This window comes from Chanodichthys erythropterus, chromosome 15, assembly GCF_024489055.1.
Source record: "Chanodichthys erythropterus isolate Z2021 chromosome 15, ASM2448905v1, whole genome shotgun sequence".
NCBI lineage: Eukaryota > Metazoa > Chordata > Actinopteri > Cypriniformes > Xenocyprididae > Chanodichthys > Chanodichthys erythropterus.
The window spans coordinates 13,097,366-13,169,454 of record NC_090235.1 but is presented as its reverse complement, the minus strand read 5'-3'; the positions used below and the strand labels follow the sequence as shown (position 1 = coordinate 13,169,454).

The 72,089-nt window shown below is 36.2% G+C and overlaps 4 protein-coding genes and 1 pseudogene across 5 annotated transcripts; all 5 read left to right on the top strand.

Annotated features, from left to right (window-relative positions):
* Positions 1-2,570: 2,570 nt before the first annotated feature.
* Positions 2,571-13,173, top strand: LOC137037771 (zinc-alpha-2-glycoprotein-like). 2 transcript variants are annotated; one of them, XM_067412040.1, is made up of 7 exons: positions 2,571-4,172; positions 5,723-8,661; positions 9,245-9,508; positions 9,769-10,047; positions 10,209-10,328; positions 10,616-10,678; positions 11,992-13,173. In XM_067412040.1, the coding sequence occupies exons 2-7, from the start codon at positions 8,367-8,369 to the stop codon at positions 11,997-11,999; spliced, it is 1,029 nt and encodes a 342-aa protein (XP_067268141.1). In that variant the 5' UTR covers positions 2,571-4,172; positions 5,723-8,366; the 3' UTR covers positions 12,000-13,173. The 2 variants fall into 2 exon arrangements, with proteins under 2 accessions (XP_067268141.1, XP_067268140.1); XM_067412039.1 differs by lacking the exon at positions 11,992-13,173 and having other exon boundaries at positions 10,616-11,985.
* A 7,449-nt stretch (positions 13,174-20,622) lies between these two features.
* Positions 20,623-26,333, top strand: LOC137037152 (RT1 class I histocompatibility antigen, AA alpha chain-like). The gene is made up of 6 exons (XM_067410971.1): positions 20,623-21,034; positions 21,722-21,841; positions 23,059-24,147; positions 24,391-24,669; positions 25,377-25,496; positions 25,804-26,333. The coding sequence occupies exons 3-6, from the start codon at positions 24,111-24,113 to the stop codon at positions 26,331-26,333; spliced, it is 966 nt and encodes a 321-aa protein (XP_067267072.1). The 5' UTR covers positions 20,623-21,034; positions 21,722-21,841; positions 23,059-24,110.
* Positions 26,334-42,079: 15,746 nt separating this feature from the next.
* On the top strand, positions 42,080-54,566 carry LOC137037743 (patr class I histocompatibility antigen, B-2 alpha chain-like). The gene is made up of 7 exons (XM_067411971.1): positions 42,080-42,959; positions 46,677-46,910; positions 48,431-48,697; positions 48,798-49,076; positions 49,258-49,401; positions 49,676-49,738; positions 51,391-54,566. Exons 1-7 carry the CDS (start codon positions 42,866-42,868, stop codon positions 51,396-51,398), a joined length of 1,089 nt encoding a protein of 362 aa, XP_067268072.1. The 5' UTR covers positions 42,080-42,865; the 3' UTR covers positions 51,399-54,566.
* Positions 54,567-57,581: 3,015 nt separating this feature from the next.
* LOC137001979 (zinc-alpha-2-glycoprotein-like) lies at positions 57,582-60,883 on the top strand. Its single transcript, XM_067361371.1, has 7 exons — positions 57,582-57,743; positions 58,025-58,261; positions 58,345-58,611; positions 59,009-59,287; positions 59,533-59,685; positions 59,951-60,003; positions 60,199-60,883. The coding sequence occupies exons 1-6, from the start codon at positions 57,668-57,670 to the stop codon at positions 59,968-59,970; spliced, it is 1,032 nt and encodes a 343-aa protein (XP_067217472.1). The 5' UTR covers positions 57,582-57,667; the 3' UTR covers positions 59,971-60,003; positions 60,199-60,883.
* A 585-nt stretch (positions 60,884-61,468) lies between these two features.
* On the top strand, positions 61,469-70,621 carry LOC137037151 (major histocompatibility complex class I-related gene protein-like; annotated as a pseudogene).
* The last annotated feature ends 1,468 nt before the right edge of the window (positions 70,622-72,089 follow it).

The following is a 72,089-nucleotide window of genomic DNA, read 5'->3' as shown; positions in this document are numbered from 1 at the left end:
CTATATTTTAAATTGTTTGCTCAAAATAGTCATTGTAACAATAGACTGAAAGTATATTGTTACTTAAAAAAAATATGTAAAATTTACATTATTTAATGTCCTGAAGTTGTAGTGTATTTTTTTACTTTGTAGATTCAGGAGAAGTCAGGTAGGCCTATAATATTTTCTTCTTAGACTATATTATCTCAGGGTCTACTTCTGGTCACTACCGTACCTCCTAGGCCTACGGTTCACAACTTCTCAGAGAGCTATAAAGGCCCTGTTTTTATATTCTCTTTTGACGCACTTTATCTCTTCATTTACTTGCGTTAACATATTACCTGCATGCGTTAATTGCTATGTTACTTGTCTGTCACCTTTTTTACTTGCGTCAATGCATTTTCTATTTGTGTCAATGGCTTAAGCAATACATTTTTTATTATTCATTTTTATCAGATTTCTACCTTGCTAGACATTTATTTCCTAACTGTCTTCATTTTTGTCAGTTAAAACAATGCTTCTGTCCCCAAAACCTATATTCACCTACACACAACATTCGTCATCTTTACAGGATGTGGTATACACTTCACTCGAGCTCACAGAATGTGTCTTTGTCTCATTATGAAAACTTCATTGGCCCAAGAGATTTTCCAAGTTCTTTTAAAATCTTTATCAAATTGTTTGGAAGAGAACACATTTCTCTTGACACCTCACCTCATGGTTGTGAAAGCTGTGTTTTTTTTTTTATAAACATTTATATATTTTATAAACATGTTAGCAAGTACTAGTTCTAATTGTTCTTAAGTATAATTAAATACAAGCCACTATAATAAGAAGTTGTATCTAATGAATATGTACTAGTATCTGTAAAAATGTACTAGTACCTAAAGAATAAATTCTAGCAGCTAATGAACAAGTGCCTAATGAAATAGATACTAGTATCTAAAAAATAAACAGCATGAAAGCTATTCTTTAGCTATTATTTTGGAAGAAATAAAAAAATAAATATGTAAATACACTAACTTGATTAAATTTGTACTTTGTTTTAACCTTTTACAGCACAGGCAACGGAAAGTTTTGTTAAGCCCTATGTTTTGTAAAATTTTCTTTAAATGATTACAACCAATTAGAAATGTCGAGAAAGTACCAAAGAACACTCCAGTAAGGGGTGGGAGTCAAAATCAAGCACCGTTTAAAGGTGGGACGTCCTGTTCTGACACACGGTCACAGGAGCACATGGTGTGAGAAGAAGGCAAGATTATTTGCTTTATAGGAATCTTATTTAAAACGACATGAACTGTACATAAAAATATGTGTGTGTGTATGAAAGTATAGAGAAGCCTTTTGTCAGGTTTTATGAAGTTTTTTTTATTTTGCATGTTCAGAAATTCAGTTTTTCTTTTCGTTGCCTCAGGGCAACGTTGGGCGATAAGGGGTACTTTTTGATGAGGTTTTATACAGTACCTCACATTGACCACAATGTATTATAAGAAGGGAAGACCCAAGGAACACCCAAAGTGATGTGCAAAAATTGTAACATACACCACTATGTCACAGCAGAGAAGAAGTGCTTTTTGAAGTTTCGTACGGAGTGAATTCTGAGTACATGAAGTACATTATATTGCATAGCACACTACATGATACAGACATATGCATGTATCAAATTCAATATATCAGTGTCTTTCAAGTGTTTTTTCCTTTTTACTTAATGATTTCTTCAAATGTTTTAAAAAAGTTTTTGATGATAATTTTCTATTATTCTGTACAACTGTCGCACAATGTTGCCCTGAGGCAACAAAAAAATATTTTAAAAGAAAGTTTATTGATAAACTTTTTTCTTTAATCAATAAAACGTTCCCAAATGAACCAAAAAATTATGTGGATTTTTTTTTTTTTTTTTTTTTTTTTTGTGTGTGCCATCAACATGTGTGCAGTAGAGGGTTAATAAACAGAGCATTATAGTGTGAAAATAGAATTGTATTTGGCCTCTCTTTATGTAATGTTATTATGTTATAAATATATTTAACCAGGAAAATTAAGTGTAACAGGGACATAAATGTACATTTGTTAAATAAAAGAAAAGGTGAGGACCAGCGTAGTCATGTGGCTCACGTCATAAAACCATATTCAACAACATATACAAACGAAATAATCTCAGACGTTTGATTCACTGTCCTGAGACATTTCGACATAAATTCTTTTGGACTGATGTGGACTGTTTATTTAATATGTTAAGTGGAACCCAAATTAAAATAGAGAAAAGAGATGTTATTTTTTATTATGACAAAAAAAGGTATAGATAAGAGTCAAGTGTTTATGTTAAATCTTATAATATTACTTGGTAAATTTCATACAAATGTAAATTGTCTGAAAGGATACCCAGTATCACTTCAATGCTGACATGAAGATTTATTTTGAAACCTTACAAGGACTCTCAAACCGCAAAGCAATCAGAACTATGGACATTTACAAGGACTTAAATTCCTCTTCTTCAATTTAAATATACCCTTTTCTGTTTTTTTCTTCTTTCTTCGTTTTTTTCTTTTCCCCCCCTCAATTTCTCAAAATATTTTTTCTAATATCTTTGATATGAATGTTATGGTTTGCAATATATAATGACTAAGGCTAAAAGTATTAGTTAGATCAAAATCTTAATAATAGGTAGGATAGCCTATTTGTCGTCTCAGTCATCAGTTTAGAAACAGGCGCCTTAACCCCTGTGATGTGTAGCAGCAGCAGCGCGAGATCTCGGGAGAATGAACAAGTAGACACAGATCAAGTGTGGTAGGCTATACAAAGCATTCTCAGATTTAATCAGGAAGAAGGGTCATATTTATAGTAGGGTGACCAAACGTCCTGTTTTCACGTACTGTCCTGGCCGTCCTGGTTGTTTTTTATAAAGTTATGAAAATGTCCTGGTTTTCATTATTTTTCATTGGGCCATTAAATTGACCGGTGTTACGAGATTTTCAGTTTCTGAGATTTTCGGTTTCCGAAGATTGAGCATTAATATAAATGAGTTTCGCAGACACTCGTGCAAATTTTCTCGTGCTACTGAGAATATTAGTTCAGATTGTATCTCAAGACATTAGTGGATTATTCCATAAAGGTAACTATATTCTCAGTGTCGCTGCTGACTTATGCCTAAACTACAGTTGTTTACTTCTTGGTAAGAGTTTATAATGTTTTCATTAGTTTGCACGATTTGTGCAGTCGTCTGTAAATGAATAACAGATACTTTGTGTAACAGCAGAGCAACCTTCAGCTATCGTCTATACAATGAGTTCAGCTAGTTGTGCTCTTCCTTTGTACCCTGCGATGTAACAGCTGATAAGCCTATATAGCCTACATTTCTTTATAACTTTCATGCTTGTTTGTTAAGCAACAAAAAACTGCTGGGAAAGATCAGCTCTACAGCAAAATATAGATGGGCAAACAAGGAGGATGAGGAAGAAAAACAGGATGAAGAGGAAAATGAGCATGAAGAAGAAAACTAAAGATATTGATATTTTTTGTTAGTTTTTATAAGTTTGTGAGAGCTATTTTTGTTCACTTTGGATTGCTAATATGTATTTTTAGTTATTATTTATTTATTTTTCTAATACAGAAGAGACATTATTTCTATAATTATTTCATTCGTTATTTTTGAAACTTGTCATAATAAAACATGTTGAGTAACCTCTGAGAATTTGTGTCTTTGGTTATAGATAGTATTTTGTAATATAACAATTGTCTATCCATACAGAGGAGGCATACTTTAAATGTATTGAAATTATAAGGCATCTTTGAGTAAACTTCTAGAATCATTTGAGTATCTCATTGCCGGGCTGAGTGTCCTAAAGCATTATTTGTGAAACATTTATATACGTTGAATATATGTGAAATTTGTTATGTTAAGACCCATATGCAGTTTGGGAGGAGGTGGGTGTGGCGCCTGTTCTCGGAACGCCCTTATTTGGGAAACGTCTACAGCGTCATTCTAGCGTTTAATGCTGATGAGGATGACTGTAACCTACAACCTCCACTGTAGGACTGGATTAAGGACAGATCTGCCTGAACTAGAGTTTAAGAGGCACGATAGTGTGATGATGAAGAAGATGGAGCGGAATGAAAACATCCAGACGACACAAACACCAGATGTGACGAAAACTTGTCAGCCTTCACCAGGGCAAGACCGGACGAATAAAAGAAAGGTAAGTTAATTATCTAGACTTACAAAGAATCAGTGTGTTTATTTTTCATGTACTAATATGTGCACTTCAGGAAATAATATTTACCTTTAAGGTACTAATGTAGGTTGTGTACATTTAGAAAGGGTACCTACTTTTTTCCTGAATAAACCCTATAGTGTCACTACAGCCCTGTCATTTTAAGGTCACAGAATTTAATAAAATCTCTGAATATCATTTACTAAATATATTAATTTTTTTTTTATTATTATTATTAAATTTCTATCAAAATATTTGAGAATGAGAAATGAAACTGATCTGTTTCAAGAATCACAATTATTACTTAGTTTAAATCAATATTATTAATCTTTAACACAGACTTAAGAAATTGAGTAGATTCACTAAAGTACAGTTGAGCTCAAATTTTACATACCCCTTGAAGAATATGCAAAAATGTTAATCATTTGAACAAAATAAGAAGGATCATGAAAATTGCATGTTATTTTTTATTTAGTACTGTCCTGAATAAAGTATTTCACAAAACAGATGTTTACATGTCCACAAGATAAAAAAAAAATAGCTGAATTTATAAAAATGACCCAGTTCAAAAGTTTACACACCATTTATTCTCAATATTGTGTGTGGTTACCTGATGATCTACGACTGTTTTTTGTTTTGTGATGATTGTTCATGAGTTTCTTGTTTGTCCTGAGCAGTTAAACTGAGCTCTGTTCTTCAGAAAAATCCTCCATCTCCTGCAGATTCATCAGTTATCTCTCTTCTGGAAAACATGCAAGAATCTTCTGTTGTTTCGAAAGGGCAGTACTAAATGAAAAAATATGATCTTTAAACAAAATAAGAAAAACTTGCACATCATCTTCTTGTTCAAAAGTTTTCACCCCTCAGCTCTTAATGCGTCGTGTTTCCTTCTGGAGCATCAGTGAATGTTTGAACCTTTTTTAATAGTTGAGTTTGAGTCCCTCAGTTGTCCTCAGTGTGAAAAGATGAATCTCAAAATCATTCAGTCACTGCTGGAAAGGGTTCAAATATGCAAAAGATTCTGGAAAATCAAAGAATTTGCAGGACTTGGAGATTTTTTTCTGAAGAACAGAGCTCAGTTTAACTGCTCAGAACAAACAAGAGACTCATGAACAACCATCACAAAACAAAAACAGTCGTAGATCATCTAGGTAACCACAATTTTTAGGTAATCATGTTATTTTTTTCTATCTTGTGGACTTTATGTAAACATCTGTTATGTGAAATATTTTATTCAGGTCAGTACTAAATAAAAATAGCATGCAATTTTCATGATCCTTATTTTGTTGAAATTATTAACCTTTTTGCATATTCTGCAAGGGGTACGTAAACTTTGGAGCTCAACTGTATAACAACACACCCCTCAACCATCCCGTCCAATCAAAACCTTAAAGTTGGAATGAAATCAAAACTGACAACTCTTATTTTTTTATGGAATATTGTAGTATTAATTATCAATAATTTATCCATTCATTATTTTTTTTAAATTCATGTGATCTTGTAATCTTTAATCAAAAATATTAACCTGCTTTCAGGCTATGGCGAGAGGACGGAGATATATGGAGGAAGATCCAGTGACATAAGGGGTAAATGCTGTCACTGCGTAAGCTGATGCTTCACTCTATAGAGATCAATGCATTAACCACTGCTGATGCCCGTCACCATTGACAGGAACCTGATGGAGGAAACGCTCAGTCAGTCAGGCTGTGTGTCCACTGGAGCAGAGCAAGCCACCAGAGCAATTTTAGATTCATTCCTATGGAAGTTGAGTGTCAAGCTTAACCTGATGGAGGTAAACGGAAACACTCGCTCCACGCCAACGGACACACACCGTCAGTCAGTCAGTCTCTCTCGTGCGCTCTCTCACTGACCGTCCTCGTCATCCTTAATGATTAAAGTTCCTACAGTAATGTGAGGGTGCTCACAGTGAGTCTGGGAGACAAATCCCCAAACGGGCATGGCGTTTCACTCGGATAGACGTCACAAAAGAAAAGACAATCTCAACTTCCGTTTCATGCCAACTTTAAACATAAAATTTTAAACTTTGTTCCTGACCCAGAAAAAAAGGCTAATACTGTTGGCAACAAATTTAAGTACTTTTTTATGACTGAACGTTTTTTACCTCGATAACGTCAAAAGCGGAACTAGCAGCAGTTCTGAGTATACGCATGACAGTGAGAATCTCTGGGCGTGAGTATTTACAAATGGAAACATGTTTCACATGATCTCGTTTACGAACGTTTTCTTTATATATGTAGTAATGGTTGGGTTTATGTTTCACTCTTGTCTAAGTGATGCTCATCAAGGTAAGCATTCATTTGTTTTACTTCTGATCCTGCAGACGCAGTTAATTCTGATGTTTAAACTAAACCTTAGAGTTTACTTACTTGGTTATAATTACAATAGTTTCATCAACTATATTTTATACTATACTATTATGTTATACTATCGTGTGTTAGCCTTTGTTGTGAGACTGTTTCAGGAAAAAACTCGTCAGGTTTATTAAAGTTTTGGTTTGACATTCAAATTTCGTTTTGGCTATATATATATATATCCGCAGTGCGCTGTCACAGTCATGCAAAAAAATGATCACATGTCATGCATGATTTGTAAAGTTCAGGTTTGAAATCAGTGTTTTTTTCATAGTGATGCTTAATTTTACGGTGCATAGCTATACTGTAGCTTAAAATGTCGGACACGACTGAAACCAATGACTGTGACGTTCAAGAAGAAACAAGCAACCCAAATGCTGGACTAGTGCACAGATTGAAGGAGAACTGTTCAGAAAACAGAATCAAGTCTTAGACTTATTAGGCATTTAAGAAAATCCAGCCATGCACTTTTTAAAGGGTCATGAAAGGGTCATTTTTTTATACAGATATGTATAGGCTGCACATCATTGAAAACACTAAAGGTACTCATTAATGTTATTCATAAGTGAAAAATAGTTATTTTTGCGATTTATGTCTTCCGGTTTGAAAAGCTGAGTCCGAGCAACGTCACAAATCTGACGTAATCGTGTACTTTCGGCCCAAGTATGGGCATGGTCGAACATGCTGACGTAGACTGTTTCGAGCGATTCTTGACATATATTCATGACATAAAGCTCATTCAGTCCAATCACTGCGCTGTAGTATGCATACGATTATAATTGCAGTATTATGCATGAGGAAGTATCACTTCTCTCGCCTCTGTTGTCATTCAGAGACATATCGTTGGTGCTCGTTTCCTCAGTGCCACAACACAATGTGTTTTCCTGAGACGTGACCAGAGCAGAGGTTTGGGTGCATGTGGATTGTTTTGCTGTAATCTACCAGCACAAATGGAAAATATGTTCGCATGAGATCGCATTACAGCGGAGAATTCAAATGTCACAAAAGTGCGGCTCATTCACCTCTGCCTGCTCTAGCTGCGTTCAAACACACGAGCCGTGTGTATGTTTCCCTCAGCACAGCAGCACATGAGTGTTGTTTTGTTTTTGCCCACGATGCGGTCAGAACTGGAGTTTGAATACGAACACATGAAAAATACGATTGTTATATGATATACATGCAGAGCGCACATATGATCGGTTTCAGCACGGAGCTCCGCGGTGAGTTTAGTAACACTAGCCACGTGTCACATAGCTCTTACAGAATAAAGTATCCGTGTTTAAAGTTTTTATTTCACACATTCTCCTGCACCAAACATTAACCAGCACGGTGTAGTTATGCACACATATTTCATCAAGTCTTCTTCAAATGAATTATATGTGCAATCTGGACACTGATACAGTGGTGTAGATGCTGAACGCGACGACACGATTATTCTGATAGACAAAAGACTGATTTTGAGATGGCAGTGCTCGTAAACGTAATCAAAGTAGACTATTATTAGCCCTACTAAATATCCTTTCGCATTTCTCCCTTGTGCTTGGGAGTTTGTTGTCATTTTCTCCATGCTCATATATTAATATTCATTATTCTGTATAATGAGTGTGTTGTTTGTCTGTGCTTCATTGATTGTTCTCTCCCCTCTTCTCCCCCTCTACACTCCCACTTTTCCAGAGCTTTACACGCCCATTTTAACAAAGTGTTTTAATTCAGAGGTGTGAACGACCAGGCTAAAACAGGGGGGTTTCATGACCCTTTAAGATCCTTGTCAGGGAACATGTAAGAGGGTGTATGGTCACTATATGACATGCTTCTGTTTGTGTGTGTGTGTTTTTATTGTTGTCCATGTTTCATATGTTCCTCAGAGAAACACTTCCTCCACTACAAGTTTACAGTCCTGACTAAAGCAGACACATTCCCAGAGTTCAGTGCTGTGATTGTTGCTGATGACAGACGGATCAAACACTTCAGTGATGAAGAAAGAGTCTGGATTCTGACTGAATATGACTGGACTGAAGCTCCTAAAGATCCACCTGATTCTAGAGACTGGTTCATTCATCAGATCAGGACTCTGACAAACTGCACAAACTCACAGTGTTCTGGTGAGATTCATGATTTACTCTCATTCATTATCATGTTATATTAAATTGCAAATATTTATCTGCTGTTTATATAATAATATGTGTTTATATTGTAGTTCATATTTTCACACTGAATCTCCAAGTTAGTGTGCACTATAAAAATATTGCTATTAATTTGCAGGATTAAACAGTATTATTGTACAATAAATAACTGTAGTCAGAAACTTACTGTCAAATCAGTGCAGGCTGTGTCTCATTTTACTGTGAATTCACATGATAAAGTTGTCTTTAATCATGACACTGTAAGAAATGAATTATTCACACTGTAATTGTTTCGAAGTCTCCATAATGGTGATCAGTGTTCGTATGCCTGGGATCTTGAACCTTATATATTCATATTCAAATTTCTGATCAAAATCATTTGTCAAAGTCAGAACTTTTGTTATGACAAGCTAGAACATGAAATAATCTGATAAATGTGAGTAAATGCATTCGCTGACGCGACACAACAAATCCCAGACAGTAAACTGATGCCTTGTTCTGTTCATGACAAACTCCAATCACTCGCTATACTTCTTATAAGTTTGTTGTTCTGTGATTGTAGATCATGTTCTTCAGAGAATAATTGGCTGTGAACTGGAGAAACTTCCTGATGGAACAGTGAATCTGACTGTCTTTGATGAATATGGATTTGATGGAGAGGATTTTATATCCTTTAATTCTGACACTATGAAGTGGATTGATAAAAACCCCAAAGCCAAAGAAACTAAAGAGGAATGGGATCTTCAAACAGGACGAAACCAGTTCATCAAGTATTACCTCAAGACCTACATGAACTGGATCTCAACATTTAACAACACAAAACAGAGTAAGTTCTGATCTGATCAGTTTAATTATCGCCTGTCTTTTGCATTATGAAACACATTTATTTAGTCTAAATTATGAAAATATAAGAACATTTTTTAAGGTTGTGTTCAAATATGCAAGAGTTTTCTCTATACTTCTAATTGTGATCATTTACTCACAAAAAGTCTCATTTTTAATGGATGTGAAGAATATAATAGTTTTACACACAGAACCAAATTCATAGTCAAATTTTATGTTAATTTTATGCTTCTTCTTCTCCAGGTTCTCCAGATGTTCATGTCTCTGTGAGGAAATCTCCTGATGATGACAATAATCTGGTTCTGATGTGTCTGGCCACTGGTTTCTACCCCAGAGATGTTCAGATGAACATTAGAAGGAACAGAACTAATCTTGAGGATCAAACATCTTCAGGAATCAGACCAAATGATGATGAAACCTTTCAGATGAGAATCAGTGTGAAGATCAACAGAAACCTCAAAGGATCTTATGATTGTCTGCTCATTCACAGCAGTCTGACTGAACCAGTTTCAGTAAAATGGGGTAAATATCATAAATTCAGTCACATACATGATAATGCTGGAATGGATTAATGTTTCTCACCACAAACAAATACATTTAAAGTGCATCAACTCATTTCAACAGTTCATAATGTTGATTAAAAAACATTTATAATGATTTTGTTTTATTTTATCGTTCTGCAGATGGAAGATGTTCTGACTGTGAAACGGATCATACATGGATCGTAATAGCAGGAGCTGTAGCTCTCGCTGTGATTGTGATTGTAACTGGTTACTGCATCTACAAATGGAAAAGGTCAAATGGTGAGTTATAAATATACAACCTTGTTGTAAATATTCTTGTTTTACATTTTTTTAAATGTATGAACAAAGCATGGACAGTTTTAACCATATACACCATGTGACAGTAGAAATATATGAACTTTTTGAAAAGATTTAATTTTTTAAAAACTTTTATTCTGCATCTAAACATAAAATAATATTATGAGATTTAATATACTAACATGCAGATCTATATTTACAAAAGCAGGATATCTGAATGAACTCTGTATCAAGTTTTTATATAATCTGTTTTATCTTTTCTGGCTCAGACAGCAATAACAGAGGAGAATATTATGATGACAGAAACACACAATCATCTTCTCCACACACAGGTATCTTCATCACATTTATTATTGTCTGTCTTTGTGCAGAGAATCATAATTCAGTCTAAAGCATCAAAAAAGCAAAAGTGTGATTTATTAACCTGGAAAAATCATGGAAAATAAAATCTTAAACTTTTTTTTTTAAATAATGAATTACATTTTTCTTATATCAAGGTCTAAAGTATTTTATAGGGTAGAAATTTAGGATCAGATACTCCCAGATTGCACACACTGGATGAAGGTCTAACCAACACTCCATCAATATGAATGAAGATGTCGAGAAGAGCCAAAGGGTTTAAGACTGACTAACATGATTTCAGTTTTACAGCATTCAGTTTTACAATCTTTAAAGGTGCTGTATGCGATTTCTCAAGTTCGTTGTTGAACACTGTTGATATTTGAAATCAACCCAAACAAACCCACACCTCTCTTCATTGCTCCGCCTCCAAAATCCACACTTCAATCCTAACTACACTGCTCCGAGTTGGTCACAAACCCCGGCCCGATCGCTGCTGGAACTTGAGGCGAATACACTACGAATGATGCTAAACACATCATTCTCTAGTGGTTGTCAGTGTGCCGCAGTTTAACAGCAAAACTCTCACTATCTGGCCTCTGTCACACACGCAATACGAGAGTGGATGTCTGTTTATCACAGCTGACACACAACAAAATGCATGATGATGAACAAATGACAAGGAAGCACAAAAAATGAATGTACAGTACACAAGAGTAAATACAAACAATTGTTTGTTGTTAGTCGTAAACAGCACAGCAGCTCCAGACAATCAAACCCAGTGTTACTTACATGTGAAGTGGGATCAAAGCAGCCTCCTCATCTGTTTTCAGGCCTTCCCTCTTAGCTCTCTCCAGTGCTGGAAAGCTTTTCTAATATAAATGCGGGTCCTAAAGCACTTGCCCAGTCATAAACCTTCATTCCAGTGATATTCTTTTGAGCTGTATTGTATTGTGTCATCTCTCGTGCTGCAGTTTTTTTCTTATTATTATTTTCAAATCTCCCTCTTACTCGTTCTCTCTCCTCGACCGTCATACGCCACCCTTTAAGGCAAGAAGTGGATGGGGTGGAAAAACAGAATTAGGCAGCTTAGATTTGTGTATCGTCAGTGTGAATATGAAAATTAATAGCATAACGCTGAATGATCTGGACTAGAGGATCATGACAGTCCCTGTTTATCATGTTTCTGTATGCTCAGTTGAAATATGACTTCAGATATTTGACAGATTATTGAAACATTTCAAAGGATCAAGAACATTAATATTTGTGATCTGTGTAACAATATTATTCTCTGTTGTTGTTTCAGGCAGATGAACATGATGAATCAGAAAATGAAACATCAGAGGATTTAAATGCTTCTGGACACTCTGACTCTACAAACATTACACAACATGTTCTCCAACCAATATGACCATATAGGTTGTTTGTCACTTCCCTGAAATACGACCCATAGGAGCGTTTACTAAAGTGGCCCCCCTATCGACAACAGGACATTTTCATTTTAATACATTGTTCCCTATTATCTGCGTCATATTTCGGGTTTTGCATAGCTCAATTGGCAGAGCATTACAATAACAATATGCAATCATGTGATCATGTGATCGTGGGTTTGATCACAGGGAATGCATGTGCTCATAAAGTGTATATAAATCATTAAGGGTAGGTTTAGGGGTGGGGTAGGTGTAGTCGTTAATAAAAAAAAATGTGTTTTGTTAAATGGAAATAGGAGAAATGGTGTACAATGCATTTAAATGAACACGCATTTTGATTGGTAATGACAGTTATACGTCATTTCATGACAGACGTTACACGACACTGTCATTATTTTTACGCCAGCTAGAGGGCGCATTACTTTAAAATGTAAATATAGGTCGTAGGTGCTTGAAAAATGACCTATAGGGTTGTTTTTTTTTGGAGTAGTCTCACATTACAATGCTAATGACAACTTTTGTTAACTCTACAATATGTAAATCCACGTGCACCAGCTAATTACTCTTCGACACGATGCATAGAAATACACAGAGCTGCCGCAAACACAAAATTAACAAGCGCTCTTGTTTCTCTGGCTCAGAAGGTCTATAGTGTCATAAATGTATCCTATGTCAGACTTTTAAAATGAAAATGCAAAATCTTTGCTTGATGTTTATAGATGTTTTCAGCATTAATAACTGTGGAAATTAATGATATCAGTCTGTGATAAAGTGTTGTATTTTGTGTTGTTGCTCATATGTTCTTCAGTGAAGTGTGTGATTTCACCAAACAGGACTGCAAAAGTGTTGCAATCTTCAAGCTAACAATGGCTTATTTTTTATTTTTTTGTTGTAAATGAACATTTTTAAATATGAAATGAGCTTTCAAGTTTTTGACATCTACTTGAATGAAACATGTTTCTGATAAATGGTCTTCTCTTCAGGTCTAGTTGAGTTCATAACTTCATACAGTGATGAATCTCATGTGTTATTCTGTTTGAAACTGTATTGTTGCTCTTCTCATGTTTATTGACATCTTAACATGATCTGCTTGTCGTATTTCTCATTTTTGTCACTTTGTTAAATTAATTTATTTTTTTAATAAAATGTTTGAAACAAAGGCTGATAAGAGTGGTTTGTGATGTTTGTTCTTTGGTTTAGGAGATCGTAAGAGCTGAAGGTCCTGAGAGGATCAGTAAATTAATTCAGATACAATACTGCATAACTATAAACCTGATGAGAAACACAAAACTAGAACTGTGACAGAATAATGACTTCAGTTCAGTGTTTATGAAGCAGAATAACACAATAATGATGTCAAAATCTTTATATATATATATGCAAAGCATTAAAGCCCAAATATATTATGCAGCTTATGGAAATAAGCCTATAATATAAGCAAATATTTTCTTATAGATTATATGAAGGCTACAGTCCTGATTGACCTGGACATGTGGTCATTATGAAATTATTTTTAATGTTCATTATTTATGGTTATGCATACCAATGGTGAGAGTGTGAAAAGTGTGTGTTTTAAAACAGTAAATAAATATAGACTATTTAAATAGACCAAGTTTTTACGACATGTAACACAACATAATGTGACCTCTGGAATAAAGATGAAAGTGTAATTTCATAAAGCTCAATATTTATAATTTAGTGTAGCAGATATGTGTGACAAATGTGAAAACTGGCTAATATGCTGTGGTTTGAAACATTTACCACATATACATAGGAATAGTGTTTATTTATTATTGTTTTTCCCTTTTCTATGGAAGCTTGTTTACACCACGGAATAAAAAAGTTAATATTTTTTGTATGTGTGAGTTTTTGAAGAGTCTGTGGTTAGTTGATGATTGGCTGAACACCATTAAAACTATAATTACTTTATGTAATAAATACTGTCTGTGTGCTCTTCAGAACAGTGATAGTCTCTTTGTTAAATACTTCAGTACATTTAAGTGTGTTTGTGCTTTTGTTAACCAGCTATATATGAAACATAAAGTAAATAATTATGAAATATCAGAAATATATTACTTTATATATTTCTATATATATGTGTATACATTGCATGATTAAACATATGTTCAATATATTTGTACACATGCTGCACCATATCTGATCACATATACATCTATATATCATGAAGTGTATTATTGAATATAAAATTACATATATAATGATATATAAGTAAATATATTGTCACATATTTTTCAATATATGAAAGCGGCAATTCCTTGTGTTATTCAGTATTGTAATATATTGACAATCTAATTTAAAAGTCTGTAAACCCTAACACTCAAAATAATGAATAGATTTGAGTAGGACAAACTTAAATTAAACAAATTAGTTCAGTCAAATTAACTTTTATGAGTATTTAGCACTTTCTTTTTCTTTCACAGAAGAAAAATATTTTTCACAGAACTGATATATTTTAAGGAAACTGAACTGTTTCATTATTTTGAGTTTAACGAACTTATTTCTTTCAATTTAGACAAACTTAAGTTTAACTGAAACTGAGCTGGGATTTCTGTTTCCCAGCATGCTTTGCACATGACACTTGAAAGGCCCTACAGAAAAACATTTTTATAGTTTTATATGATCAAGGTCATATCCGTCATATACTGCCCCCTGCTGGAGAGATTCAATATCACAAATCTTCCTCCTGTAGATCAGTGGTGATTTCCTGATTACACCAGACTCCATCTGAAATCTGCTCTTGGTTCATCCTGAAGTCTTTTCTGATCCAGTTCCTCTCTCTCCTCTCCCATGGTTTCTCGTTTGTTCTTCCACTGTCCTATAAATGTGGAAAAGGCCCAAAATAAATGAATAACACTGATGTCTAATCCCAAAACTGTGTCCCATGATGACTGACTGTCAACTCAACAAAAGTGCAATTTTCAGTGAATATTAAAGTCACTTTCAGTCTGTTCCTTGTATCATTTAGATTCATAGGCATAAAAAGAGAAAAGAGTAGTATGTTTGAAACCTCAGTACTCATAAAAGAGTAGTCGAGAAATACATGTATGGTCTACTGCTGCCGTCCAGATTCTGAAGCACTCGTCATTGGATACTTTTCTATCCCTGTCTTCCCAAGAGGCTACGGGAAAGGATACAACATTAGCGAACATGAAGGAGACCAGCGATGTGGGTGTTTCTGAATGTATTACAAACCAAAAACATGTTGAGCTACTGTAGAGTAAACTGTTGAATGCTGTAAAAACATGTTTTATTGTGTATACTGTAGATAACAGAGGAGTTCAAAAAGCACACATGCATCACATTCTAAACTATATACATCTTTAAGACACTTAAACGTCTGTTTAACATCTGACAGGAAAATCTTCTATAAGTATTGCAAAAAACAAAAACACAGGGATTGAATAGTGTGAAGGCAAATAAATAATGACTGAATTTATATGTTTGGGTGAACTAACCCCAAACTGTATGAAATGCATGTATGCATTTATATTATAGAAGTAGCTTGAATAAATGAACTTTTATAAATAAGCAGCTTTATTGAGCATTTGTGCCTGAGACACTAACAAAAAGGGATTTACAAAAATCACATTTACTTTTATGCGTTTGACAGATGCTTTTATCCAAAGTGACTTACAGTGCTCTTATTACAGGGATGATCCCTGTGGAGAAACCTGGAGTAAAGTGTCTTGATCAAGGACTGCAGAGATCGAACCAGCAACCTTCTGCTGACCAGTTCAGTGGTTTCACTACACCATAAAAGTAAAAAACACTACAACCATGTCCCACACATGTTCTCCCACTCCTGCTTCAAGATTGTGGGGTTCAGGGGTTCATCATCATGGTCTTCCTCATTCTCTGGATCAAACATGTCCATGTTGAGGAGAGAGAGATTGTGAAGCACAGCGCAGCACACAACAGCCTCAGGCACAAAGACATGCTCACCTCTGGTCGTGAAGAAACAGAGCAACAGCGTGTTTTCAGCAAGCCAAAAGCTCGCTCTGTGCTTTGAACACAGGACTGTAGAAACGAGCCTCGGTTCTGTACAGACTCTCATGAGGTGATGAGGCAGATGGGTGCTCTCAGGCAAGGATAGCCTCGATGTCAGTAAATAAAATATTTCATTAATTTATGCATTAATTCATTGCTTGACTGAAAATTGAGATGTATTCACCTTAGCTATGCATGAATACATGCTAGACCAATGCAGTCATGTCATATGACAAAAAAGTTAAGTATTGTTCAGAATTTATTGTTATTATTGTGTGTAAATGTTGGGGTGGGCTAGTAATGCAATTCATTCTGGGGTCATCTTAATTTTTAAGTAGCAATACTTTTTTAGAGCATAATATCAACAGTCTTCTCCAAAGATGAGATCTTCCAGCAGCTGCCGGACGTCTTCTGTGCAGACATTGCAAATGCTGAGGAAAACCGCACTAGGTTTAACAATGAACAATCATAATGACAAAAAAATGTACCATGGGATTGTGTACACAATAATATGAGATTATATACACAGAAAGTACAATGACAAGGTTAAATATCTTTGTATAATTCATTATAATGCATCAAAATATATATATATATATATATATATATATATATATATATATATATATATATATATATATATATATATATATATATATATATATTATTCACCCCTGTGTCAGGGTTTCTGGTTGCAGCACAAATGAATAATGATGCAGCAGCTTCTTTATTCAAACAAACTCAAAACTACAAAACACTCAGAAACAGGAACAGAACAACTAACTTTACAATGATGAGGACAGACGGAGAACTGAAAGAAACACAGAAATACAAGAACAAACAGGGAAGCTCACAAGATAATTCATCAAAACCAGCTCGGACAAATGAACTCAATGATGGTAACCATAGAAACAAAGGAGTGGCGGGAAACTGAACAGAGGAGCTGATCAAAATACAAACAAAGTCCAAAAACAAACTGAAATGTGACACCCTGAGGGATGAAACAAGATGAGACAACCCGATCTCACGGCAATTCGTACGTATTTTACGAGGTGGCTAAATCGTATGAATTCATACGACCTCACTCGTACTAATTCATACGTTTTTTGCTAAATCGTATGTATTTTACGAGTTGACAAATTCGTATGAATTCATACGAATGACCTACCCCAAACCCCGCCCCTAAACCTAACCGTCACTGGGGATTAGACAAATCGTACGAATTCGCACGAGTGAGGTCGTATGAATTTATACGAAATAGCCACCTCGTAGAATAAGTACGAATTGGTCGTGAGATAGCGTTGGATGAGAAGATGAAAACTAATATTAGATTATCAGGAATTAATATATAATAAAAGGAAAAAGAAAAGCAGCATGGGTGATGGATCTGATTGTGAGCAAACAATTAATAAATTGAGAAATATAAAAAATGAAGCCGGTAAAGAGATGGTAGAACGAGAATTCAAAATGAGAGTTACTTTTGCTAAACAATCAGAACAACAAAAGCATCCTGAGAAACTATCAAAAACAACTGAGAAAGAGATAGGAATAGTGAAAACTGTATCTTTACTCAGTAATAGAAGTATAATGATCAAATGCAGGATGAGAAGCAGAAACAAAAGATTCTTAAAATGAAAACACTAGCAGGAGGAAAGGTAGCATGCACAGAAATAGGTGATAAAACAGGAGTTGTCCTTTCAGGAGAACCTCTTAACTAAAGTATGAGCATGTGGATTCAGTTTGAGGGAAATACACTGACAAAAGTGAAGCTAGAATGTGTAAGCTTTTTGGTACAAGAGTATATACCCCCAACTCTCAAATACCAACCTGCAAATATCTGCAAAGGACAAAATGTGTCAAAATGCAGAGGAGAAGATGAGTGTGAGGAGGAACAGAGATCAAATGCTGTAACTGTGGGGAAGGTCAGAGCGCTGCTTATAAATGTGTTTAAAGTTAACAGGAAATCTTAGCTGAAGAAATACATGAGCTTTTAAAAGCGAAAGAAGAACTGTTGCTTTGGATATGACTCAGATAACATCACATGATGTCTGGAGCATTAGTGTATATGGACCAGTGGCGGCTGGTGCAAAAAATATTTTGGGCAGGGCAGGATCTTAAATAACATTAAAAAAAATGTTATTTAAGATCCTGCCCAATATTGTCCTAGAAACAATGTTCATATTGAAGGCTATAAAAACAAATATGAATGTAACTGTGTAGTATATGCTATAAATTATGTACAAAAAAGGGGTCAAATCACATTCTAAAATTGTACCTTTACAATCTAAAAACAAAATGTTTTTTGAAGCAGAAATCAAATACACTTAGTTGTAGGTTCCAAATTCTACATATGACATAATTATGTTCGCCAAAAAAAAAAAAAAAAAAAAAAAAAAAAAATCAAATATTTTGAGCAAAATGTGTTTTACTCAGATTGAACTCCGTCTGTTCGGTGCGCGGCGGCGCTCGTTCACGGAAGTTTGTGCTTGCTGAAGGCTCGTCCACGCCTGACTGCAAAATGGAAATATTTTCTCGACTTTCTAACTTTTACAGATGGAGAATATGTCTGTCAAATGTAAATTATGCACTGAGGAAATTATTAAATGTCACTTCAGCTTAAAAAAAGAAAAAAAAAGAAAAGATTAATAGAGGTATGTTTGTTTCCACCAATCGCTGCACAAGTTGAGGTTACGTATGATGACGAAAGCACGTTAGTGCGAGCCCTCCCGGAACCCATAGAGATTGCATTGCAGTGCCTGCAGTTCGAAAAAAAAAAATCTTTGAATGGAAGTCTATGGGAGCACTCGGGGCAAATCTCCGCCAGACTGAAATGCCCAAAAAGAGGCGGTACTCCACAGAGCGTGACTCGATGCTGATTGGACTACATCCAGAGGCAGAACAAACAGCCTAGCAGTGACAGCTAGCGTAACTCTGTGGTTGAATGTGATTGAAAAATCCGCCCCTTTCTCACTTTGGTGGTGTGTTGTCCCTATTGCCCTAATGAAGAAACCGCCCCTGATATGGACAGTGCATGAAGATAATATAGGCAGAGATCATTTGCCAGTAATATGTGAAATTCAAAATGCAGTACAAAAGGAAAATATTAATCAATGTGTAAGATGGAGATTTAAACAGGCAAAATGGAAGGAATTTTATATGTTGTGTGAAGAAAATTTAAAAATTGGAAGGAAGTGTAAATATAATAAAACAGTAGAAGGAATTGTCTTTGCAGCGAAACAATCTATTCCTTTAATAGGAGATAATGGAAAGAAAAATGAAAGTGTACATGTTGGTCAGAAGTTTGTTTCAAGGTAGATATTTTTCAAATAATTTCCAATTTTATATATATAGTCATTTATTAATTTTGCGCAAAATGCGATATCCGTCGTGTTATTCTGTCATGTTTTCTCTCTTCCTTTCCAAAACGCGACAAACACCAGTCTCCTTTTTCTGCAGAACGCGATATATCCGCTCAACCAATCACAGCGCACCATTCCACCCGCTGTGAACACTGAAGGCTTTTTTTTTTTTTTTTTTTTTTTTTTTTTTTTAAATCAAAGTCAAAATCATGTGATTTCAGCCGTTGGCAGTTTGACACGCGATCTGAATCATGATTCGACACACTGATTCATAACGCTCCGAATCTTCCTGAAGCAGTGTTTTGAAATCGGCCATCACTATATAAGTCGTTATTTTGTTTTTTGGCACTCCAAAAATATTCTCGTCGCTTTATAATATTAATATTGAACCACTGTACTCACATGAACTGATTTAAATATGTTTTTAGTACATTAATGGATCTTGAGAGAGGAAATGATATTGCTTCCTATATGGAGGCCTCACGGAGCCATCGGATTTCAACTAAAATATCTTAATTTGTGTTCAGAAGATGAATGAAGGTCTTACGGGTGTGGAACGACATGAGGGTGAGTAATTAATGACATAATTTTGGGTGAACTAACCCTTTAAATGTCTCATTGGCTTAAATGTAGCCTATGTTTCACTTGTTCAAGGATTTGCAATAATTAAATATATGTAGACCTATATTTTGACATTAAATGTCCATACATCCGTGTCTTTATACTATTTGTCACAAGTTCACAACATGAACATAGGAAATAATATCACATACAGTCAAGGGAGACATTTTACTATATGGTTAAACATTTATTAATATATTTTCAAAATTATATGGTTAAACGTATTTGTTCACAGTTTAGACAAATTAGTTCATGCCTTAACAAAAGATAGTTTGTATTATCCATTAACATGGTAATTAAAACTCCTCATTGTACATAGTATCTTATGCATATGCCTATATGAACAGAAAAATGACTTTATTTAAAAGTATTGTTGTTAAATACTGTAGACACTGATCCGAGCAAAATCCACGTAAAAACAACTTAAATTTAACAAAAGAAAATGACATATATGGGTAGCGCAAATGTGACTGTTTAAGTCCCGCCCCTCACTTCCGTTCTGTGGCGGTTCTGAAACTGTGGTGCTGCGGGTCTGCAGCTGGATGTCTCGAACCCACTGGATGCGCGCTAGTAAACTTATGTCGCTTTCTAATTCATTACTACAGATAGCCGGACAAATTGATTTTAAACTTTTCATCATGCAAATATTATAACTTCTTTCTCCAGAAGACATCAACGCCCCGAAAATATCGCTTTCAGTGGCCCCTCCCCCGATGTTCTCGGAACGCACTTATTAATAAACGCTTCACTACAGCGTCATTCTAGCGTTTACTGCTGAAGAGGATGACTGTAACCTACAACCTCCATTGTAGGACTGGACTAGGAAGGACTCAGCTGCCTCAATAGAGATTAAGAAGTACGATAGTGTGATGATGATGAAGATGGAAACTTGCCAGTCTTCACCAGAGCAAGACTATAAATATAAAAGAGGGTAAGTTAATTATCTACACTTACAAATAATAAATCTGTTCATTGTTCAGGCACTAATATGTACACTTCAGGAAATATTATTTACCTTCAAGGTACTAATGTACTCTTTAGATGTAAATAAGGTTGTGTACCTTTAGAAAGAGTACCGCTCACCTTTTGAACTCTTTCCCCTGAGTAAACCCTATAGTGAAAGCTCACAGAATTTAATAAAAATCCCTGGATATCATTTACTAATATATTTATTTATTTATTTTTCACAAAAAGAAATTCATATTTGACTAAAATAGTTATAGTTAGACTAATTAGTGTTTAAAAATAGTTTTGTTAAATTTCTTTCAAAATATTTGAGAATGAGAAATTAAACTGATCTGTTTCAAGAATCACAATTATTACATAATTTAAATCATTATTATTAATCTTTAACACACACTTAAAAAATTAAGTAGATTCACTAAATTAAATCAACACACCCCTCAACCATCCCGTCCAATCAAAACCTTAAAGTCGGCATGAAATCAAAATTGACAACTCTTATTTTTTTTTTGGAATATTGTAGTATTTATTATCAATAATTTTTAGAGCTATATGGAGGAAGATCCAGTGACATAAGGGGTAAATGCTGTCGCTGATGCTTCACTCTATAGAGATCAATGCATTAACCACTGCTGATGCCCGTCACCATTGACAGGAACCTGATGGAGGAAACGCTCAGTCAGTCAGGCTGGTGTCCACTGGAGCAGAGCAAGCTACCAGAGCGATTTTAGATTCATTCCTATGGAAGTTGAGTGTCAAGCTTAACCTGATGGAGGTAAACGAAAACACTCGCTCCACATAAATAGACACGCACCGTCAGTCTGTCAGTCTCTCTCGTGCTCTCTCACTGTTTAGAGCCACTGACCGTCCTCGTCATCCTCAGTAAATAAAGTTCTGGTGGAGAGAAATCCCCAAACGGACATGACGTTTCACCCGGATAGACGTCACAGAAGAAAAAACTATCGCAACTTCCGTTTCATGCCGACTTTAAACACAACATTTTAAACTTTGTTCCTGACCCAGAAATGTATAACAATAAAATTTAAGAGTTTATTATTAACCGAAAAAAAGAAAAAAAATAGGCTAATACTGTTGGCAATGAATTTAAATACTTTTTATGACTGAACGATTTTTATTTCGATAACGTCAAAAGTGGAACTAGCAGCAGTTCTGAGCATGCGCATGACGGAGAATCTCTGGGCGCGAGTCTGAAATAAACGGAAACATGTTTCATGCGCTCTCTTTTACAAACATATTCTTTATATATGTAGTAATGGTTTTGTTAATGTTTCACTCTTGTCTAAGTGATGCTCATCAAGGTAATTCATTTGTTTTACTTCTGATCCTCTGCAGACGCAGTTAATTCTGATGTTTAAACTAAACCTTTGAGTTTACTTCCTGGTTATAATTACAATAGTTTCATCAACTATGTTTTATATTATACTATTATGTTATACTATCGTGTGTTAGCCTTTGTTGTGAGACTGTTTCAGGAAAAAACTCGTCAGGTTTATTAAAGTTTTGGTTTGATATTCAGATGTCGTTTTGGCTATATATATATCCGCAGTGCGCTGTCACAGTCATGCAAAAAATGATCCCATGTCATGCATGATCTGTAAAGTTCAGTTCTGAAATCAGAGTTTTTTTCGTAGTGACTCTTAATTTTACAGTGCATAGCTATACTGTAGCTTCAAATGTCGGACACGACGGAAACCAATGATTGTGTCGTTCGAGAAGAAACAAGCAACCCAAATGCTGGACTAGTGCACAGATTGAAGGAGAACTGTTCAGAACATGTTAGTGTGAGAAAACAGAATTAAGTCTTGGACTTTTTAGGCAATTAAGAAATCCCAGACTTGCACTTTTTAAGATCTGTATAAAGGAACATGTAATAGGGTGTATGATCACTATATATGACACACTTCTGTTTGTGTGTGTGTGTGTGTGTCTGTGTGTGTTTTCATTGTTGTTCATGTTTTATATGTTCCTCAGAGAAACACTTCCTGCACTACAAGTTTACAGTCCTGACTAAAGCAGACACATTCCCAGAGTTCAGTGCTGTGGGTGTGTGTGATGACAGACAGATCAAACACTTCAATAATGAAGAAAGAGTCTGGATTCTGACTGAAGATGACTGGACTGAAGCTCCTAAAGATCCACCTGATCCTAGAGACTGGTTCATTCATCAGATCAGGACTCTGTCAAACTGCACAAACTCACAGTGTTCTGGAGAGATTCATGCTTTACTCTCATTCATTATCATGTTATATTAAATTCCATATATTTATCTACAGTTTAATTATATAATATGTTTTTATATTGTAGTACATATTTTTACAGTGAATCTCCAAATTAATGTACACTATAAAATATTGCTATGAATTTACAGGATTAAACAGTATTATTTTACAATAAATAACTAGTCAGAAATGTACTGTCAAATCAGTGCAGGCTGGGTCTCATTTTACTGTGAATTCACATGATAAAGTTGTCTTTAACCGCGACACTGGATTTACACTGTAATTGTTTCGAAGTCTCCATAATGATGATCAGTGTTCATATGCCTGGGATTTTTGACCTTATATATTCATATTCAAATTTCTGATCAAAGTCATTTGTCAAAGTCAGAAGTTTGAGAAATGAAAACTTTTGTTATGACAAGCTAGAATATGAAATAATCTGATAAATGTGAGTAAATGCATTCACTGACGCGACACAACAAATCCCAGACAGTAAACTGATGCCTTGTTCTGTTCATGACAAACTCCAATCACTCGCTATACTTCTTATAAGTTTGTTGTTCTGTGATTGTAGAGCTTCATGTTCTTCAGAGAATAATTGGCTGTGAACTGGAGAAACTTCCTGATGGAACAGTGAATCTGACTGTCTTTGATGAATATGGATTTGATGGAGAGGATTTTATATCCTTTAATTCTGACACTATTAAGTGGATTGATAAAAACCCCAAAGCCAAAGAAACTAAAGAGGAATGGGATCTTCAAACAGGACGAAACCAGTTCATCAAGTATTTCCTCAAGAACTGCATGAACTGGATCTCAACATTTATCAACACAAAACAGAGTAAGTTCTGATGAGATCAGTTTAATTATCAGCTGTCTTTTGCATTATGAAACACATTTATTTAGTCTAAATCATGAAAATATAAGAACAAATAAAAGAGTTTTCTCTATACTTCTAATTGTAATCATTTACTCACAAAAAGTCTCTTTTTTAATGGATGTGAAGAATATAATAGTCTTACACTCAGAACCAAATATTTTATAAAATGTTATGTTAATTTTATTTTTCTTCCCTCTTCTCCAGGTTCTCCAGATGTTCATGTCTTTGTGAGGAAAGCTCCTGATGATGACAGTAATCTGGTTCTGACGTGTCTGGCCACTGGTTTCTACCCCAGAGATGTTCAGATCAACATTAGATTGTACAAAACTAAACTTAAGCATCAAACATCTTCAGGAATCAGACCAAATGATGATGAAACCTTTCAGATGAGAATCAGTGTGAAGATCGACAGAAACCATGAAGGATCTTATGATTGTCTGCTCATTCACAGCAGTCTGACTGAACCAGTTACAGTAAAATGGGGTAAATATCACTATAAATTCAGTCACATACAGTATTTATAGCAGAAGAACATGATATTAATGGATTAATGTTTCTCACCACCAGGGACGTGCACAGGAATTTTGAGGGGCAGTTGCTCTGACCTAGGGCAACCCCCTTTTTTTATCAGTCGTTAACTGAAAATTTTTATTTCAGTTAACGACGATGTTTTTTCCCACCTAGTTTTCGTTTTTTCGTTCGTTTTCGTTAACGATTATAACCTTACTCACCTTTCCGACAACGTTAAGTCGTCTCACCCGACAACCGCGACAATCTCCTTCTAGTGCCGCTCATGCAGGCTCAGCTCAGGTGCCGGTCGCGTGCAGCGCTGCTGCGACCTAAACAGAGTTTGCCCTTCCCCTACTGACTTTCACTTTCGGACGGGTGCCCGAATATGGAAGTGAATGAGGCTTTGCGATTTTTTATTTATTTATTTAATTTTTTTATCTAGGCCTACGTGAAATTCTGCATCCATTGTACGATTTTTTAATTTATTTTTTTCCACCTCAGAAGGGCAACGTGAGTCGAGAAAGGCATATGGGCAGTTGCCCGGGCAACCTGAGCAACCCCCCTGTGCACGTCCCTGCTCACCACAAACAAATACATTTAAAGTGCCTCGACTCATTTCAACAGTTCATAATGTTGATTAAAATACATTTATGATTTTGTTTTATTTAATCATTCTGCAGATGGAAGATGTTCTGACTGTGAAACGGATCATACATGGATCGTAATAGCAGGAGCTGTAGCTCTCGCTGTGATTGTGATTATAACTGGTTACTGCATCTACAAACAGAAAAGGTCAAATGGTGAGTTATAAATATACAACCTTGTTGTAAATATTCTTGTTTTACATATTTTTTTTAAATGTGTGAACAAGGGATGGACAGTTTTAAACATATACACCATGTGACAGTAGAAATATATGAACTTTTTGAAAAGATTTAAATTTTTTTAACTTTTATTCTGCATCTAAACATAAAATAATATTATGAGATTTAATATACTAACATGCAGATCTATATTTGCAAAAGCAGGATATCTGTATGTTCTCAAGATCAAGTTTTTATATAATCTGTTTCTCACGGAGCCCCCTCTGTCACTCCACGGTTTCAGACGCAGCCCTCGCCACGGGACGCTATGCCTCCCATACCAGGGCCGTCTGTTCCGTCTCGCTGCCCCACCAAGGGTGCACCTGTGGTTCCTTGACCTCGCTGGCACGGTTTCTGGGAGCCTGGTTAGAGCTACCCAACCTGTCCCGCTGGCTCATTCGAACGGTCGGACTCGGCTATGCGATTCAGTTCGCTCGGCGTCCCCCCAGATTTCGAGGGATCCACGCTACGATGGTGGGCAAAGATGCCCCTGTCATGCATTCGAAGATTGCTACCCTTTTGGCGAAGGGCGCGATCGAGTCGGTCTCTCCAGCTGAGATGAAGTCGGGTTTTTACAGCCTATACTTCATTGTACCCAAGAAAACAGGTGGGTTACGCCCAATCCTGGACCTTCGGGCTTTGAACCGGGCTCTTCACAGACTCCCGTTCAAGATGTTAACGCCCAAACACATTTTCGAGTGTGTTCGTCCTCTAGATTGGTTTGCAGCGATAGACCTGAAGGATGCGTACTTTCATGTCTCCATTTTTCCTTGACACAGACCGTTTCTTCGGTTTGCCTTCGAGGGGCAGGCATTTCAGTACAAGGTCCTCCCTTTCGGGCTGGCCCTGTTTCCCTGCGTCTTTACCAAGATCGCGGAGGGAGCTCTTGCTCCTCTCAGGGTCCAGGGTGTCCGTATTCTCAACTACCTTGATGATTTGCTGTTTCTAGCTCACTCTTGAGAGAGGTTGTGCGAGCACAGGGATCTTGTGCTCAGACACCTTTCCCGTCTGGGCCTTCGGATCAACTGGGAAAAGAGCAAACTCTCCCCTGTGCAGAGGATCTCTTTTCTCGTTATGGAAATTGACGCCATGTTCGCGCAGCTTACGAGCGGGCGCACACAGTCTCTGCTGAATTACCTGATTCAGTTTGACGGCAAGAAACTTTTTCAGAGGCTCCTGGGGCATATGGATTCCGCAGCGGCTGTTTTCCGCTGGGGTTGCTCCATATGGAACCGCTTCAGCATTGGCTTCACAGCCGAGTCCCGAGATGGGCATGGCAACAGGGTACGCTCCGAGTGACCATCACTCCGACCTGCCGTTTAACTCTTGCTCTGTGGCAGGACTTTATGTTCTACGTTCCTTAGAACCAGTTTCCAGGCATGTTGTTGATTCAACAGATGCCTCTTGTACAGGGTGGGGTGCCGGGCTCTTGGACAGGACCCCAACTTCAGTGGCATGTCAATTGCCTCGAGTTGCTGGCAGTACGACTTGCTCTGCACCGCTCCAGAGCCCTGCTGAGAGGCTAGCACGTCCTGGTCCGTACAGACCTGGTCCAATACTGCTACGGTAGCATACATCAACCGCCAAGGCGGTCTATGCTCTCGCCGTATGTCGCAACTCGGTCGCCATCTCCTCTTATGGAGTCAGAAGCATCTGAAGTCGCTTCGTGCCATTCACATACCGGGCCGACACATTCGTGCAGTCACGAGCTATCACGACAGCAGTCCTGTCCCGGGGAGTGGAGACTCCATCCCCAGTCAGTTCAGCTGATTTGGGAATATTTCGGGAATGCTCAGGTAGATTTGTTACCTCCCCAGACTATGCCCATTGCCAGTTGTTTTACTCTCTGACCCAAGACACCCTCGGTTCAGACGCACTGGCGTACAGCTGGCCGCAGGGTCTTCGCAAGTATGTGTTTCCCCAGTGAGCCTCTTTGCGCAGACGCTGTGCAAGATCAGGGAGGATGAGGAGCAGGTCCTTTTGGTCGCCCTTTTTGGCCCGGCCGGACCTGGTTCTCCGAACTGATTTTCCTCTTGACAGCCCCTCCCTGGCCAGTTCCTCTGTGGAAGGTCCTTCTTTCTCAGAGACAGGGCACTCTCTGGCACCCGCGTCCAGATCTGTGGAAACTGCATGTATGGTTCCCGGACGGGACACGGAAGGTTTAGGTAATTTACCACCTCAGGTGGCAGCTACCATCACTTTAACTCGAGCCTTGTCTACTGACAGGTCTATGCCTTGAAGTGGAACCTCTTCATCACTTGGTGTTCTTCTAAGTATAAGAACCCTTGGTCATGACGGTCCGGTCTGTGCTTCTTTCCCCAAGAAGGGTTGGATCGAAGGCTGTCTCCTTCCACCCTTAAGGTCTATGTGGCCGCTATCGCTGCCCCCCATGGCCTTGTTGAAGGTAAGTCCTTGGGTAAGCATGACCTGGTCGCTGTTGATGAAGCGTGCCTAGAATTCGGGCCAGAAGACTCTCACGTTTATTTGAGACCCCGGCTCGGATACATGCCCAAAGTTCCCACCACTCCGGTGGTGAACTTGCAGAGCTGCCCCCGGAGGAGGCAGACCCAGCCCTGGCGCTGTTCTGTCCAGTACGTGCTCCACACTTACTTAGACGGAACTCAGTGCTTCAAGACTTCAGACCAGCTCTTTATCTGTTATGGAGGTCAGCAGAAGGGGAAGGCTGTCTCCAAGCAGAGGCTAGCCCACTGGTTAGTGGATGCTATTGTCTTAGCCTACCAGGCTCAAGACCTGCCATTCCCCCTGAGAGTGAGGGCTCACTCAACTAGGAGTGTTGCCTCCTCTTGGGCGTTTACGTGTGGCGCCTCGCTAGGGATGGGTACCGAAACCCGGTATTAAATTGACCCCGGGGCTAAATTTTGAAAGACCGGTGTATCGATAAGCTCTGACGTTAAAGGTTCTGCTATCGGTACTGGAGAAATTATGAAAAAAAAAACACACGTGCATTTATTACTGCTATATAGACATTACCTTAAAGATTTTATCTCGCCAGAGTCGCCAGCTGTTTCTATATGCAATAATATTAGGACATTTGTCTATGATGCATTTTTGCTTTCACAAGAAGAGAGATCGCGCTCACGCAGCGGAGTTACAGCACGCGCAGCCGCTCACATGAAAGCCCTGTTAAATGGTGACGATGGAGGACAGAACTAAACAACTCTGCTAACACTTTAGGCCTGTGCTTTGATATTAAGCTAATTTTATTTTTGATTTTGATTTTGGCTTCCAATGATCAAAAAGAACATATCTGAGGTAAAACTATTAAAACCTAACCGTGTTTCGTTTAGCACACCTTCATTCTCTTCACAGCTGTACGCGTTCGTTCCTCCCTAAACCCAAAGTTAACGTCAGAATCAGCACAATCGGTGATTGTTGTAAAATGCAGTCTTTACTGTTGCTAAATTGCAGTAAAGGTTTGATAATTATTATCAACATTTATAACGTTGAAAGCACAATAATCAGCGCAAGAGATGCTGTTCCTCAGGCTGAATTGCGGCGCACGCTCCAAAACGGATCGCAAATAGACAAACAAATTACACGTTGGGCTTCAGGTGCACGTCCAAACGATCGAATACACACAATAGTTTTTTAAAATGACCGGATTGGAGCGTGTTTAGCGACTTAAACGCAGTTTATATCGTAAGTGTACATGAACAGCTGGGAGAAAATCCGATGTGTGTTAATATTGGCTTAAAGTGACAGCAATATTCTGACGATTGTGCCATTAGTGTTAATCAAACAACAAAATGCAAAGAGAAAATCACTCACAGCACTTCTTCTGAATATAGTTAGCTTTAATAAGATTTAATCTATTAATTTATACTGTGAAAACCATGCAGTGTTATTTTACATTTGGTTACTTTACTTAGATTTCTTTTATAGGCTAGGCCTATATTACTTACAAACATGAACAAAAAAACAAATGAAAGCACTTTATTTCATTTGTGTCTTTGTTTTATTGTATTTGTCAGTTTGTTTCTTTGTTCATGTTCTTACTGTATCTTATATAAAACACCAAAATTGCCAGACACTATATAATATAAAGCAAAGTTAACTCAGCTCTTTATATATATATATATATATATATATATATATACCGTTAAAGTACCGGATCGATAAGCAGTATCGGTAAGAGTAGTAATACCGTTAAAACCTTAATGATACCCATCCCTACGCCTCGCTGACAGATTTCTAGAGCTGCGGGCTGGGCGACACCTAACACATTGTGAGATTTTACAATCTCCGTATAAAGCCGTTATCCTCTCATATACTCGCCCCTTCGGGCCAGTAGCTGGATCTGCTTGGTGTCATTTACTTGCTGTGCCATTCCACTCTATGGATTGGATGCGTGCGCTCTCTCTCAGTAAGTTCCTTATCAGAACCCTGGGTTCCTCCAGCACTGTTGATGTCTACATTTGCGTGCATGACCCTTTGTGTGATCTCTCGTTCTGCAGTTTTTTTCTTCTAATTTTAAATCTCCCTCTTGCTCGTTCTCTCTCCTCGACCGCCATACGCCACCTGATGCTTATTGGTTACACGTTGCTGGTATCAGCCCGACTAACTTCCAAACAGTGTATTTGAAATAATACTGAGTCACCCTTTAAGGGAAGAAGTGGATGGGGTTGAAAAAACTGAATTGGGCAGCAAAATAGATTTGTATATCATCAGTCTGAATATGAAAATTAAAAACATAACGCTGAATGATCTGGACAAGAGGATCATGACAGTCCCTGTTTATTGTGTTTCTGCTCAGTTGAAATATGGTTCAGACATTTGATAGATTATTAAAACATTTCAGAGGATCAAGAACATTAATGTTTGTGATCTGTGTAACAATATTATTCTCTGTTGTTGTTTCAGGCAGATGAACATGATGAATCAGAAAATGGTGAATTGTTGCAGTGAACCATCAGAGGATTTAAATGCATCTGGACACACTGTGAAATTACACTCTGAAATGGACACACTTTTTCATTTACAGGATCTCATGAGCAAAAAATGAAAATAAAAATTCTGTAGTGGTGAATGAGAGACTGCACTTTTGCATGCCTGTTTGATCCACCAGCAAAAATAATAATCCATAATCACATTTCCATGACTTTCCAACATAGAGAGGAATCTAGAGATTGATTTACAGCCATCAAAAGAGAGAAAGATCGTTGTATTAGAAACACTCTCACAGCAGGAGCATGAAGGGAAGATCTTACAGATTCATTATATATAGATGTTTTATAGATGTTTATAGATGTTTTCAGTATTAATAACTGAATAGTCTGTGATAAAGTGTTGTATTTTGTGTTGTTGCTTATATGTTCTTCAATGAAGTGTGTCATTTCACCAAACAGGACTGCAAAAGTGTTACAATCTTCAGGAATTCCAGCAAACAATGACTTATTTTTGACTTTTTGTGTTGAAAATGAACATATTTAAATATGAAATTAGCTTTCTAGGTTTTGACATGTACTTGAATGAAACATGTTTCTGATAAACGGTCTTCTCTTCAGGTCTAGTTGAGTTCATAACTTCATACAGTGATGAATCTCATGTGCTATTCTGTTTGAAACTGTATTGTTTGCACTTCTCATGTTTATTGACATCTTAACATGATCTGCTTGTCGTATTTCTCATTTTTGTCACTTTGTTCAATTAATTTATTTTTTTAATAAAATGTGTGAAACAAAGTGATTTGTGATGTTTGTTCTTTGGTTTAGGAGATCGTAAGAGCTGAAGGTCCTGAGAGGATCAGTAAATGAATTCAGATACAATACTGCATAACTATAAACCTGATGAGAAACACAAAACTAGAACTGTAACAGAATAATGACTTCAGTTCAGTGTTTATGAAGCAGAATAACACAGTAATGATGGCAAAATAAGCCTATAATATAAGCAAATATTTTCTTATAGATTATATGAAGGCTTCAGTCCTGTTTGACCTTGACATGTGGTCACTATGAAATGATTTTTAATGTTCATTATTTATGGTTATGCATATCAATTAAAACAGTAAATATATATGTAGAGTATTTAAATAAGTTTTACGACTGACTTTTCACACAACATAATGTGACCTCAGTGTAAAGACGAAAGTGTAATTTCATAAAGGATCCAGTGAGGGGCGGCAATGCGCTCAATACAACCAGAAGAGACTTTGGTGTAAACTTTCATTTTCTCATTTAGTGTAGCCTATAGATATACAGGACGTGCGACTGAAATATGAATGTGAAAAATGGCAAATACACTGTGGTTTAAAACATTTACCACACATAGTGTTTTTTTATTATTGTTTTTCCCTTTTCTATGGAATCTTGTTTACGCCACAGAATAAAAAAGTTAATGATGTTTGTATGTGTGAGTTTTTGAGGTTATCACTGAGCTGAAGAGTAGAGTCTGTGGTTAGGCTGAGTTTAATTTGAACTTAAATTTAACAACTTAGTTAACTTTCACGAGTATTTAGCACTTTCTTTTTCTTCCAGGTTAACAGAACTGATATATTTCTAGTTAAACTGAATTGTTTCATTGTTTTAAATTTTATGAACTTAATTCTTTCAATTTAGACACACTTAAGTTTAACTGAAACTGGGCTGGGATTTCTATTTCCCAGCATGCTTTGCACATGACACTCGAAAGGGTCTACAGAAAAACAATTTTTTAGTTTTATATGATCGAGGTCATATCCGTCATATGCTGCCCCCTGCTGGAGAGATTCAATATCACAAATACAAATCTTCCTCCTGTAGATCAGTGATGATTTATTACATCAAACTCCATCTGAAATCTGCTCTTGTTCATCCTGAAGTCTTTTCTGATCCAGTTCCTCTCTCTCCTCTCCCATGGTTTCTCATTTGTTCTTCCACTGTCCTATAAAGGTGGAAAAGGCCCAAAATAAATTAAGACTGATGTCTAATTCCTCCATAACTGTGTCCCATGATGACTGACTGTCAACTCAACAAAAGTGCATTTTCAGTGAATATTAAAGTCATTTTCAGTCTGTTCCTCGTATTATTCAATCAGATCCATTGGCATAAGTTGTGGGTGGGACATGTGCACCACAAAGTTCTTCCAGACGTAAAAGCAGAATGTTAAAAAGTAAAATCACTGCACTGGTGAAGAAAGTGAACTTGATCCAGATCTAGATATTTATGATGATCTGACATTCTTCCTCAATCTTCTGTTGTGTTTCACTCTTTCTCCCCTTGTTCTTCTTCAGTGTTCAAGCTTCTTCACAGTTGGCTGAAAAGGCCTTATGGGAATGCAGGACTTTTCCCAAAAGTCTTGGATCAATCCGTCATGGTATGCACTGCTTCTTCATGCTTCACTGTACCCTTTTTTCCTCATTTGGTGCAGATATACTCTAAGAACATTGCCAATGAAAGTGAAAGGGGACAGTGATGTGAAGGCCAAGTATGGTAACCTATCCTCAGAATTTGTCCTCTGCATTTAACCCATCCAAGAACACACACACACACACACACACACACACACACACACACACACACACACACACACACACACACACACACACACACACACACACACAGTTAAAGGCTGTATACTTACTATATAGTAGGCAAATAGCAGTAGGTGAACGAATAGTATCTTTACTTAGTAATAGAAGAATAATGATCAAATGCAGGATGAGAAACAAAATATTCTTAAAATGAAAACACTAGCAGGAGGAAAGGTAGTATGAACAGAAATACTGTAGGTGATAAACAGGAGTTGTCCTTTCAGGAGAACCTCTTAACTAAAGTATGAGCATGAGGATTCAGTTTGAGGGAAATACACTGACAAAAGTGAAGCTAGAATTTATTATTTTTTCAGGATGAGAGTATATACCCACACCTCTGAGATGTTTTAAATACCAATGCATGGAACAAACTGCAAAGACGTAAAGGAAAAAATGTGCTGTCAAAATGTGGAGAACATGAGTGTGAGGAGGAACAGAGATCAAATAACTGTGGGGGAGGCCAGAGCGCTGTGCAGGATGCCTCGTGCAGCAAAAAATAAAGACAAAATATAACATATGCAGAAGCTACCCTTATGGAAAGAAAATATATTTCCCTATATATGAATGATCAATATATTATATGATTTAACAGTATATTTGAAAATATACAGAAAATATATTGCGTAAATATATTACAATATAATGAATAATACATAAGGAATTGCCGCTTTTCATATATTGAAAAATATGCAATAATTTACTAATATATCATAATGCATGTAATTTTATATTCAGTAATGTCCTTCATAATATATAGATTTATATGTGATCAGATATGGTGATGCATGCATAATATATATTTACTCATGCAGTATAAACACATTTGTGTAACACATTTCTTATATTTTATAATTCTTTACATTTTAAATGTTTCATATTTTCAAGTAAGTTAACAAAAGCACACCTGCATGTACTAAAGTTTCTACCAAAGAGACTATCACTGTGCTATAGCGTGCACAGCCTTTACTTATTTAAATAAAGTTATTATAGTCTTAATGTTGTTCAGCCAATCATAAACCAATCAAAAACTCTCACACACATACCAGAAAACCTGGTGATTAATTCCAAAATAATGCAACTTTAAACACTAACAGATCTCCCCCTATATCAATATATGTGCACAATAAAGGATAAAACTTGATGCTATTTTTGTCTTCATTTATAAATATTTTATCAATATATAGCCATACATGGTCAATGCATATATTGCAGTATATTGAAAAATATGAGCACTAGTTTCCCATATATGGTAATATATCGTATTATATTTTGCAGTATATTCCCATATATTTTTGTTCCGTAAGGGTACCCATAAAAGGCAGAAACAAAGAGAATATATGTACAAGGAATCAGTGTGGAATCTTCCATCTACAATAATGTAAATCCTGCAAAAGAAATAAAGATGTTCTGTGTATGATGAACAAAATTGATTTTGTGTTATTTATTTGTGCAGTGGTGAATAGAGCAAGTAGAAAGGAAGTCGGACAAGTAAAGATAATCATACACTCAAAAAATATGTTGAGGGTTATGTTGGTAATGTTGCATTTAATTAACATTATTTATTTCAGTAAACTTAATTTATAACATAAGTTTAATTCAATGCCATTTAGTTGAATCAGGTTGACATTCTTAATTTTGTCCAAAACTATTAAGTTCCATTATCCTAAAATTAATATGAAACAAAAATTAAAACAATCCAGTTTAATTAATAAGTTTATTTAGTGAATACATTCAAGAACAATTTTAACAACTTTTACAAATGCTAATCAAACAAGAACAGTTTGTACTCTGTAAAGACTTTTATTACATCATGGCAGTAATTGTTTTTTATCATTAAAACAACTTTAATTGTTGTTAGCAGGCGGTGTTGACAATTGCTTTCAGCTGAAAGTAGCTCAAATTAATCAGAACTATTGGTTATATATTAATTAAGGTATTTGATTATTCTGGGTATCCCGTACTCTCAATTATTTGTTCATTAGAGACCCGACATCGCATTGAGTCACACAGCCCGGGTTTGCGTGGATCTTACGAACACAAGGTGCAGAGTTTACTAATGCATACGAGTCAAACCGCTCCATACAAAAACAGTTTTCTCAGTCACAATACTGCAACTTACTAAGTCAGTGATGCATATACACACAGTGGGGTGTGTGTTTTTAATACAGTCACCCATCACTATATGGGGGTTTCTTTTTCCCAAGTGGCTGCTCTGCCACCTTCCCTTATTACCCAGAACAGAACAAAATGACTGTAAATATTTTCTACACTGACACCTGGTTTTGGGGGAGAGAAGAAGGTTATCAAATATCTTGAAGACACACCACCCATAAAGGAGAAATGAATTCTCATACATGTTCAGTCTTTCTCATAATACATGTGACTGCTGTGAAATTGAAACCATTTTACCAATCACACCGAGACAATTAACATGATACCAAACATGAAAGGGGAAAAACAATAGATTCACAAGATACATCATACATAATATATGCATTCGTAACGAACATTCTGTGACTTGAGTCAGGGGGAAACGAAGGAAGAGGGTGGGGGGTGGGTGGGGAGGCGGTTTGGGCAAGGCAGTGTCAAGTAGAAAGGAAGTTAATGTGCTAATAAATTATTAAAGTTAACATGAATTTTAGCTGAAGAAGTACACAAGAGAAAGTGAAAGAAAGAACTTTCACTTGCTTTGGATATGACACAGAGTAACAATACATAATCTTATAATGTCTTTTTATACACTGTAAAAAAAAAAATTTGTTTTTACTGTAAAAATTTACAGTAAAAAAGGGCAGCTGTGGTTGCCAGAACTTTACTGTAAAATTGTATTCTTACTGTCAAGCAGAGAATTGTGGGAATTTATGGTTTTTTAATGTGAATTATTTGAGTGAAATGAAGTGAAGTGACATTCCATACTCGGAATTTGTGCATCTGCATAGACTCCATCCAAGTGCACACACACACAGCAGTGAACACACACACACCGTGAACACACACCCGGAGCAGTGGGCAGCCATTGCTGCGGCGCCCGGGGAGCAGTTGGGGGCGCCAGGGTCTCACCTCAGTCGTGGTATTGAGGGTGGGGAGAGCGCTGGATATTCACTCCCCTCACCAACAATCCCTGCCGGACCTGAGACTCGAACCCATGACCTTTGGGTTACAAGTCTGACTCTCTATCCATTAGGCCACGACTGCCCCAAGTTGTGTAAATTATACAATGACTTATTATTTTTAACTTCCGAAAACTATACATTTTTCAAGACAAATTAAATATTTAAGCACCTTAAGATCTATTACAGTTATTCAGTACAGAAACTTTCTGTAAACCAATTAATGTTTTTTTCACCGTAGCATTTTTACAGTCTTTTAGCGTTAATTCACACAATTTTTTTTTTTTTTTTACAGTGTACTACTACATTGGAATGGTGTGATCTTAATAACAAGGGAAAATAATAGAAGAATTTATAGAAGAACATTCACTGGTTTATTTGAATGATGGAACCTCAGCAAGAATGGATATAACAAGACAGGAGCATATGTGTTTTTGGACAGTGCATAGGCAGAGATCATTGGCCAGTAATTTGTGTAAATATTAATCAGTGTGTAAGATGGCAGGCAAATAGAAGGAATTTTATATGTTGTGTGGAGAAAATTTCAATAATATGAAACTGGAAGGAAGTGTAAATATAATAAAACTGTAGAAGGAATTGTCTTTGCAGCGAAACAACATATTCCTTTAATAGGAGATAATGGAAAGAAAAAAAAGTACCATGGCGATCAGAAGAATGCACAGTGGCAATTAGAGAAAGAAATATGGTATTCCAAATTTTGAAATGATTAATAACTAAAGATACAATCGTAGCGGCAATTGCAAGACGGCTTGATTATGAATGCAAAAAGAAATGTGTGGCAAGAGTTCTGCAATACAATTAGAAGAGAAACTGAACTGCATGTGGTGTGTAAAATGATTATGAAAATGAGTGGTATTAATAACTATAAGCAGATCCCTGTAACAGAAGAGAAAGGGAAACTGGCCATTACAAATAAGGAAAAGGCAGAAGACTTTATTATAACCTTCGCTAAAATCCACAGTACTGAAAACTTGGATACATTTTTTTTTATTTTATTATTATTTTTTTTAATGATTTATGAAATCCATGAAGTCCATATGAAAAAAAACAAGGAGAAGATAGCAATATGGATGAAGATTTTAATTAATTCTTTTGAGTTAAAAATAACTATATACAATTACTTCTGTGGAGCATTGTTATTTGTCAGTGTTCATCAGAAACATTCTTCTTCTTTTGTGTTCACACAGTCTTCAAAATATACTGTTTTGTGTTCTACAGGGAAAAAAAAGAAAAGAAATGCAGTTATGGAATTTTAGGGTGAAATATAAATATTAACATCTGGATGAATCCTGTTTTAGTAGTCTTTAGTAGATTATAATGTTTGTTATATATGTTTCAAGGTAGATATTTTTAATTAAGGATACAAAGAAGGTCTGCACTCTAAAAAGACTTTAATTGAAGTACACAGGAGATAAGTTGACAAACGTTTTGGCTCTTCGCCTTCGTCAGTGTAACAATTTCATTCACTCTCAATAATAATGTAGAAAATGCACTCTAAATCCACAGGTGTTTACAATCATGATTAAAACAATCAGATAATTGGTCCAAACTTCAAGTCCATAATAGGTCACAATTAAAAAATGACAAGAGTAAATCACATATCTGACAAGACAAAGAGTTTTTCATATAAAATCATGTATAACATGTTCAAGTAAGAATGTGATTTATCTATTCCAGTGTCCATGATTATTGAAATATGTCAGAAAAACATCAAGACCTTTAAGGATTCGAGTTAGTGAACATAAATCAGCTATTCGCAGACACGATGTAACCTCTCCAACTGCCGGACATTTCATTGAATTTATTTATCGTATTGAACAACTCACTTGTGTATTGAGATAGTAAAGAATTCTCGCCGTGGTGGCGACATTGAGAATAAACTTTTGAGAAGAGAAGCTTTTTGGATGTTCAGTTTAAAAACTGTGTCGCCTGCAGGTTTAAATGAAGACTATGACCTTTCTTGTTTTTTTTTTTTCTCTTTTTTTCTCTCTTTCTTTCCTTTGGGTACAATGTTTATGAACATCTTGCTGCCTGATGTGTTATTGTATCCCATTTATATTTGTTTATTGTTGAAGGAGCTATTTTGGTGTTTATTTTTGAAAGATCTATTCTGGTGCCTTGGAAATCGTTGTGTATCTTGTCAGATATGTGATTTATTCTTGTCATTTTTTAATTGTGACCTCTTATGGACTTGAACTGAAGTTTGGACCAATTATCTGATTGTTTTAATCATGATTGTAAACACCTGTGGATTTAGAGTGCATTTTCTATATTATTATTGAGAGTGAATGAAATTGTTACACTGACGAAGGCGAAGAGCCAAAACGTTTGTCAACTTATCTCCTGTGTACTTCAATTAAAGTCTTTTTAGAGTGCAGACCTTCTAGGTCATTGCACCTTATTAGCTGGGAGAGCACGGTGAATGCTTTAAATAAGGTAGATATTTTTCAAATAATTCCCAAATGATTTTATATTTATTGATTTTTACAGGAAAGTCAAGAGAAACAGGAAGTTGAAGATCTGACTGAATTTGTTATTGCTTTCTCATTTCCCCCTACTTCATCACCACACAATCCGACATTTCTACAAGCTTCAAGGCAGAGATTAGAAGGTTTGAGGGGAAGATAAAAAGGGACTTCTGAGGTAAACATCCCAAACTGCCCTTCATTGAGAACATATATTATTCAAACATGTTTTTTTTAATTATTTCTTTATTTTTCTTATTCACTGTTGAAAGTATTTGCGTATGGAACGATTCATGTTCTGAGACAGTAAACATGAAGCTACTCTGCTTCAAATCATTTTCTCAAACAGTAAGGGTTTATTGTTCTGCAACCGTTTCAGTGGTTTTTTTTTACCTGTGTATGTTAAGCTGTCAAAGCTGTTGTGCTTTCTACAGTGAGAATAAGAGCATGCAGGATGAAGCTGCTCTGCTTGTGCCTTTATAGGTGCGGGTAACCACACGGCTTGGTTTAAAAAAAAAAAAAAAAAAACATACCTATGAATGTTTTGCTGCATAAAAGCACCTCCTTTTCTGTCGCTGGAACACTGTGTTCCAGCGACAGAAAAGGAGGTGCTTTTATGCAGCAAGACATTTATAGGTACGCTTTTGACAGTTTTCAACAACCAAAATCATGAAATCTTAAAGCTTACTATGCTTGTTCTGATTGGTACAAAATGCACAATGAAAAGTGCAAATAATAAAATACATTCATTATTGTTTAGAGGTTTGGCTTTGGTAAGATTTTTTTAAATACTTTTGAAAGAAGTCTCTTATGTCTTAGTGTTGTCACAATACTGGAATTACTTTGATATGATACTTTGAAAAATATTGATATTAATTTCCATTTTAGACACTACTGGGAAAACTGCCATATACTGCATAATGCCATAAAGATATTTCAATATCTCATAATTTTTTGTCTATCTATTGAAAGTCTAGGCAATCATTATTTTCAAGCGTCAAAAGGCACATGACAACAGTAATCTATATGAATGGAGCCGTTTAGTCCAAGACACGCTCACTTAATATGATGAACAGATTTTAAATTATGCTTTTATTTACATTTTTTTTTTTTACTTTTTTACATCCATTACAATAATCTCACATAAATGTTTGCTCACTCAAAGTATAATGGTCTGAATTAAATTTACAAAACTGTAATAAAATAAGAATAAATAAACAAATAAAAAACAATAGCCTAAACAAATACAATATTATCATAAAATTATATTTTGTATTTGTATATATATTTAAAATAATTTACATTTTAAATTATTATTATATTGTATATATATTGTTACGTGTATATGTTGCAGTAGAGACGAAGCGTAAGCGGATATCCACAATGATAGGTTTTTAATGAATAAACTCAGAACAGAAGCAAACATACACACTATACAACATTCAGAAGAGACAAGGAGTGAAGGGAGTGAGTCCAATATAAAGGAAGTGCAAACGAGGAAGTCCAGGTGATGATGATGAGTGCAGGTGTGGAGAACAGGAGGATTATGGGAAATGGAGTCCGGAGAACAAGGGATCTGTGACATATATATAGATTTATAGAGATTTATCTTTTATATTTAAAAGATTTCTTTTTTAAGAAAATCTTTTTCTCTACAAAAGCAGATTCAGTTTCTCCAGGAGACGATCGATCAGTCTGGTCCCTTCACTGATCGTGGTCGTTCTGCTCGTCTCGATCTTCTGCTGCGCCTGCGTGTGTCCATCAAAGACCCTGAACAGGTTAGATTCAACATGTTACACAAACACACATAAACACACACACTGAATGACAGAGCTATGAAAAGTCTCCACAGATCTGAGCTGATCCCAGTCCACAGATCAGAGTTCTGGATGGAAGATCCTCTTCATCTCTAAAGAGAATACATACATACAAATATCTGTCAATTATATAAAAACCAATAAGTGTTTGTAACAAAACAGGAAACATTGCTGTTGTGAAGTGTGATACAATCATGTCACAAAGCCCGCTTCCTGTCACGTCATACTCCTGTGGTTTCTTGTTTAAGGGTCATGTATGTCAGATTTGAGTGAATATACCGGAGGAAACCAGAGGATTTGTGTTGCTTGGAAATGGCTAGCAAAAACCCTGGTGAAACACTTGCCACAATGACTTTCTCTAGTGATTTCCCCGCCCTCTCTGTACGTCAAACTCGTCACATACTGTCAGACTGTGGGGTCTTTGACACATTTGGAAGATTTATGACTGATGTCTGTGTGTCTCCGCAGATGTGCGGGAATATGAACCTCCATTCGGGAAGCTGAATGAGCATCCGTGTATGGAGAGCATGAAGGATGATGTCATCAGATACCATTAGATACCGGACAGACTGCAGAAAGCTCCTGGCAGAGAAACATGGATTTACACTTATCATTTTGTGTCAATATTTAGAACTTTGGTAAGTTTTAAGGAACACTATATCGAGTCCAACCTTTATTTTAAACTCATAATTGTTTGTTTTACGCAGGTTTTCCCCTATCAAATCTAGTCATGCAGCAGCTCTTTTGCCACTCAGGCTGCCTGTTTTTTGATTCAGTTTATGGATTACCCATATTTTACTTGTTTACCCTATTTGATCATTTGTAAGCTGAACCTGTGAAAACAACTGCTAGAGGTATTAGGACATTATTTCTTTATTTACTTGCTTTCAAAGATTTATTTGCCATTTTTGCCTTTTTATTATGATAGGACAGTGAGTAGACAGTAAAGGAAGAGGACGAGACAGGATCGGGAAAGGTTCATTAGCAGGAACTCAAACTCGGGTCACGTAAGCTGCCCACAAAGCTATCGTGCCGATTATAGTATATTATTATTAAGCACAGAAATAAAACAAAATAGAGATTAATAATCTAACAGAAAGAAGATATGCTTATTGTCTTTAGATCAGAATCTCATTTTTCCCAGTCTACACTCATTAAAGGACAGAAGTTGGAGAGTGTGAATAGTTAAAAATATTTGGGGACAGTTACTAACAATAAATTGCACTTTGATGTAAACACAGAAGCTTGTGTAAAAAGGGACAGCAGCACATATACCAAGAAAATTAAGAATTTTTAATGGAGACAAGACTTTGATCTATTTGAGTCAATGTTGTCCTTTTCCACCATATTCTGGTTCAGTAATCTTAATGTGAGAAATGCAATTAAATTGCCTGTAAGGGACCTTAATAAAGATTGAAGTTGATGTTTCCATCCCTAATCCTACACTCTCAGATTGTCACTGGGACTCAAAGGTACTAATATACACTTCAGGAAATAATATTTACATTTAAGGTAGGCTACTCTTTAGGTGTAAATAAGTTACAAATGCGTACATTTTGAAAGGGTACTTCAGCTTTTGTACTTTTTTCTGAGTAATCTCTATAGAGTCACTACAGAGGCATACAGTCACATTAAAGGTCGCAGAAGTCCCTCCGGTCATTCCTCATCTTCTGTCTGAATCACTATCGCCTCTAAAAGTCTCTGATCCAAAGACCTAGAGATTTAACAGATCGTTCAAAGGCTTTATAAATATCACAGTAATAATTTATTAACCTAATAAAATCTCTGAATATGATTTACTTGATGGTTTGAGTTGAACATACCAAAATAATTGCCTAAAAATCCAACAGTTCATTTTCTCTAAAATTTAGTTATATTTTTTTTCACTAAAAGAATTTACTATTTGACTAACAAATTAGTTTATAAAAAATAGTTAATATTTTTTGTTAAATTTCTATCAAAATATTTGAGAATGAGAAATTAAACGGATCTGTTTCAAGAATCCCTATTATTACTTAATTCAAATCAATATTATTAATCTTTAACAAACACTTGAGAAATTGAGTTTCACTCAGTTAAAACATACACCCCTCAACCACCCCGACCAATCAAAACCTTAAACACACAATTTTAAACTGTCCTGACACAGAAATGTATAACAATAAAATTTAATAGAGTTTATTTATTTATTTAGAAAAAAAAAGAAAAAGAAAAAAAAAAATACATAGGCTAATACTGGCAACGACTTTTTTAATGACTGAACGTTATAACCACGATGACTTCAAAAGAGAAACGAGTAGGCTAGTCTGTAAGCATGCGCAGTGAGAATCTCTTGGCGCGAGTCTGAAATATAAACGGAAACATGTTTCAAATTATCTCGTTTACAAACATTTTCTTTATATATGTAGTAACGTTTTGGTTAATGTTTCACTCCTGTCTAAGCAATGCTCATCAAGGTAAGCATTCAGTTGTTTTACTCTGCTGCAGATTCAGCTATCTACAAATGTAGCCTAAACTAAACCTTTCAAGTGTGCTTCTAGGTTGTAATTAAAATAGTTTCATCAACCATATATATATTTTTATTATTATACTAGTATACTATGTGCCTATAGTATAGCTACTATCGTTTTACATACAGTGTGTTTTTGTGAAACTGCCTCAGGAAAAAACGTGAAGATAGTAAAGATAGTTTTGATTTGATATTTCGTTTGGCTATAAATCGATGTGCGCTGTCATAAGCTATGTTTCTATTCTATTCTATATTTCATATATAATGAATTATTTGCGCCTCAGAGCGCGCAAACTAAACGAAATCGAAAGTATACAATGGGGGGGGGGGGGGGGGGGTTTACTGAACCACTTTAATCAACAGACTTTAATCAGGCATTACAGAATGATCAAAACAGCATTTCAGTAAAGTGGAACGAGATTGGTCCGCTGGCTGGTATACAGTTATGCTGTCACATTGCAAAGATACATGTCTTTTTTGATGCGCATCAAGGAATTTATTTAGTAAAAGTGTTTCCATCGTAGTTTATGCGCATAAAAAATATCCTACTCATTTGAGCGCATACGTTTTTTATGCCCATTTTTAGAATTTATGCGCATCTTGGCCTTTCCATCCAGCGTTTTTATGCGATATCCCAAAATGCACATAAAAATAGGTGGATGGAAACATAGCTATTGAGTCCTTAACTTCACTATTGTAATTTGTGAAATGTTTCACTTTTTTTTCACAAGTTTTTGTCAGTTAAACCTTCATTGACTCCATAACTTCACTATTCTTATTTGTGAAATGTTTCACAGTTTTTGTCAGTTAATCCTTTCCTGAGTTGTTAAATTTACTATTCTGATTTGCAACAGCTTTTACAGTACATTTTTAGTCAGTTAACTCTTCTTTCATTGCCTAACTTCACTGTTCTGATTTGTGAAATCTTTCACATTGGAGTTTGGGTCAGTTAACCTTTCATGAGTCATTATAATCATTACTATGATTTGTGAAACATTTGAGTAAAGTTAAGTAGTCAGTGAAGGGTTAACTGGCCAAAAATGTATTGCGAAATAGTTCACAAATCACAAATAGTCTATTTTAGCCTAGTATGACCGACTAGTTGATAATTTTTAAACATATAATCTGATTTATCTGATGGATGGATCATTATTCATCAGCACATGCTGTTTGTCATTATTAATGAAAAAAAAGAGGACAGAGCACTAAAATACGATAAAATGTGATTGTGAAATTTTTCACAAATCAGGCTCAATCTAAAACAAGTGATTTTGTATGTTTATTGGAAATAGACATTAACATGAAGAACTATTTTTCACATTCATGACTAGCAGACTTAGCAAAGGGTTTATGGACAAGAGCTTTGCTGTGAAAAAAATCAGAAATAAAGCAGGTCAAGATGACACTGGTTTCAGTCTTCTAGTGTGCAGCTTTTTGAGTTATACGCATTGTAAAATTAAGAGTCACAATGAAAACACAGACTGCACACCTGAGGACCACATGACCTGAATTTTCTTACTGTTGTGTGAAAGGAACAGAAAATAAGTTAGATCTCCTTTTAGAAGTACAACATGAACAAAATACAGGGGTGTTTTCAGTACTGAAACTGATTCTTCCTCTTCCTCCATCCTGTGACTCCTGTTACACCCACACCAAATTCTGTGACCATCATATTCTGTGACTGTAGAGGGCGCTGTTGTAAATTCAGACTGTAAGCAAATGAAGGTGAAATCTGTGTTGTTCACTTTAATAATTGATTTTTTAGAATTATTTTTTAACATTGTTTTTGTGTATGTGTGTGTGTGTGTGTGTAGCCTATATTAATAAAGATAATTAATTATCAATATATATTTTTTTTACAATAATTATTTACATCAATGCACAGAATAATAATAATAATTTAATAATGACAATAATTTCACACAGAATGGCTGTAATGTTCCCCAGATTCACTCTGGTGATGCCTGATCTCCAGTTTCATACAGCAGAAACCATTACAGACTGATGAACAACAGGGTCACCGCATATAATAAAGCATTTTTTTAAAGGTTATTATTTGAAATAATTTGTAAATAATTTAAATATTAAAACATTTAACTGTAAATTAATGCATTTGTTTTATTTATATCAAGAATATTACACAATGCAATGGTAGTAAATGGTAGCCTACATTTATTTTGCTTTCATGAGTTTAAACTTAAGCCCAAATTAGCTCAAAGGGGAAATATTAATAATTAATCATAACTTGTTATAAATTATTACGAATATTTGGATCGCTTAATCAGATTAACTTAATGTAGTTGAACCAATATTATGATTAATTAATCAGTTTGTCAAGCGAACACTCAGTATTGATAATTTATTAATTCTAAGACATGTTAATTTCCAGGGTAAAGGAAATAGCTTTCTTAATGTACAGCTCTACTAAGAGCATGAAACATGATCAAAAATCATCAAATTGCAAGCAGAGAATCAGAATCAAATACTCATATGTGTATTGTGCACAAGTTTTATTAACTAAATCATGAACACAATCTAAACAAACACACATACACACACACACACACAGTCACACATGGCTAAAATAAGGCACAAATGATGGAATGAGACCAGAAACAGGGAATGAATCTATGGAAAAGGGTCATTTAAGAACCATCGGCTGCTTATTTCAAAACACCTTGTTAAATGTATGATATAATGTTAAATGAATCAATTCTCAATTTGCGATGCATCGATTTATTGTCCCAGTCCTATGAAGCGGGTTGTGTGTTGAGAAGTTTGATGGAGGACTATAGAATACCCCAGGGGTAGGCAAGTTCGGTCCTAGAGAGCCGCTGTCCTGCAGAGTTTAGCTCCAACCCTGAAAAAAAAACCTTCAGCTGCCTATAGCCTTAGTAATCCTGAAGAGCTTGATTAGCTTGTTCGGGTGTGTTTGATTAAGGTTGGAGCTAAACTCAACAGGACAGCGGCTCTCTAGGACCGAACTTGCCTACCCCTGGAATACCCCAACCAATAAAAAAATAACACCAGAAAACTGCATTCTGCAAACTGCAGAAAACCGAAAGTAACAGGCTGGCGTGTTATACACTCACAAGGCACTGTTGTGTGATCACACGAGATGTGCAAAAAAATGTGCATTTATTGCATAGAGCAAGAACATAATGTAGGTGTATAAATGCATAGTACTTCAGTTGAAACTTCAAAAATATGTCATCACTGCAGCGCTCCATTGTGACGTCTATTATGACCCGTCCAGGGGAAAGGGTGCAACATGAAAAACTTTTTAAGATCCATAACATGTAACAGTGTGTGTGGTCACCATACATGACACTCTTCTGTTGTGTGTGTGTGTGTGTGTGTGTGTGTGTTTCAAAAGGCTTATAATATGATTTATAAGCCTTTTGAAAAATGGGGACATGGGGTATTGTCCTCATAAGTCACCCTCTCCGTGTAATGAATGAGTTTTTTTTTTTTTTTTTTTGAGAAAGTAAAAGTGTGCACAGTTTCCTGTAATGGGTAGTTTTAGGGGTAGGGGTAGTGTAGGGGGAGAGAAAATATGGTTTGTACAGTATAAAAACCATTACGCCAAAGGAATATCCCCACAATTCACAAAAACAAATGTGTGAGTGTTTTCATTGTTGTTCCGGTTTCATATCTTCCTCAGTGAAACACTTCCTCCACTACAAGTTTACAGTCCTGACCAAAGCAGACACATCCCCAGAGTTCAGTGCTGTGATTGTTGCTGATGGAAGACGGATCAAACACTTCAGTGATGAAGAAAAAGTCTGGATTCTGACTGAAGATCAAACTGAACCTCCTAAAGATCCACCTGATTCTAGAAAATGGTTCATACGTCAGATCAGGACTCTGACAAACTGCACAAACTCACAGTGTTCTGGTGAGATTCATGCTTTCTTTTCTTTCATTTAAGTCTTTTTAAGATCTTTTTGAAGATCTGCACAAATAATACCACAAATGAATACCATATGGTTGGTCAACGTCTATGTAAACATTCAAACCATAAAATGACTGTAAAAACAACAATTTAAGGAACATTAACTTCACAACATCACATGTCATCAGCACATTTCATGCTATGCAGAGTTTATGTAGACAGACATCAGTCGCGGAGCACCACAAACAAACATTCAATTCAAGGCTTATCACAAATGATTTTTTGTCCAAAAAATCCTCTATTGTTTGGTGTCATTACGATTATTTAACTGCTCCTGATAGAGATGGAGTGTCCCGATCTCAAATCAAAGCAAGTTTGATATTTATGACTCTTGATCGGGCTGCCTCTGACATTAGACTGGCGATAGCCAATGAGAGTGATCAAGTGTCACCTACAGGATGTTGTGTGCTTCTTTAGCTGAAACTTGGCAGCTACAAACATGCCACGAAAGAGTATGGAAACGGAAGATCACCCATATTCTTTTTCTTTTCTATTTTGTTTTTCACTGTAAAGCAGAATGCGTGGCAGGAGAGCCTGCTGACAGTATCAATTGTTCTCTATTTGTTTTTATTCTCAAGTCACGTTTAATCTCGCGAGTCTCCATGAGATCTCGTGTCACTGTGAAATCATTCCTGCAGTCAACAGGTGTGTGGTCTCGCAGTCCAGTCAAATCATCTAGTGTGTTCGTTCAGAGGATTATAATGCTAAAAATTGGCCAAAACTGTCTATATGTATGTGGTCTCCCACAGTTTTAAAAAGTGGGATTGAATGCTTTCAATGCTAGCAGGCTAATAATGGCATTTCCCAGATCACCTACTGCATCTTTAATAATATAATAAAATTTGATATGAGGGGATTGTACCTTAATTTTATCCACAGTAATCAAAAGAGGTACACTAGACTTCTCTTTTCTTTTATTAATTATCATGTTATATTAAATTGCATATATTTATCTAGAGAGTTTAATAATATAATAATATATTTTTATAATGTAATTCATATTTTCACACTGAATCTCCAAGTTATGAGTATTATTTTTAAATTACTGTAGTCAGAAATGTACTGTTTACTATGTTTTATGGTGAATTCACATGATAAAGTTGTCTTTAACCACAACACTGTAAGAAATGAATTATTCACACTGTAATTGTTTTGAAGTCATCATAATGGTGATCAGTATCCATATGCCTGAGATCTTGGACCTTATATATTCATATTAAAATTTCTGATCAAAGTCATTTGTCAAAGTCAGAAGTTTGACAATTGAAAACATGTTAAAATGATGACAAGCTAGAATATGAAATAAGCTAATCGGCAGATTTTAAGTTAGTTTAATTTAATTTATTCTCAGCATGTATATGAAGGATTTATTTTAGCATTATTTAAGCATGAAGATTTACCAATAACTTATTTCAAATTACCATAATTACCAGTTTGTCATGAGTGTTGTTCTGTGATTGTAGAGCTTCATGTTCTTCAGAGAATAATTGGCTGTGAACTGGAGAAACTTCCTGATGGAACAGTGAATCTGACTGTCTTTGATGAATATGGATTTGATGGAGAGGATTTTATATCCTTTAATTCTGACACTATGAAGTGGATTGATAAAAACCCCAAAGCCAAAGAAACCAAAGTGAAATGGGATCATCAAACAGGACGAAACCAGTTCATCAAGTATTTCCTCAAGAACTGCATTGACTGGATCTCAACATTTAATGACATTAATAAGAGTAAGTTATGATAAGATCAGTGTAATTATCTCCTGTCTTTATGTTAATTTTAATGTTAATGTCATATTTTATGTTAATTTTATGCTTCTTTCTTCTCCAGGTTCTCCAGATGTTCGTGTCTCTGTGAGGAAAGCTCCTGATGATGACAGTAATCTGGTTCTGACGTGTCTGGCCACTGGTTTCTACCCCAGAGATGTTCAGATGAACATTAGATTGTACAGAATTAATCTTGAGGATCAAACATCTTCAGGAATCAGACCAAATGATGATGAAACCTTTCAGATGAGAATCAGTGTGAAGATCAACAGAAACCACAAAGGATCTTATTACTGTCTGGTCATTCACAGCAGTCTGAGAAAACCAGTTTCAGTAAAATGGGGTAAAATTCATAAATTCAGTCACATACAGTATTTATATCAGGAGAACATGATAATGCTGGAATGAATTAAAGTTTCTCACCACAAACAAATACATGTAAAGTGCCTCAACTCATTACAACAGTTCATAATGTTGATTAAAAAACATTTATAATGATTTTGTTTTATTTTTTCATTCTGCAGATGGAAAATGTTCTGAGTGTGAAACGGATCAGACATGGATTGTTATAGTAGGAATAGCAACAGCTCTAGTTTTTGCTGTGATTATTATCATGTTTGTGATTATGTGTGTAACTGTGACTGATTGCTGCATCTACGAAAGGAAAAGTGAGTTATAAATTTGCAATGTTGTAAATATCCTTGTTTTATTTATTTTTTTTAAATGCATGAACAACAGTTTTAACAATATACACCAAGTGTCAGTAGACATATGTGAACTTTTTGATGATAAGATTTGATTTTTATACTCTGCATCTAAACATAAAAAAAAATTATGAGATTTAATATTCCAACATGCAGTTCTATATTTAAAAAAGCAGGATATCTGTATGGACTCAAGCTAAAGTTTTTATACAATCTGTTTTATCTTTTCATGGCTCAGAGAGAAATAACAGAGGAGAATATTATGAAGACAGAAACACACAATCATCTTCTCCACACACAGGTATCTTCATCACATTTATTGTCTGTTTTTGTGCAGATAATCATAATTCAGCCCAAAGCATCAAAAAGCAAAGGTGTGATTTCTTGACCTGGAAAAATCATGGAAATTAAAATTTTACAATTTTCTTCTTGGAAAATGTTTTTTATAATGAATCTATTTTTTGTTTTGTTTCTTATGTCAAGGTCTAAAATAGTTAATAGGGTAGAAATTGCAAATTGAAAGAATCCTCATAATCATGAATGACTAGAAATTGGTAATAAAAAGTGTAAACATTAAAAAACATTTAGTTATTGAACCAGGATTAACTGATTATTTATATTATTTTATTTGATCATTTTGATTTTCCAGTCTTAGTTTCTGTAAATAAAAAAGTGCTTCAAATATTTGCCTTTGAAAAGTGTTCAGAAAGGTCAAGAACTGCTGGTTTATGGACTGTGATTAGAATTTAAATGTGTTTCATTTTCATTCATTTTGAAGAGAAACAGTATTTTGTTTTATTTTTATTTTTTACATTAAACTATTTACAATGTCTGTTTATTAGTCAGCTCTAATTTAATACGACTAATACCACTAATATTAATAATATTGTTTTGTTTATATAGGGCCTTTCAATGACCTAATGACACTTTACATAATATTGGCATATAACACAAATAATAGAGATACACAAGCAATGAACAACAAATGGAGAGGCCATCAGACAGTAAAGCAATAACAAAAAAGAAAAGAAAAGAAAAGAAAAGAAAAAGGGAAATATCATTTAACAAAACATAGCTTGAATAAATACCTTTTCACGTCTGTCTTAAAGTTCTGGAGTGAGGTTACAAGGGGTTTTGGGGCAGCTTTTTCCAGAACTTACCAGACAGAAGACAATTTGAAATTGGGTATTTAGCGAGTTGTGAGAAATAGATCTAAGAGTCAAGGCAGAAAGATATAAATGTTTTAATTCTGCTAGATCTCAGACCTTAAAAACTAAGACAAGTATTTTTAACCGAGTCCAATAATCAATATGGATTTCTAAAGGATGGGACTGATGATTTAAGCTGATTTTTGTTAAATGTAAGAACATGGACAGTTGAATGTTGTATAGTTTAAGGATTAAGAGCTTTAGTTGGAAGACACAGAACAAGTTACAGTAGTCCAGATGGGAGGGTATGAAGACATGGAGAACAGTTTCAGCATCTTTATGATTGAGCTTACGTGGCAAACGGACAATATTGTGAAGATGGAAAGAACAGGATTTAATAAACTGACTGAAATGCGGCTCAAAACATAATTTAGGATCAGATACTCCCAGATTGCACACACTGGATGAAGGTCTAACCAAAACTCCATCAATATGAATGAAGATGTCGAGAAGAGACAAGGGGTTTAAGGTCAGACTAACATGATTTCAGTTTTTACAGCATTCAGTTTTAAGATCTTTAATGCAAGAAGTGATGGATGGGGTGGAACTGAATTGGACAGCAGCATAGATATGTGTATCATTAGTGTGAATATGAAAATTAAGACCATGACACTAAATGATCTGGACTAGAGGATCATGACAGACCCGTTTATCATGTTTCTGTATGTTCAGTTGAAATATGAAAACAGACATTTGACAGATTATTGAAACATTGTAACAATATTATTCTCTGTTGTTGTTTCAGGCAGATGAACATGATGAATCAGGAAATGAAACATCAGAGGATTTAAATGCTTCTGGACACACTGACTACTGTTAAAATTCACTCTGAAATGGACACGCTTTTACACTTACAGGGATATCGTGTGCTAAAAAATTAAAATAATAATTCTGTAGTGGTGAATGAGAGACTGCACTTTTGCATGCCTGTTTGATCCACCAGCAAAAATAATGATCCATGATAGCATTTCCATGACTTTCCAAATTAGAAAAAAATAATATCTAGAGATTAATTACAGCAGTCAGAAGAGAGAAAGATGTCACGTTTACTGTCACTCTCAGTGCTTTTGGATCGCTGCGGCATTCTTCTTGTCAGCTCAACTGATTCCAGCCCCTGAACTTGGCATTTCTGCCATGTTTGTGCTTTTTTCAGGATTATTTAATACAATTATCTAATAATATGGCTTGTTGTGTGGTTAATGGTTGAGACAGATGTGCACACTTGTGGAACATAAACAGAACACGTTGTTGGATCGTCTTGACAGCGGCTAAAAGTTTTGTTCGTCAGAATGACAGTGGCTGGAGAATATCTCTCAAGACAACACAAACTCCGACAGCACTGCTTGGATATTATAACTAAAACTGCTGCACTATTTTGGACTTTGAACACGGGCTCATTTGTTTGAGACCAACAATCGTATACAGTTTTACAACATAAACGCTGCATAATTTCTTGAAGAATGATGATTGAGAGCAGATCATTCAGAAGAAATGTGATGCAAACAATGGACAGTATATCAGTATTTCTGATATCTACGGGTGACGTCACAGACACTACATCCATATTATTTTACAGTCTATGGACACAGCAGACGGGAGAGAGTAGATTAATGTTGGTTGACTTGCAATTAAAAACTGGCACGTCTTTCCCTGGATAAAACAACATTCCTTTTGATGTTCATTCATTTTTATTTGGTGCTATAGTAGGAAAAGATGATCGATTCACATGCTACTTGAACTGAGGTGCTAGTCAGGGCCGTGCCCACCATTGAGGTCCGGACCTCATTATTTTTTGTGTATATAATAGGTGTATATATTTAGCTGTATATAATAAAGGTTGTGAAATAATTGCATAAATATTAACTCTACTTTGGTGCTGCATGGATATATTGCACAAAGCCAAGATTACCAACCTTCTCATCTGACCTGTCAGCTGTTTTTTTTTGTACTCTATCCTGCTCTGTGTTCACAAATTGCAAATCTCTCTGTCACACACACACACATACACACACACACACTTTGAACATAGTGGTTATATATTTAAAAAGGATTCCTTACTTTTGGTTATCCATATTGGAAATAGCAAACAAAGTAGAAACTATATCTATAGAATCTGTATCTATAGACATCTATAGGTGTACCAAATGATTAACCATTGATTAACCATTAAGAGCATTTGGATTAAATAGTATTAAATAGTGTTAAATGTATTAAACTAAATGAAAAGAGATGCAAATGAAAAGTTTGATAGTAATAGCATTATGAAAGGCAGTTGAATTAAACATTTATAAAGATGAAACACTTGTGTTGTGAAAATGACTGGGATTTTGTGTATTGTACAAACACAAGTGAAAAATATGATGAAATGTTTGAAAACAAATGCACATTTGATGATCTGTTATGATATTAGTATTAAGAGTTTTGAATATTTACCAGTTGCTTGAGAAAATTGCATTTAAAAAAAACTAGTGTTTTCAGTGACATCCAACATATACATATCTGTTCACTTCTCAAAAAATGGGGTTTCATGACCCTTTAAAGAGCCACAAAACGATATTTATTGTTTAGATTTCTTAAAAAAAATGATCGATCTTGAAAGTGGACTTTGTTTATATTAAAATTCTATACCTTTGGCTTTTTGCTTCTGGCGACTGAATTTAGGCTTCAAAATTCATAAAAGTGTTGTTCATCTCTGAAAAGTATCTTGATGGACAAAACGTGTAAAAGTATCATTAACTGTTTTTTTGCGATAATCCAAAAGCCTATGGAGGCAGTGTGATGCTGCCGATTATAAAGTGATGTCATACCTGCATTCTCTAGCTCTATATAGGGGTGAAAATGCATGACCAAAATAAAGAATAAGTCGTTGTAGATCGAGTAACTGTAATACTGTATAGGATTAAACTGAATGCATAAATCTGCCGATTTCAGAGCAAAATGCAAAGCTGGCAATCTTTCACTCGCAGTGCGCATTGATGTGTCATTTATGAACGATTCGTTCAGTTTGAACAAATCTTTAATATGACTCGGGAACATCCGGTTGTCTCATTGAGGGATATTCCTTCATTTGGGGTTGACCGCACATGCGCAACATCTATAGGATCTGTACAGAAAACAGAATTGATTAGTTCACCTCTCGAGTCTCCGGGTTCGAGTCGTTCGTTCATCCTGTGACAGCCCCATAGTCTATGATGCAGTCTGTACCGGAAAGAGAAACGATTAGTTCACTTCCCAAGTCTTCAGGTCTGAGTCTTTCGTTCTTTTGTCACATGACATGACAGCCATATGGATACAGAAATGAGTTAATAATTCCCAAACTTCCTTACAAACAGTTACAAACAGCAAAGACGCCTAATAACAACATGTAAAGTTGTTTATTGTAAGATTCTGAGCTAGGAACCGGTCACGTGACAAAAGAACGAACAACTCAAACCTGAAAACTCGAGGTAAACTAATCAATTCTGTTTCCGGTACAGAATGCATAGCTTCACGAAATGACTTGAAAAAAAGATTTGTTCATTTTGATTCAGTAAAATTATCCAAACATCCTATAAATACAGTGTAAGTATATACTTGCTTCCTGTTAAAAATTAATATTAAATTAAAAAAATGAAAATGTAAATATTAGCATTATATGAACTGCTGTGTGAATGAAAGAATGAGTGTTTTATACTTTGAATTTCACATTGAATTGTGGTATTTTAGAGTTTAAGGAAATGTCCATGAATTTAATGGAAAATGTACTGGTTGTTTTCTGCTTTCTGTTTTCTTTCTGCTTTTGTATTTGTCAGATTTTTTGTACAGTTTGTCTTTGAGTTAATGTGTCTTTCTCTGTGTGTTTTTAAATAGTATTCATTGCAATTGATAATTTGGGTTCCTGTAGGAGCTAATCATGATCTTAAGTTTTCTTGATACAGAGACAAATGCATAAATGTGCCTCTTTGGACAATGTGTTGTTCAATATGCATTAAAAGTTCAGTCTGTAATAAATGTGTGAGTGTGTGTTCATATTGGACATGGTGCAACATGATGTTTAGGAAGAACTTTAAAGCTCATATATGAATACAGCATGTGTCAAAGGAGATCAATTAACTTTAAGCAACTGCTGTAAGAAAAAGTTTTACAGTTTTTTTTTGTTAGGAATTAATAAAAATATTAATAAAAAAAAAGGTTTGAGAGGTTTTTCTTTGCACAGTGAGGTAAAAACAAAGCTTTTTGTTTCTTTATACAGCACTTCCTTCAACAGATAACAGTTAGATAAAAATGTACTGTAAACAATCTGAGTTTGTTTTCAGGTAAAGATTATTATTTTTTTTTATAGTAAGCATAATTTTGCCTGGGATGGTAATCTGAACTCAAAATAGTAAGCTTTTACAGACTTGAAAGTTCCAGTAACTTGAATTTAAAAAACTTAGTTGTCAGAACTTGAAAACTTAGCTGACGCAACTTAATAATTGTAGTTCTTCAAAACTTAAAAAATTAAGTTGATATCTTCAACTCAAAAATTCTGTGCAGTCGGTTGCCTTGAAAATTTGAGTTGAACTAACTTTTTCTTTTTTACAGGCATTCAGATAAACAGTTAACGTAATGATACATCAGAGCAAACATGAGCGAATAACATTTAGCTTTGTTATTTGTGAGGCTTTAAAAAGTATTTGAATAGTTTGATTAGTTTGTTTACTTTGTTGTAATTCTGTGACTACAGGCTACTGCATAGTGTTGACAACTTGAAACAAACCTCTACAAATGTATCTGTGACGTAATAAAAAGCTATAGCCTGGTGTGAATATTCTGTCATACTTAATTTATTGATTATTTTGATATTTTCAGTGTTTATCACCACAGTAAGACTTACATAGGCTACCCTTTATTAACACCAAACTACAAATATTTCCTGTTTTCTCATATTTTACTGGACTTGGGTAAAGTTGGTTTTATATTCGCACATTCGGACATCCATATTCAATAGCCTTGTTAATCACACTACATTGGACATTCAGTGGACATTCACAAGTAAATATGCCATTAAAACAATACTTGCCTATTTTGATCGACTGTGAAAAATGTTGTAAGTTGACAATCGTTGGTTGTCAATATCATGTCGCTGCTTAAAATTCGCAAACATTAATTCATTGCACATTTATTGGAAAGTCTGAATTTATCAGAAGTCCGAATGTGTGAATATAAAACCAACTTTACCCAAGTTTTTACTGGATATCATGACAAATTATCATTATAGTCCAACAAGTAAATGCACACTTGATGTTATTTGTCACATATTTTTGTTGCAAAGCAACATCATTTTTTGTTGTTGAATTTTTCACTTTCAACTGTTTTACCAGCAAATTTCTTAACATGTAAATATTTGTACAAACAAAGAGATTCAACAACTGAGACATTAACTGAACAAATTTCACAGGCATTTGATCAACAGAGTATCTGAAATTCTAATGTGGCACCAGCTGCTTTACCAACACGGTCTCATGACTTTTTTTTTGTGTGTGTGGGTTTTGTGATGGTTGTTCATGAGTCTCTTGTTTGTCCTGAGCAGTTAAACTGAGCTCTGTTCTTCAGAAAAATCCTCCAGCTCCTGCAGATTCTTCCATTTTCAAGGATTTTTTGCATATTTGAACCCTTTCCAGCAGTGACTGAATGATTTTGAGATCCGTCTTTTCACACTGAGGACGACTGAGGAACTCAAACTCAACTATTAAAAAAGGTTCAAACATTCACTGATGCTCCAGAAGGAAACACGGTGCATTAAGAGCCGAGGGTTGAAGACTTTTGAACAGGATGAAGAGGTCCAATTTTTTCTTATTTTATTTAAATATCATATTTTTTCATTTTTGTACTGCCCTTCAGAAGCAACAGAAGATACTTGAAAGTTCAGAGACAACCAGGCAGAGACACTTTCAGATTTCATGTGAAACACTGCATCTGAAATGGTCACTAGTGACCCCTGCTGGTCAGGACCGTGTAAATGAAACAAAAACATGCATTAAAACACCTTTTACAAACCCACTGCAAATGTTTTACTGAAAATAAAAACTATAAAATGCAATTAACTAAACATCTATCTAATAAGTTTAAAAATAAAGTGACTGTATAATATGTAGGATTTTTTAAATCAATTTTGAGGACTTTAATTGACCTTTATTTAACAAGGAGAAAAAGACTCACTGAGATTAAAATCTCTTTTGCAGGAGTGTTCTCACCAAGATAGGCAGCCGAGTTTGCATATACAGTTATACATCAACCTTACAACATACAATACTAAATCCAACATGAAACATATACATTTACACCATTAATTCACTCTTAAGGTTACAAAACTTTAAAATGACTTTAAGAGCCCAATTTGTTTTAGCTTCAATTCAGTCTGAAGATTCTAATCTGAAGTAGCAGCAAGTTTTACCTAGATCAGTTCTAACATGGGACACACAAAGATTAACTTGAATGAGAACATAACGAGTCATTTTCATTGAATAAAAAGGCAGACAATACAATATGGCTTTATAGTCCTGTCAACATTTAAGACCAGCTTCGATTCTGAATGGATGAGACTCGTGAAGAGGCATGTCCAGTTATGAATACCTGGTCTTTTTAAAATTTCAGTCTGTTTTGATCATTAATTTGTCAAATGACGTCAGAAGACTTTATGGCACAGAAGTCATATGATGGAGTGAGATTGATTTATTCATTTACTGATTATCCTGTTTGTTTTGGACCGTGATGGAATGTTTTGTTCACAGTTTATGCTCTCAAACTATAGTGTAAAAATGTTTCGAGAAAGTTTTAAAAAGATAATACTGTTAACAACGAAATTAAATTATTTTTACGACTGGACTTATCAAAATATGACCTCAGGAATTAAAACGAAAGTGTGATTCATAAAGCGGCCAGTGAGGGGCAGTAATGCGCTCAAAACACCCGGAACTTTCACTTTAATGTACCGTTAGACCTGTTCTGGGCGGTCGACTGAAATATAATGGACAGAAATAGCTGATACGCTATCTTAAAACATGTTCTGTATAGACAAAGGAGTATTTTTGCTTATATTTTTATGGTTTTACCCTTTTCTTAGCGATGCACAGGAAGGTAAGAACACTAGTCACCGGTTAAACTGAAAGTTAGAGTGCAGGAAAAAAAATGTGACATTTAAACGGCAGTTACTGTAACATACTATAAACAATTTTATAATATTATAAAGCTGAATGTAAAATAAAATACATTTCTATAGTATATTTTATAGTACATTTTGTTTTCAGGAGTTTAAGGAAGTTTTAATGACCATTTGTCGACGATAGTTTTGCATAGGCCTTGGTGTCAGGAAGCGTGCGCTTCTGTTGTGTTCATAGTTTTTTTTTAATGTTCCTCAGAGAAACACTTCCTGCACTACAAGTTTACAGCTCTTTCCAAAGCAGACACATTCCCAGAGTTCAGTGCTGTGGGTGTGTGTGATGACAGACGGATCAAACACTTCAGTGATGAAGAAAGAGTCTGGATTCTGACTGAAGATGACTGGACTGAACCTCCTCCAGATCCTCCTGATTCTAGAGACTGGTTCATTCATCAGATCAGGACTCTGACAAACTGCACAAACTCACAGTGTTCTGGTGAGATTCATGATTTACTCTCATTCATTATCAGACATTATATTCACTGTAAGTTTGTCATGAGTGTTGTTCTGTGATTGTAGAGCTTCATGTTCTTCAGAGAATAATTGGCTGTGAACTGGAGAAACTTCCTGATGGAACAGTGAATCTGACTGTCTTTGATGAATATGGATTTGATGGAGAGGATTTTATATCCTTTAATTCTGACGCTATGAAGTGGATTGATAAAAACCCCAAAGCCAAAGAAACTAAAGAGAAATGGGATCATCAAACGGGACGAAACCAGTTCATCAAGGATTTCCTCAAGAACTGCACTGACTGGATCTCAACATTTATGAACACAAAAATGAGTAAGTTCTGATCAGATCATTTAATTATCTCCTTGTCTTTGTGTGTGTGACTTAAGTTCAGCAGATCATTTTAAAATGTAAAACAGTTGAGGACACATTCAGAAATGTTGAAATATCTTTATTTAAATGTTTTAACTTGACTTTCTGTGTTTAGTGACACATCAGCAGCCCTTCACATTATGAAACTCTTCTGTGAAACAACTGCATTTATGAAAATATATATATTTGAAGCTTCAAATATAAAATATTTATAAAGCTGTTCATGTATGCAAGGGTTTTCTCTATACTTCTTTTGTGATTATTTGCTCACAAAAGGTGTCTTTTTTAATGAATATGAAGATTTTTTTTTTTTTTTTTTTTGTAAATGCCATAATTACATTATTATTATCTTCTCCAGGTTCTCCAGATGTTCATGTCTCTGTGAGGAAATCTCCTGATGATGACAGTAAGCTGGTTCTGACGTGTCTGGCCACTGGTTTCTACCCCAGAGATGTTCAGATGAACATTAGATTGAACAAAACTAAACTTGAGGATCAAACATCTTCTGGAATCAGAGCAAATGATGATGAAACCTTTCAGATGAGAATCAGTGTGAAGATCGACAGAAACCTCAAAGGATCTTATGATTGTCTGCTCATTCACAGCAGTCTGACTGAACCAGCTTCAGTAAAATGGGGTAAATATCACCATAAATTCAGACTTGAGTGAATATGTGAAGATTTATACAGTAACACTGCTTCTGCTTTATTAACATATGAAAATGAATACAAGTCTGTCAATATGTAGAAAGAGAACATGATAACACTGATGTTTCTGTCACAAACTATTGCAGTTAAAGTGCCTCAACTCAGTTCAACAGTTAAAACATTTACAATGTTTGTGTTTTTATTTTATTTATTCATTTGTTTTATTTTTTTGCAGATGGAAATTGTGCTGACTGTGAAACAGAATCTGAGAATCACACTTTGATATTATTAGTACTAGCTTTAATTCTAGTCGTAGCTCTAGCTCTGTCTCTAGCTCTCGCTCTCGTTGTGTGTTTTTGGTGGATCTGCATAATGAAAAGTTCAAAAGGTGAGTTCTAAATATTGAACACTGTTGCTTTAAATGTCTTGGTTTTAAATATCCTTTTAAAGACATTTCAAAATGATGATGTTTTGAGAGTATATATTGTATGACAGTAAAACATATAAACTAGTAAAGAGTTTGATGATGATTATATGAAATTTATTTTGATTTTATTTGATGGACATAAAATGCAAGTCAAGAGAATTGTGACATGATATCTGTTTGTACTCAAGTTGAAGTTTTTGTATAATTATTACTGTATTCTCTCTAGGTAAGATAAGAAGATATTGAACATCAGAGCTGAGCATGATCCTTATTTCACAGGTATCAAATCAATACAAATTCAGTCCAAACTGCAGATACAGACACCAGTCTAGTGTTTAGTGATGTGTTTTCATGTGATAAATATATGTTATTTGGATTTTCTTTATATAAAAAAAAAGCTTGAGCATTATTACAGGAACATTATATTGGTATGTAACTACATTTTATTTTATCTGCTGTATTTTGCTGTAACAGAGCGAGGCCAGTGGCGTGAGGGATAATGAGCTTGAGTGATGATTTATAGAGAAGAATAAATCATCATCTCCACACACAGATATCTCCACATCACAGTCACATGATCCAGACATATACTCCAGTGTGTTTTCATCAAAAGCTCAGTGCTGGTGGATTTACATATGAACAGATTGTGGTTTATAGGTGCTGATTATAAATGCTATTCCATTTGTCTTATTTCTCTGGGATGGTACAGAATAAAATTGCTGGACAATGTTATCCTGAGCAGCAGATGTTCTGTGTTTCTGTATATTTGCATCATGTGTCCCTGAGTTGACTTTTCTTTCACACTACTCAGGTAAATGTTTTTCATTGTGGTTCATTCTAACACAGAATGAACTCTGTTCTTAAGCTCTCCATTCTGGAAAAAAATTAAAAGGATAGTTCACCCAAAAATGGAAATGATCCTATAAATTATTCACCCTCAAGCCATCCTAGGTGTATATGACTATCTTCTTTCAGACGAACACATGAGTTATGTTAAAAATGTCCTTGTTCTTCCAAGCTTTATAATTGTAGTGAATGGTGAGATTTTAAAGCCCTAAAAAGCACATTCATCCATCATAAAAGTGGTGATAAGTTAACACAGGTGAATATGATTGGCTGTAACTGTGGGGTTCAGGGTTGCTGGGCAACAGGGGTGGAGTTATAGAGACAGTCACAGAAATGACAGTGAGTTTGGTCTGCTGCCGCTGTGTATGTTGAATAAAACGAAAAGACTGAGTTATCCAAATTGTCTACTCAATATATCATGACATGGTCACAGCCGGTGGAAAACAATCGGGATGGGACTCGAGCAGAAATCATGTTCATGGATGAGATCATTAATGTTACTGTAGTATCCTAATTCACCGATTCCCTTTACCTGAAACAACAACAGAGAGCAATATAATATACACACAGTACAAATATGTAATATAAATGCTTCAAGAAGCTGTCAAATGTGAAAAGTTTGAAGCATCACATTTCAGCTGATCATAAGAAACATAATAAACAGGGACTGGCATGATTAATTATCCTTAAAGTAGAGGCGACCCATAAACAGACATTAGAAACAGCTGAAGGGAAAAATGATCAAATCATAGCTTAGGATTTCTCTTCAGAATGAAAGAAAATGAAAAACATTTGATTTCTAACCAGAGAACATAAACTAGTTCTCGATATTTCTGAACACTTATCAAAAACATTGATAAAACATGTTTGAAGCACTTTTTAAATGTATAGAAACTAAAAGTGGCAATATATTAAATAATCAAATAAACTATTTAACTGAACTGTAATTTTAATTTATTGTAATCTTCATTTTTCCAGGTCTAGAAATCACACGTTTCAATTGTCATCATCAGGATTTCTACTGTATATATGATCTAAACTGCCCATCTCTTGTCTATACATTTTAAAATGTCTTTTAAACAATGATATTACAACAATATAACAATGAGACATTGAAAGCAACAGTGATGCATATTCATAACTCACCATTTGACCATCTCCTTCTGTAGATGAAGTAACCAATCACCATCTCAGCGAGAACTGCAACTAAAACTACAGCTGCTTCTGCTCCAGTTCGCCATGGAGATCCTGTTTCACGGTCAATACATGTTCCATCTGCAGAATGAAAATAAAAATAGATTATTTTTTCTTTTTATTTATTTAATAAATGTTTGGTTGAGGCAGTTTACATGCAGTTGTTTTTGGCAAGACACATGAAAGTATTCCAGCATAATCATGTTCTCTTTGCTACAACTTTATGTGTGACTGAATTTATGGTTTATATTTTAAATATGATGATGCTGAAAATTCTTTGATCACAGGAATAAATTACAGTTACATAGAAAACAGTTATTTCAAATTGTAAAAATAGTTCTCAATATTACTGTTTTTGCTGCTGTATTTTGGATCAAATAAATGAAGCCTTGAGCTGAAGAGACTTCTTTTAAAAACATTAAAAAATCTTACCGTCCAAAACCTTTTGGCTGATAGTCTATCCCCATCTCTTTTGTATGTTGAAATTGCACTAATAATAATAATAACGTTCTCAGTGTCAAGCTGCACATTCATGTTCAGTACAAATGGAAATTGTCCACTTATCCATAATGGGGGAACCCACATTTGTGCCAATGTAATAATGACCTAAAAGGGTTAGTTCACTCAAAAATGTTGTCATTAATTACTCTCCCTCATGTCGTTCTACACCTGTAAGACCATCTTCAGTCATTATGTCATTATGAAATATGTGTTCTCAAACTAGTGAGTGTTAAAGGTGTTTTTAGAACGTTTTAAAAAAGATTATGTTACAGACAAAAAAAATAAAATAAAAAAAATACGGCTGGAAAATGAAAGTGTAATTTCATCAAGCAGCCATATGAGGGCGCAGCCTCAGTAACACCCAGAAGCCAGAAGAGACGGTCTACTGATGCGCATTTATATCGCTTTCTGTATAGACAAGAATGGTTTGGCTTATTTTTTTATTGTCTTTTCCTTTCTCTTCTCTTCAAAGCAATGAGAAAGGTAAGCACAGAGTATTCTTGTCGATGGAACAGTAGTAATGTATACGAATAAATGTAACTACATAGTTTCAACATTAAATTTAGTTCAAACGTAGCCTACTTCTATATTTATTTTTTTACAAACCAGATTTAGGCTAAGCCTCGGTAGGTTAGAACAAAGTAATGTTTGGTATAAAGTAGCAGATTTTCGTATGTTTTTAATATCAGTCTTTATTCTTTGATCTTTATTTATTTCATATGCGCAGTTTCTAAATGTCATTTGTAGACAAAATTGACTGGGTTCTTTTCCGTTTTGTTGTTGCTTGTTTCCGTTGTGTTGAGGCTTGATTCTGCGGTGTGAGTTTGCTTTGTAAATTTGCTTGTGTTGTACTACTCTACAGTGACTATGCTGTAAATTGTGCAGCAGAATAAATTACAAAGTCATTTATTAACCTTGTAGTTACTAAACATCTAGTGTAGACTTTACGTTGCAGTTTAACTTACAACTACATTGTTGTTTACAGAGAAAAGGTTTTGTGGCTTCATTTCAATGTGGTATGTGTTTTCTGTCTTCCACAGAAAGACATTACCTCTACTGCGTGTTTACAGCCCTGACCAAACATGACAATTTCCCAGCATTCAGTGCCGAGGCTAAGTCTGATAACGTACAGATCTCTCACTATAGTAATAAAGATCAAGGCTGGGTGAGAGAGAATCTGACTGTAGATGACTGGAGTAAAGTACCTGCAGAACCACCTGAAACTAGAGAATGGTACCTAGATCATCTGAAGACTCTGTCAAAATGCAAACTACTTGAAGAGTGTCCTGGTGAGTTTAATGGTTTCTCTTACCAACATCTAACTAACCAAAGACCTCAGGAATGAAAACAAAGGTGTTATTTCATAAAGTAGCACTTTAACCCTCTGGGTCCCTCTGTCTGCATATGAGGATATTATTTTTTGTTAGTGAATTTCCTTGACACCATACTTCTACCAGAAAGACTCAGGAGGCAAAATGACGTAACACTGATATTTATTACCAAACGGTAAGCAGAATATATAGAAAGTTTATGATCTTTGGCGTAGGCCCCGTCCGTAGCTCACGATACTGAGGGTTGCAGACGTTGCGTATCCTGCCTGAAGCTGAAGGCAGGGGCGTAGCCAACCCCCGAGGAGTATGGACAGGGACCATCCTGGTGGTGGTGGGGAGGATGGAGGTGAAAGTTTCCGTCAGCATCTGCGAACTCAGACAAGCGTAAGTGCTGATCTTTTATACTCCAAGTGTTAGATAATGATTGGTTAGATCTGAATTGATAAGTGACGTAACATTTGAGTCTTCCCAGCAGAACTTGCGCTAGAGCTTCATTTCTACCAGAAAGACTCAGGAGGCAAAATGACGTAACACTGATATTTATTACCAAACGGTAAGCAGAATATATAGAAAGTTTATGATCTTTGGCGTAGGCCCCGTCCGTAGCTCACGATACTGAGGGTTGCAGACGTTGCGTATCCTGCCTGAAGCTGAAGGCAGGGGCGTAGCCAACCCCCAAAAATGGTGGTGAGACGTGACTGCCGGGACGGAGCCCACTTCCCCTCAAAACTGTGAGGGGGAATGAATACCCACCCGAGAAGAATCTTGCAGTTCCTGAAACAGAGAAAAACATATTAAAACGTAAAAGGAAGAGAGCGACAAGGAAAACAAGCAACACGGAGAGGAGGCCGCAGTCGGCCACGCAGCCACGATAGGCTACACAGAGACAAGGCCGCGATCGGCCACACGGCCACGATGGGCCACACAGAGACAAGGCCGCGATCGGCCACACAGCCACGATAGGCCACACAGAGACAAGGCCGCGATCGGCCACACAGCCACGATAGGCCACACAGAGACAAGGCCGCGATCGGCCACACGCCACGATAGGCACATAGAGACAAGGCCGCGATCGGCCGCACAGCCACGATAGGCCACACAGAGACGAGGCCGCGATCGGCCACACAGCCACGATAGGCCACACAGAGACAAGGCCGTGATCGGCCACGCAGCCACGATAGGCCACACGGAGACAAGGCCACGATCGGCCACGCAGAGACAAGGCCGCAATGGGCCACACAGCCACAATAGGCCACACAGAGACGAGGCCGCGATCGGCCACACAGAGACAAAGCCGCAATGGGTCACACGGCCACGATAGGCCACACAGAGATGAGGCCGCACGAGCCCCCAAAAATTGAACAGCTATAGAAGCTGGAAATGATTAAATGAAATACGAAAACACCACCACCAGTATTTGCATGATTTTACCTTAAACTTGACTTGAGAGAGCTTGTTGAGCTTCGAGGATGGTTTTAGAATCTGGTCTAATATAGGATTCGAATGCAGAGGAGGACCATCTGCCCAGGAGCTTGATGGCTGAAGATGAAACTCCTCGTTGGGCTGCTGTGGTGGCAGCCCCGATCCTAAAAGAGTGACCAGTATATAGCGAGGGGGAAAGGCTGCAGCTTTCTATGGTGGTAGCTAAATGAGTCCTGAACCAAGCTTTAGTGAGGGGTGCTCCATCAGGTAAGAGGAAAAGGGGAAAATGATCGAGAGTTTTAGGCCGGACTTTGAGATATTTGATCATGGAATTGAAAGGACAGAAGCTGTTATTAAGTTTAGAAAAGGTTAGAGTGACACCAGATCCTTGAGAATCATTCTTAGAATGCTTCAGAAAAGAGTAAAGAAATTGGGTGAAAAACCTAAATCAGAAAAAGACAGACCAAGGGCAGGATTGAAATGTTTAGAATCTGAAGTAAATTCCCCTGGGCGCATGAAACCGTAGAAGGCTGATAGAAACACTGCTTCCAGCAAAATGTTAATATAAGGGGAAAAGAGACCATTGCGGATGGAAAGAATTAATCTTTGTAAAATAGACAAAGTAATAGGAAGGCGGTGATCTGGAGGTTTGCTGGACGAGTTAGCCATCCCTTTGAGTAATAAGCGAATGGATGGCACGGAGAAAAGACTTGGGTAATTAGGATTAAAATATCTTGCATAAAATTGAATGCCTGCGAGCGACCTACGGATGGAAGAAATTTTAAGTTTGCGATTTTCAAAATTGTGAACTAGAAAAGCACAGACGGTCGATATTAGAATGGGAAATAAAGAAATCTGAAGGGAAAAACAAAACATAAGAAATGAAGACCATGCTGAAGTATAAGCTTTAAGTGTGGAAGGAGCCACGCCTTTGGAGATTTAGTGACTAGCCGATTTGAGCAATTGGTCTAATTTAATATGATCCTTGCTAGTGGAGGGCATGGTGTTGGATCCTGATTGGCTGAAGGGCAGAGCCGTCTGAAAGCCTGGAAACGAAAGCGAGAAAGAGAGTCAGCAATGATATTACGGTGACCAGGAATGTGCGCGGCCAAAATAATAAAATTATGAACGACGGATTGCCAAATTAAACGTCTTAGAACTGGCATGATCAACAGAGAGGAAGATCTACCTTTGTTGATGATAGCGACCGTGGCTTCGTTATCGCAAAACATCATAATACGTTTGCGAGACCACTCGGAGCCCCAGAGAACACTGGCTACCGCCAAAGGGTAGATTTCATGAAGAGCGGAAGAGACGGAACCTGATTCAGGCTTGGGAAATGCTTTTGGCCATTCCTCGGCAAACCATTGCCCTTTAAAAACCCCCGAAACCGATAGAGGGGGCAGCGTCAGTGAACAATTGCAAATCTATGGATGATTCAGGAACATCATTATAGAAAAAGGAAATACCGTTCCAATGATTTATTAAGCGAGACCAAAAGCTGAGATCAGACAAACACCCTTCGTCTACCTGAATTGGGTCGCTTAATTTTGGCACGGAGTGCGCGAGAGTTAACAGCCGAGAAATAAATGTCCTGCCTTGAGGAATAATACTCATAGCGAAATTTAAGTGACCGAGCAGAGAAAGCATGTCGCGCTTAGATACGGAAGGTAACGAAGAAAAAGTTTCCAGAAACTCCCTAATTCGTAAAAGCTTCTCGTTTGGAAGAGAGGCTTGCATGTTGACAGTATCGAGTAAGATGCCGAGAAATTCTAGCGAAGTTGAGGGGCCCATGGTTTTTTCCTCTGAAAGGGGAACGCCGATATCACTAAAAACTTAAGCGTGTCGAGAATTGAAGATTGGGAAGAAGGAAAATCGATCAGCAGAAAATCGTCGAGCAAATGTAAAACGAATGGAAGTTTACAGGCGTTTAGCAGGATCCAACACAGGGCTTCAGAAAGAGAATTAAAAATATGGGGACTACTTCTACACCCGAACGTGAGCCTCACTGCAAAGTAAAATTTTGATTCCCATCTAACGCCGAATAATGGCCAGTCGGAGGGGTGAATGGGCATAGTCTTGAAAGCATCAGTAATGTCGGCTTTAGCCAGCCAAGCGCCTTGACCGGCTATCTTGATTAAATGAATGGCATGGTCGACTGAAGCATAATGCAGAGAAAACGGAGCTAAAGGGATTAGTTCGTTAACACTTGCGGTATGAATAGAATGAGGAGAAGACATGTCGAAGATGAGACGTTTTTTACCAGAATATTTACGAGTAGCAACGCCGATAGAATTGATCCGAAAAGGAGAAAAGGGAGGAGAAGCAAAAGGGCCAATAACGTAACCTTTATTTACTTCCTTCTCTAACAGAGCTGAAACCACATCAGGCTCTGATAAAGCGGATCGAAGGTTTTTTGTCACAAAAGAAGATGTAAGATGGGAAAGGATGCCCACCCGAAACCCTTGAGACAGACCGGTGATTAAGTAATCAACGAAAGTTGGATCGGGGTGAGAAGAGAGGTAGCTAGAGAGGACTGGAATATTAATAGGTGTTGATGGGTGTCTGTTCAGAATTTTTCTGAATTTGGGTCTTCCCTCGGGTTGCTGGCCTGTACCGGCGAGGGCAGACTGATTTCGGGTGTGGATCCTTGCAAAAGCTACAAATATGAGCAAATTTACATTGAGAAAAGGAACACACAGACTCATTGAAATTATTACATAGGCTAATGCCGTTAAACTCCACAATAGGGCGACCTTTACGGTCGAGAGGAGCGCTTACGTTTTCAGCACTATGGACAGCGGCCGGGTCTTTAGTAGCGAATGCTTTAGGGCAGAATGAAGCCGAGTGTCCGTGAGCGCTACATATAGTGCATGCTAAGATCTTTTGACCGCCAAAATGACGGACGAGCAGTTCGGTGTCGGTAACTGACCAGTTCAGTTTTGTGTTGTACAGGCAAATGTAAGAAGCGGATTTGGCAGAAAAAGATTTGTGATATTCGTAAAATAGAGTTCCTCCATATCTTTGATTAAAATCCGCCATCATGGTTAGGTAAAGATCGAGCTCTTCCCTTCGATCTGGGAACACTTGGCACAGAATGTCTCGGTAGATGCTGAAAGCAATAATGAATTCGCCAAATGAGAGATTTCGTTGTAATCTGGGATCGGACGTTTTGAGAAAGACTGCCACGTCACCACAGTCAACCATTTGTCTGTCAGCTGCAGGTGAAGGAAGCAATAAGGTTGCCAGGTTTATGTTCTTACCTTGGATGATGTTAGCTCTTATTTGGGGTGACACCGTTACTGCAGCAGGTGAAACAAAACTCCTACCAAACTCTTGAGCTGGAACAGCCGTGGAGAGACTGAAGTTTGGCGTAGCGGGCACGGCCGAAGCATGTTGGAATGGCGTCTGGATCGTAAGAGAAGCTGGCAAGGCAGAAGAGGTCGAAGGCACACACGATGAAAAGTTTAATCCGGCAGGTGGAGGAAAATCCGTTGGAGTTGCTAGAGCGCTTGGAAAAGAATTTGCTGAAAGGTTAGAGGACGCAAAGGAATTTTCAAATTTCGAAACCTTTGATTCTAAGCCTTTAACGGTGTCAGAAAGGCTTTGAACAACCTGAATGAGCTGCGAATTAATATCCACAGGTCCGGAAACGGTCGGAGGAGATGTTATCCGTGCAGACTGCGAGGATCTTTTGGCTGAATGTGGAGAAGACGACTTGGCGGCCCTCTTCTTCCGACTTGTTTGGTGTGGCCTGACGGCGCTGAAGTTGAAGCAGCGGTGTCGGCCGTGATAGGTGGACTGCCTAGGGTATTTTGGGCCATGAGAAGCAAGTCTTCTCTGGATAATCCTTGGCTGACCGGGATTCCGACAGCCTCGAGAGTGTTGATTATTTTGTCCGAGGGCCACTGAACCCATGAGGTGTCGCGGCACTGAATGCGCGTACTACGACGCAGGGGAAGAGGAGATGGTGGAACGAAATCCTCCTCGGAATCTGAATAATCGCACACGGTATATCTGTTAGAAGACATAGCAAATTGGTTTGCGACTGACGCTCCGTTAACTGAAAGTTTCCGTCAGCATCTGCGAACTCAGACAAGCGTAAGTGCTGATCTTTTATACTCCAAGTGTTAGATAATGATTGGTTAGATCTGAATTGATAAGTGACGTAACATTTGAGTCTTCCCAGCAGAACTTGCGCTAGAGCTTCATATCTTACGGTTTTAAGTTTGGATGTCCCCTAAAGAGCACATTTGGGGCTTTTCAGAAATACCAAATGTTTACAGGTTTCACCAGGACAACAACAATATAACTCCTTGGTCTTTAAAACTGGCTGAATGTTCTGATTGGAAATATGATAATATTTTGTAATTATCATTTAAATCTCTCTAATTTTTTTTATTTTTTTGTTATAAATCAAAGTCTCAGGAAAATGTTATGGGGTTTGTCTCATCTTTAAAGAAAGTTTTGTTTAAAAAAAAAAAAAACTAAAAATTAATTGGTGAATAAAAAATCCCATTGTTACATGTAATTTCATGTAATTTTATATTTTAAACAACTGAGTCCTGGTGTCCACTAGGACATAGCATAGTTTGATGAGTTTGATGAGGTTGATGAGATGAGTTTGATAGTGCTCCGTGGCTAACGGCTAATGCTACACTGTTGGAGAGATTTATAAAGAATTAAGTTGTGTTTATGCATTATACAGTCTGCAAGTGTTTAATAATGAAAATAGCGACGTCTCTTGTCTCCGTGAATACAGTAAGAAACGATGGTAACTTTAACCACATTTAACAGTACATTAGCAACATGCTAACAAAACATTTAGAAAGACAATTTACAAATATCACTAAAAATATCATGATATCATGGATCATGTCAGTTATTATTGCTCCATCTGCCATTTTTTGCTATTGTTCTTGCTTGCTTACCTAGTCTGATGATTCAGCTGTGCACAGATCCAGACGTTAATACTGGCTGCCCTTGTCTAATGCCTTGAACATGAGCTGGCATATGCAAATATTGGGGGCGTACATATTAATGATCACGACTGTTACGTAACAGTCGGTGTTATGTTGAGATTCACCTGTTTTTCGGAGGTCGTTTAAACAAATGAGATTTATATAAGAAGGAGGAAACAATGGAGTTTGAGACTCACTGTATGTCTTTTCCATGTACTGAACTCTTGTTATTCAACTATGCCGAGGTAAATTCAATTTTTGAATCTAGGGCACCTTTAAGCATCCCTATACCCTACTCTCTCAAAAGGCATCCTCTCTCCCAATGATACAAAATAAATATGTGCTAATGTGTGTGTGTTCTGTGATTGTAGAGCTTCATGTTCTTCAGAGAATAATTGGCTGTGAACTGGAGAAACTTCCTAATGGAACAGTGACGAATAAGATAGGCTTTGATAGATTTGGATTTGATGGACAAGATTTAATTACCTTTAATTATGATGCTCTGCCATGGATGGATAAAGGCATAGAAACCAAAATGCAATGGGATCAAACAGGACACAAGCAATTCCTCAAGGATTATATCTCGGACTGCTTTTGGACTGGCTTTTAACATTTAACAACACATATAAGAGTAAGTTCTGATCAGGGGCCGTATTCACAAAACATTTTATCTTACCACTAAGAGTTCTCCTAAAAGTTCTTAGCTAAGAGTTTTCTCTTAAAACCTATTCACAAAGCTGCTGAGACAAACTTTTACTAAGGAATAGACTGAAGTCTTAAGCTGAGAGTAAGGGCGGGGCTGACCTCGTTGCTATGGAGTAAACACACAGTGATTGGCTGATGGGGAGGAGTCAGTGATTTAATCACAGAAATATTGTAGAATGAGGTGTCATGTTTCCATATTAAAATAAAGGTTTAAAAATACAAATATTGCCCTATTCAAAATAAAATGTTGCCATATTGTTGCCATAAAGTTTTTAAAATATAGGCTAAGTGTCACTAATTAAACTAGCATATATATAATGAATATAATGAAAGTGCTGCAGTTCAAGGTTCCTTATATGACTTTAGGGGGACGTTCCATTTTGGTTATTTTATGGTCAAAAAAAGAACGTTACAAAGAAAATATTTGGGACATTAACGGAACATTCCCACACGGTCCTCTGTTGATCGTTTAATAACGTTCCATTTTGGTTATTTTATGGTCATGCATGAATATTACAAAGAGGACATTTGGGAAGTTAACAGAACGTCCTATAGTGATAGTCCCCTCAACATTCCTAGAACGTCCTGAATGTTCCCTGAAGGTTCACCAAATAACGTTCCCCAAACCTTAAAAGAACTCCACATCGTGACCGTCTCTGAATGTTCTGGGAAAGTTACTAGGTGACAGGTTACCCCGCTAGAAATTTTACGTTCCCAGAACATTCTCAGAACGTCCCCACTGGTGTTTGAGTAACGTTCCCATTATGTTCAGAGACGGTCACGATGTGGAGTTCTTTTAAGGTTTGGGGGACGTTATTTGGTGGACCTTCAGGGAACATTCAAGACATTCTCTGAACGTTTAGAGAACCATACTTTATTTGGAAATGTTCTCAGAACGTCCCTGCTGCCCTTTTCAAAAACATGAATTGAAAATTAGAGCTAAATTGACTAATAAAAGTTTTTGTTTCTTTCATACACATCTTCTTAATGAGATGTAGATGTTTTATCAAAATTTATAAATGTCACCGTTATGGAGGTAAGCGCTTGTTTTAGCTGGGCTCCTGACCCTTGACAATTTGACTTTAGAAAAACAATTGTGAGAAAATTAAAGTCTGTTCAAATTGGTTTTGGATGCTTGATTACTGATGATGATATAAACTCATACAGTGGTCTTATTCACAAATCTTTGAAAATTGTGTTATTATTCATCTAGACATAATTTAATTAATTAAATTAATGCAAAAACGCAATTTAATACACTCAGTTTACATTCTGCTGATGATCAATGAATCAGGACACTCCATGATGATTGCATCACCAGCACAAAACAACCAAATTCATCTGATCAGACTTTCTCCTGTTTTCTTTTGCTATAACTAATGTGTTCTGAGAACACAGTTAAAGC

Coding starts and splice junctions, on each gene's coding strand:
- LOC137037771 (XM_067412039.1), top strand. CDS start 8,367: ATGCTTCTGTTTGTGTGTGTGTGTTTTTATTGTTGTCCATGTTTCATA. Junction 10,048..10,208: donor ACCAGTTTCAGTAAAATGGG/GTAAATATCATA, acceptor ATCGTTCTGCAG/ATGGAAGATGTTCTGACTGT. Junction 10,329..10,615: donor CAAATGGAAAAGGTCAAATG/GTGAGTTATAAA, acceptor TTTCTGGCTCAG/ACAGCAATAACAGAGGAGAA.
- LOC137037152 (XM_067410971.1), top strand. CDS start 24,111: ATGAACTGGATCTCAACATTTATCAACACAAAACAGA. Junction 24,148..24,390: donor ATTTATCAACACAAAACAGA/GTAAGTTCTGAT, acceptor CCTCTTCTCCAG/GTTCTCCAGATGTTCATGTC. Junction 25,497..25,803: donor CAAACAGAAAAGGTCAAATG/GTGAGTTATAAA, acceptor CCACGGTTTCAG/ACGCAGCCCTCGCCACGGGA.
- LOC137037743 (XM_067411971.1), top strand. CDS start 42,866: ATGTTTCAAATTATCTCGTTTACAAACATTTTCTTTATATATGTAGTA. Junction 46,911..48,430: donor CACAAACTCACAGTGTTCTG/GTGAGATTCATG, acceptor CTGTGATTGTAG/AGCTTCATGTTCTTCAGAGA. Junction 48,698..48,797: donor ATTTAATGACATTAATAAGA/GTAAGTTATGAT, acceptor TTTCTTCTCCAG/GTTCTCCAGATGTTCGTGTC.
- LOC137001979 (XM_067361371.1), top strand. CDS start 57,668: ATGTTCTGTATAGACAAAGGAGTATTTTTGCTTATATTTTTATGGTTT. Junction 58,262..58,344: donor CACAAACTCACAGTGTTCTG/GTGAGATTCATG, acceptor CTGTGATTGTAG/AGCTTCATGTTCTTCAGAGA. Junction 58,612..59,008: donor ATTTATGAACACAAAAATGA/GTAAGTTCTGAT, acceptor TATCTTCTCCAG/GTTCTCCAGATGTTCATGTC.